This window comes from Calypte anna, chromosome 2, assembly GCF_003957555.1.
Source record: "Calypte anna isolate BGI_N300 chromosome 2, bCalAnn1_v1.p, whole genome shotgun sequence".
Taxonomy (NCBI): domain Eukaryota; kingdom Metazoa; phylum Chordata; class Aves; order Apodiformes; family Trochilidae; genus Calypte; species Calypte anna.
In genome coordinates this window covers 128,557,012-128,628,010 of record NC_044245.1, presented here as the reverse complement: position 1 = coordinate 128,628,010, position 70,999 = coordinate 128,557,012, and the positions used below count along the sequence as shown (strand labels likewise).

The 70,999-nt window shown below is 40.5% G+C and overlaps 3 protein-coding genes across 10 annotated transcripts; 2 read left to right on the top strand and 1 right to left on the bottom strand.

Annotated features, from left to right (window-relative positions):
• Positions 1 to 14,489: 14,489 nt before the first annotated feature.
• PTDSS1 (phosphatidylserine synthase 1) lies at positions 14,490 to 44,681 on the bottom strand. 4 transcript variants are annotated; one of them, XM_030444572.1, is made up of 13 exons: positions 44,364 to 44,681; positions 38,711 to 38,802; positions 37,129 to 37,173; positions 34,811 to 34,935; positions 31,643 to 31,801; positions 28,081 to 28,232; positions 26,780 to 26,921; positions 26,213 to 26,325; positions 24,561 to 24,626; positions 19,425 to 19,524; positions 18,212 to 18,280; positions 17,616 to 17,685; positions 14,490 to 16,328 (listed from the first exon to the last, which is right to left on the bottom strand). In XM_030444572.1, the coding sequence occupies exons 1-13, from the start codon at positions 44,540 to 44,542 to the stop codon at positions 16,219 to 16,221; spliced, it is 1,422 nt and encodes a 473-aa protein (XP_030300432.1). In that variant the 5' UTR covers positions 44,543 to 44,681; the 3' UTR covers positions 14,490 to 16,218. The 4 variants fall into 4 exon arrangements, with proteins under 4 accessions (XP_030300432.1, XP_030300433.1, XP_030300434.1 ...); XM_030444573.1 differs by lacking the exon at positions 24,561 to 24,626 and having other exon boundaries at positions 44,364 to 44,634; XM_030444574.1 differs by lacking the exon at positions 38,711 to 38,802 and having other exon boundaries at positions 44,364 to 44,410.
• A 1-nt stretch (position 44,682) lies between these two features.
• On the top strand, positions 44,683 to 62,443 carry MTERF3 (mitochondrial transcription termination factor 3). 5 transcript variants are annotated; one of them, XM_030444580.1, is made up of 9 exons: positions 44,795 to 44,893; positions 45,401 to 45,734; positions 47,881 to 48,033; positions 49,076 to 49,265; positions 54,025 to 54,172; positions 55,232 to 55,303; positions 58,814 to 58,975; positions 60,248 to 60,323; positions 62,426 to 62,443. In XM_030444580.1, the coding sequence occupies exons 2-8, from the start codon at positions 45,422 to 45,424 to the stop codon at positions 60,305 to 60,307; spliced, it is 1,098 nt and encodes a 365-aa protein (XP_030300440.1). In that variant the 5' UTR covers positions 44,795 to 44,893; positions 45,401 to 45,421; the 3' UTR covers positions 60,308 to 60,323; positions 62,426 to 62,443. The 5 variants fall into 5 exon arrangements, with proteins under 5 accessions (XP_030300436.1, XP_030300437.1, XP_030300440.1 ...); XM_030444576.1 differs by lacking the exons at positions 60,248 to 60,323; positions 62,426 to 62,443 and adding an exon at positions 59,743 to 60,000 and having other exon boundaries at positions 44,683 to 44,893; XM_030444577.1 differs by lacking the exons at positions 60,248 to 60,323; positions 62,426 to 62,443 and adding an exon at positions 59,743 to 60,000 and having other exon boundaries at positions 44,709 to 44,893; positions 45,398 to 45,734.
• Positions 62,444 to 63,037: 594 nt separating this feature from the next.
• LOC103536320 (cytochrome b-c1 complex subunit 7) lies at positions 63,038 to 68,365 on the top strand. The gene is made up of 4 exons (XM_030444838.1): positions 63,038 to 63,129; positions 64,340 to 64,411; positions 66,755 to 66,921; positions 68,124 to 68,365. The coding sequence occupies exons 1-4, from the start codon at positions 63,111 to 63,113 to the stop codon at positions 68,199 to 68,201; spliced, it is 336 nt and encodes a 111-aa protein (XP_030300698.1). The 5' UTR covers positions 63,038 to 63,110; the 3' UTR covers positions 68,202 to 68,365.
• Positions 68,366 to 70,999: the final 2,634 nt, after the last annotated feature.

Here is a 70,999-nt window from a genome sequence, read left to right as displayed (position 1 = left end):
AATAAAGGCTGAGATGAAATAGCCATCTGGACTACATTAGACCAAAATGTGTAATTGAAGCAAAGAGATCATACATCCTTTGATCCAGTCACGCACAGCTGAAATGAAAGTAAATGGGCAATTCCTCTTATCTAATCATTGGAGAAGAGTTTGCAGCACATATGAGTGAGAAGGACTGCTGGAGGACTGCACCTGGAGGACCTCAAGTGTGCCAGCCACAGGTGTCCTTGTGTTGGGTGCTACGTCAGGGCCAGGACTTCAGCGTAAGCCCTGGTTGGGCTTATGTTTAAACCTCTAAAACCATGTGTCCAGCCCCAGCATCTTTGCTGTTTCCATGAGATTAGCAGCAGAACCATATGGCAGGCCAGGCCTGAGCTTGACTCTTCGTGCAGTTGGAAGAGATAGGGTGGCTTCATGCCATGGTAAGAACACCCGCATGGTGAGCCAAAGTGGACAGGCACTCAGGAAAACATCAACCCCTTGTAGTCCAGTTCAGGTCTTGCAAGCAATGGCACACAGAGAGGACACCCATAGTCATCCTGCTGCACTGAAATGTCCTCTATTTGATCAAAGGTAAGGACATAAGGATGGGACTGCCAAAAAATATTAATGGGAGTAAGACCCCCATACTTCAAGAATTCTGCCTCAGTCATTGAAGCCAGGGCTGCCTTGGGGCTGGTGCTGGTCTTTGCGGTGCTCAGCCATGCTTAACACAAAGAAGAAGTTGACAGGCAGAACTGGGGTCTTCTGAATAGGGTTTGTAACCTGCTGTTGAAATCCCAGCCAGCTCCTGAATGGACTAAAACCTCATCAGAAACTGCCTTCAGCAAGCTCTCTCCTGACCACTGCCACCTCCTCATCAGGCAATACGCTGCCCATCATCACATCAAATCCTGCAGCAGGTGGCTCTACCTCCTGGCCCCTAGGTCTCTTGGTCGAAGATGTATTGTAGGTCACGTCTGCCAGCAGTCCTGGTCCTAAATAAATAGTGTTATGCTGGCAGAAATCCGGTGGGTAAACCAACATCAGAAACTTTTCCCTGACAAAGATGACTTTGCTCATGTTACTAGCCTAGAAGACCACTGAACTTTTCCAATACAGATCTAACAATATGAGGGGAGCTTTTCTGGCTGAATAAAAGTACTCCTGGAGAGGCATTCTCACATTAGACATCTCCTCCAGCTTTCCATGGGAGTCCCTCATGTCTGTGGTGCTTTTTACAATGGTGCTCAAACCCTGACATTCATCCTAAAGATGCTCTGCTGCAACAGACCCTTGAGGGCTGACTTGCCGACATCTGATACAGTGCTTATAGAACCCCTGAGGTCCCTTAATCACACCACCTCAAATAGACCACGTCAAACTAGTAGATGTGAGCCTACCAGTGTGGTGAGGTCCCCATGCTAAGGGAAAATGATATTTTGAGGCATGGGTTTGCTGCAGAATGAGAGTGAGGGGCCTTGCAGTCAGGGAATAGCATGGGACTAGGAGGCAGAGGCACCTGCCCAAGGCCCAAGCAGGAATCAGCTGCTTTGGTGACGGGCAGCATGTTGCCTGGCAAGGAGGCAGCAGCACTCAGGGAAGCAGAGCTTGCTGCAGACAGCTTCTGATGAGTTTTTTGCTCGCTCAGGAACTGGCTGGGATTTCAGCAGCTGTTTCAACCACAGCAGACCAAGCTGTCTCCCAGCAGAGCTCTGTCTGGAGTGGGGGAAAAAGAAATTTTGTTGAATCCAAGGAAATAATTTTTCTAGGTCCCGTTGTCAACTGCCAGCTTCTTGAATAACTTTTCCATTTCTCCCGGGCTTCTCGGTTCTGTGCCTGTGGCTTAGTCCTGTGTTTAACGTGATGGGGTTTGGAACAGGCAGAATGTAAAGTCAGCTCTTCTGTGCTGAGGGCAACAGGCTGGATAATAACCTCAAAACATCTCTGTGGCCAGCAGCATAATATTATCTAATAATATTTTCTTCATTATTTTTCCAGCTCACAAAGCAAGAGAAATTATTTTCAAAGGTTTACACTAGTGTGTATATACATTTACACACACACACATATATGCATTTCCTGACATTGCAACATAAAATATTCACTTGGAGAGTTTCTCCATTCTTCTCCAAGCTCAAGCAGAAATATCATAGAACAGATTGTCTGGTTGACACTATGTAGGCCATTTCATAGTTTTTACAGGATAGAGATGATAATTCCAGAAAAAGAGGGTGCCAGAACCTGTCAATTTTGGGAAAGAGTGGGAAGAATTTAAAAATGAAATTTTCAAATCCTTGAGAAATTCTTCATTGAGTGGCTTCCAGACTGAGAGAGACCCATTTCAACAAGCTCTGTCATGCAGTGGTAGGTCTGGCTGAGAAACTGATAAGATATGTCTGATATGCCTCCCTTAATGCTACCAGAAATCACACATTGCCTCCTGTGACATGCTGGTCACAATGGATGCTCTTTGGTAATCTAGGGGAGGTGAATCCTTCCTACCAGTTAGGTAGGAATGTCTGTATGCCAGGCCCTCAGATCCACAGCAAAGACAGCAACGTAGGGAGGGCAGCTGAAAAAATAAGCTACACCTTTGTATAACAGCTCCAAGGTCTGACAGCTTCCTTATTTAAATCCAATTTCCAAGCTGGAAAACAGCTTGAAGCAAGTTTTTTGCCATGGGCTTTATCCACCACTGTCCTGTCTGTCCCCTTCTGGAGGGTGACTTCCCTTTGCATTCAACAGTTTGGAATAACATGTTGGTTTGGTTTTTTTTCCATTTGCGTTTCACCTTGTTAAAGGAGCAAAACTTGCTCAAGAGTTCAGAAGAAAAGAGGATACCCCCTGTCTCGGGCACTCACTCTTTCCCACGCAGCCTGGGCACCCTCCTGCACTGTCCATCTGCAAAGCAAAATTTGACATCTCAGAGACAAACGGCAAGGGGAAAGGTTTTGCATGAGAAATGGTGGATTTTTAGGGCAAATACCATATTCATATTTGTCAGGAACAAAAAGTACAGCTTGTAGCCACGTGCAGCTGAATATAAATGAGTTTGGACAGCTGAGTTAACCTGTACCCCTGCTGGGGAGGAAAAGATTTAGTTTTAACAGGAAAGCTCCAGTTAGATTTCTTCAGCTGTAGCCCCACACAGTCCTGTACTGGCCCTGTTGGCCACACCACTGCAACTTGCCACTGGCCGCCTTGGTAATGGAGGGGTTTGTAAGGAAAACACCCCACTCCAGGACAAGCAGAAAGAAATAAAGTCGAGGACTTTTCCCACCACATTGCTCTCCAGACCTGAATTCAAGCCTGCCTGTATTTACCAACCTACCAGGAAAGCCCTCTGTACTCTTACTTCTCCAGACTTCATCGTGGTTCCATGAAATCCAAAAAAATTGTCTGAAAACCAGGTCAGAGTGACCCATTTGAAGCAGGAAGGGGTGAAGTCAGAGGGCGAGGCAGATCTTTACATTGATAAACAAACACAATTGCTACCTTTTGCCCCATTTCCGAACCAGTCTCTCAGGGTCTGCAGTTTCTCATCTGGTGATGTGGATTAAAGTTCCTGCTGCATCCCAGCTGTTCATGCAGGCATTTCTTTGGCTGCTCTGAGCTGTAGTTACCCAGCACTCACAGCCTCACTGCCCATCCCTGGACACAACTGGCACTACACATGAGGGACACAAGACCCTGTCCCTTTCCAGCAGGTTTGGAGAACAACTCCAGCCTGTACTGGGGCTGTGTGATAGGGCTTCCATTGATGATGAGATGCTGTGTCTACCAGGATGGGGAGAACCTCTCCGCCTGCAACAGCAGCTGAGTGCATTGCTTGCTGCCATCTTCTGCTCCTGGGGAAGCTGGGCTGAGCCCAAGGCCTCTCTGATGAGGTCCAGGCTCTGCAACTTCCTTCACAATTTGGCAAGGACCAGCTGGAGATATTCAGGGCACATGGTGAAAGTTGATTAGCTGATGTGGTCTTGCTGGCAGTCAAATGCAGGCTGCCAGAGGAAAGATTAGGGGATAGAAAGGAGAGGGAATGCCATCTGTCTGGGATTTGTCCTCTTCCCACCTCTGCACATTGTTGCTTGAGTTGAGTTTCAAGGCTCCACATGTGCATGTGCCTGGCCACCAGCTGAGAGCAAGAGCAGCATCTGGGACACAATGTCCCCTCTGGAGGGCCTGTGGCTGCCTCCTGTGCCCCAGCCAGCTCAGGAAGGCAGGGGATGGTCTGCAAGGAAAAGGCATTGATGTGGCTGTAGGCTGGGAGAGGTTGTTTAATCATCTCTGTTGAGCTGGTAGGTTTGATACTGCTGGAGATCCTGAGCTGTGTTATCAGCCAAGGGCCACAGGCACCAGGTGCCAGCCTTGCATTAAGCAGCTCCCTCCCTCTGAGAGATTGGGGCTTAAGAGTTGGGTACCCAGATGGTCTCCAGTATAAGGCAATGTCATCAAAACCTAGTGAATCACAGCTATAAAAGGGTAACCTGACTAACTTGGCCTTAGATTCACTTAACCGAACACCTGGAGCCATCTCTGCTAAAACTGCCCCAGCTTGGTGGCCTTATCCTGAGCAGCAGCTGCCCACATCTTGTTCCAGCTCAGTGACAGGGGGAAAGGCTGAAGCAGGCTGAAAAAATCTTCAGCTAACACTATAAATTAGCAGCTTCTCAGGATCTTCAGTCTGTCCAAAGCCACTGGAACGCCAATTGGTCACTGCAAGTTCATGCAGTTCCTGGAGGGAAGGGGGAGCCCTGGGCTCCATGGGCAGCTGGAAGGAAGGTGTTTAGTCCTTGGTCCCTAAGCAAGAGAGTAAATACAGGAAGGCAAAAGAAAAGATTTTGACAGGAAAAAAAAAAGTCAGCTTGCAGGCATGATTTTTATATTGAGATGTTCTTGTCAGGACCCATGAAACCAACACTTCGGTAAGGAAGCTGAAATCATGAAGGGCTCATTTGCTGACAGGCTCAGTCTCCTGTGGCTGTTGAACTCCAGACCTACAGGGAAGTACAATCATTTCTACTGTGCAGAAAACCCACTGGGTTTTATCATAGCTTGCCAGGGGAGTGCAGATGCCCACAGTTCCGGGGGTGTAGCTCGGATCAGTAAGCAAGACTAGAATGGTGGGGAATCTTCCCTGGGGGACCTGAAATTAAAAAAAAAACAAAACAAAAAAAAACCTTCAAAGGCAGCTTAGAAAGGGAAACAGATCCCACAAGCTGATTTCTGCAGGCACTGCTTATCACGCTGGAGGTTTCACACTTTAAAGGCTCACTTCCTCTACAGTGCTCACACAGCATCAGTATAATAGTATTTCCCCTTCATCCCCAGTGTCAGTCATTATTTTCCAGCCTCCCATATGTCTCACGCAGCTCACAAATGCTGACTCTTTGCGGGCCCTTCCGCAGCATCATCTGTTCACAAGTAACATCTGCACAATAAATAACTCCAAATCGTTGCCCAGGTTTTTTTTTCCCCAGTGCTGTCAGATTTTTTTCAAGATTTTATAAAAAAATTGATGAAAGCCAGGTGAAAGCAATGATCCTGACCCACAGACAGCAATGCCTACAGCTCATGGTGAGGGAGCTGTTACCTGCAGCCTGTGCCTGCCATTCTCTCCCCTCCCCTTCCATCTCCTCTGTCCTCTCTCTGTCTGTCCAGACACAGTTTGTCATCCTGCATCCTCTGTCTCCCAGGCAGTCACCAGGCTGGCAGAACTGGTGCATGAAACCAGACAAAAATCCTGCTCTTCAGCCCTTCACATGCATCCCAGTGCATGCACACAAACAAAATGGGACCCAACACAAATAGTAAGTGAAAGTTTGTAAATTAAGACTGCTCGTTATCTGGTGGTGCATGTAGTACCCCTGATACATTCCCTCTTTTCAAAATGTCTGGGAGTGTGGAGCTCTGTATGTCTGTAAGTCACCCTTCCATTTAAAGAAAGTAGAAACCCTACTGCTTTGCATGTTATGTGCAGAGACAGGCAGAGAAAACTGGGTTCTCTGGGGAAGAAAAACAACACAAGAAAACCCGTAACATTTGGGGTAATTTTACCCAACATATTAAGAGCTATACTTCTAACAAAAGATAAATCTCCAGCATGTGCAAATAGCATAACAAAGAAGACCTGCAATGTCCTTTATTAGCATGCAAGTTGGCCCAGTAAATAATCTTTTTTTTTTTTTTTCTGTTTTTCTGTCTTTGGTCCCTGTCTATCCAGTACATTACCTTATGCAACAATAAAATGTTTTCTAAATAAAGCTCCAAGCCCAGAGACCCCACACTTGGTAAATTACCTAAGGTAAACAAGCAGAAGCACCTAACTGCAGCTAATTATATATCTGCCAGCAGCCTAGCTTCTAAGCACCTTAAAGGTGAACATTTTAATTACTTAATGTGCTCTATTGTTCTCAAATTAGATATGGGAAAAATAACATTGATCCAATCCTTTTTTTATTTTTACACGCTGGAGCTGGAAGGCAAGTGGCTTTGTAAGGGGATTATGCATGTGTTAATCCTTCTTAGCTATGATAAAGTTCTCTGCTTCCTAGTGAGATTGTTTAACCCTCTTCTAACAGCTGCAGCCAGCTACTAGAGAAAGATGCTGTGGAAGATGAATTACAGCTTGGGAGAGTCAAGAAAAAGAATGAAAGCAAGCTTCATCTCTTATCATTTCCCATGCTGAAAATTACATCTCATACTAGCAGGAAAATAGCCTCAGTGGGTCCAGTGAAAAGGAGGTGAAAAAATGGTTCATTCAGTCATGGATGCCCTCGTTTCTTTTTTGACCCTGTATTGGGCTCAGAGTGTCAACAGCATCACAAAAGCACACTGTGCCACTGGGACAAGGAGTGACTGAAAAGAATTGTCATCCCATCAGATGGGGATTACCCATCACTGGAGTACACTATTATCTGCATTTGGAAAACTGTATCACATTGTGAGGACCAACAGGGAAAAGAGATGGATGGTCCAAATCAATGGAGCAACACAGGACAAGGGCCTGGACCCACTCCTTGTATTTAGGTGCTGCAAGAAGGCTGGTGTAGCTACTGGCAGCAGAGGCTCCTTCATAGGTCACCTGTGGCTCCAGAGGGTGATTAAACCAACCACAACCTGCCTTGCTCTTTGAAGATGCCTACTGAATGTTACTGACTGGCAAGGAAGCCTCTGGGGAACTTTGCCCTTAATTAAGGCTCTTCTGCTGATTTTCTGAAGTGGAGAAAAATCCAAGTGCTCTGTCCTGCTGCTAGAAGGGGAGAGGCTGGCCACTGCTTGAGGCAAAGTGACAGGGCTGCCAAGGGAGAGGGGTAAAAAAACAACTCTGAGCAAAGCAGCAAAGAGGCTGAACCAGCCTGTGACTAGGACACCTCTGTCATCTGCTGAAAGCTGAAACCTTGTGGGATCACATTAGATGGAAGGATAGAGATGAGCCAGGAACCCAGCTCAGAAACAAAAGCTGTATTTTGCTTCCTTTTTCCTTTCACATTAAAATGGTTGGCATCCTCCTATCAAGTTCAAAAAGTAATTGGTCCTTGATGAAAGGTTTTGACAAGTCAAGGCAGAAGAGCGTGGCTGATGGAAGCAAACACTAGGGCCTGGACAGGTTCAAGAACTATTTAAAGAACAGAAATTAAAACTTCTCAGCCTGCTACAAACTCCCTTGGGTCATCAGCTCCTTTACTCCTGCTTTAACAAAGCAGGTAAAACAGGGTGATACGAAGGAGATCAGTTCTCCCAACAATTTTAGTAAATAAAAACCCCAAACCACGAGACTCTGAAGGTCCTGGTGTTAGTGGCAGGACTGTGCCAAATCACCCACTTCTACAACTTGCAGAGTTTCTTCATGTAGGTACAAGAAGGCAATGCATGCCTGGACACACAAACTGGCAGCAAACAGGTTTCTCTGCAACAACATGGAGTTGTTCATTAGAAAAGAAGAAAACTTTTATTTTTTCAATTTATATGGTGGCCAAACTCCCACCTCATCCCAGCTCTGGCCTCTACAGGCATCAAGGTCTCCAGAGAGGTGACTGATGTTTCAGTGCTTGGCATGCCTTTATAGCAGCATATTTTGGAGTCAGCAATTGCTGGGAAATGTTATGGTTATTTGGCATGGAGTCATAGCCCAGGTTCTTCACCTAGATTTCACGGCAGTTTAAAAAGCCAGTGGTACACGAGGAGTGTGCACAGCCATCTCCATAGCCAACCTGATGAGAGCTGAATCTGAAATATTCACTGCTGAACAAGATGCAGGAAGACTGTGCTATCAGCTCATCACAGCAGCTTTTCTTGAAAAGGTCCTCTGGAAATCTGTTAGGGTCAGGTGGTCAGATGAGCAAGAAGTGAGTGACAATCATTGTGGAGGTCCAGACAAAACTGATTCTGGCCCATGAGAAATGGACACAGCTGAGAGGAGCAAACAGTCCAAAATAATCTGTCACCTCAAGGCAGAGAGTGCAACTCTGCAGAGAGAATGGAGCCAGCACCTGCATGTGTCCGAGCACGCAGCAAGGAGACCATGAGGCCTAAACATTGCTTATGATGCTACTTTAGAACAGTTCCAGCTGTTATTTTTTTCCTGTACAAGGGGGACCAGTCTTCCAAATTACTCAGATTTTCCTTTGAAATCAGTTCTGATTCAAATGCCAAGATGACAGCTCTGCTCTCTACCCTTGGCTGTTGTCCCTTCTGCAGCCCTGCTCCAACTAGGATTGCTGGACTTGGTGATCTCTGAAGAAAGCAAGACGGGCACCCTGTACCACCCCTTGCTAAGTCAAATGTGTCAGGCTAGAAGCATTATCAAGATCAGAGAACTGTCAGGTTGGTTCAGAACCATAGTGCTCCAACATGCCTTGGAGATCTGAAGATCTCCTATATTGCCCTCTGTGTGATGACCTATCTTTAGAAAACACTTGTTTTATATCAGCAGTGGAGATACTGGTCATGAAAGGTCACTGGAAAAGGTAGGCAAATTGCAGTAAGCCAGCGAAGTAAAACAAAGACCAGAATATATGAATGGAGAGGGGATGTCATCTCAGCCCCAATTCCCTCTTTGAGTAACATTTTCATGTTTAGGGATTAGGAGGTGTGGATTGCATTCTTGGGTTTACTACAAAACCCCTTTCTTAACAAGTCCCATGATAATTTTATGGCAAGGGCATGGGAACTGAAGGTCTGGAATCTTACTCTTCTCTTTGTCTTCAGCTTCCTGAGGAAATGTAGACAAGTCACTTACCCTTTGTCTCCATTTCTAATCTTTAACATAAATGTACTGGCCACCTCCGCCATCAAGTTTACAATGTCCTATGCATTGTTTCAGAGCAGTTCCTTCAGCGTGCAAGCAGCACGAGAAGAAAGCTCTACAGCATGAAAGATCATTACTGGTAATCACGTTACCATCTTGGGAGAAGCACTGGGACTCCACGAGCAGCGTGTGCTGCCGAAACCTGCAGTCAACAAATGGAACACTTCAGCCTGAGAGATATTTTGGGATATTTAGAGAACATGTCACCAGGAAATTGCAATTCAGCTCTATCTGGCTTCTCCACCCCAATCTCTGTTCTTCTATTCCAAATGCATTTTAAGTGTGGGTAAATGGAATGCGCAGATCCAGATTTGGGATCTAAATATGGCAAAGTCAGCAACTGGGTAAAAATAAGAATATTTTAAAAAGTTGTAAGCACCATTATGTATCACCTACTGCTCTTACAGCACATACATAGGGAAAAAGAACTAACTCTAAATATCTCAGCTAATTTAGTAAAAGGTCTTGGTTTTCTTCCAGATTCTTGATTTTATGAATGGAAAAATGTTTCCTTTAGTGATACTTTTTCACTGCTTTGGCTTTTTTTTCTGTCGTCAGTAATAGTTTTATGAGAGCAAGTACTGAAGTTAGGCTACAACAAAACCAATACAGGTTTCCACTGGTGATGACCTTGTACAGAACTGGATTAAAAAGGGCAAGGACACTGTCTTTCCTCCTGCAAGGAAAGAGGGCTGCAATTTCTTCTCTCAGCTAGCCACATACAAGTTAAATGATCAGGAGTGTTTTTTCCTGAGCCAAGAGGAACATCTTGGTGTTAACAGAATAGAAGTCACAGTAATTGGTACAAGTCAGGTGATTGTTGAGGTTTGTGACTAATAGGATTTTCCAAGTTAAAAAAAAAAAAAGCCCAGCGGCTCCTTTTGGAAAAACTGGAATTCTTTACAGATGGTATAAAGTTCTGCACACTTACTGAAACATACTGAACAAGCCTAAACTCTGAGGCCCATAAAGACCTGAAGCAATAATAATCCACACAGAGTGGATCCCTTTCCCAATCTGGCCGGCAGGGATGAGGGATGGGCTCCTCAGAGCACTCAGCTAAATTCACAGCTTCATTGCTACAGCCAGAACCTCAGGAGAATGGGCAGCACAGGAGCCCACAGCCAGCTCCAGCTGAGTTCTTGGGAGCAAAAACAAAAAAATCCTTTTCCAGCAGTGGTCACCCTGTCCCACCCTGATGCTCTACACAAAGGGCAGTGGGAACAGGAGGAAAGCCAGCAGAACCCTGCCCAGAGCTTCATCCCAAAGATCTTCTGGAGAGAGGGAAGGTACTAAGACAACAAATTGGTATTCTGTATGTTTGGTAAAAACCAAAATAGAACTCTTTTGCTCTTGCTCTCCAAAGACTAGTGCTATCATTTAAGATTTTAATTAAAACCCTCCTCAAAGCTACTCATTTGACCTTTTTTTTTCTTTCTTTCTTTTTTTGCTTTGGCTGTTCTGCAGCAAGTTTAACAACAGAGGCACTTTGCAGGCCTCTGTGCACGGCCCATGTAATTAAAGTCAACAGGAGTTATGAAGTCTTTAAAACTGAGCCAGGGCAGCTAAAGCCAGTAGCCCAAAATTAGAAGCAACATTTGAAAATCCAGGTCATGGTCTCTCTGTGTCTGTGTTACAGCATCACCTAGGGGCTGCCACTCAGACTAATGCTGCTTGTCCAGGAGGTTCATACAGACTTGGATGCTTTCACATCTCCTGGGCACACAGCAGTCATTGACACAGAGACTACACTTAACCAGGCCCCTAAATATTTGGATGAGAAAGTTCATGTAGTAGATATATATATATGTATATTTACACACATACAAGTACTTCATGCATTTTTAAAGCAAGAATCAACAAAATACTGCACTGGAGGACCCAACATTTGTAGAACATCCTTTGGATCACAGCCACAGGAATGCTACTGCTGTAAATTCCCCTAATCTAAAAAATATTAAATCAGCCATCCAGTTATTTCATGATTGTCTGCAAAATGAGCTCCATAAACCCATGTGTATTCTTGGTATAGTCTGGCAATTAAATTGTCACTCATTATAGGAATTCAGTGTTTACAATTTACATTCTTTCCCAGACTACTTTTTTTTTTTCCCCCTCCCAAATTGAAGTTAAAACTCACTTGGTCTTGCCATAATAAGATTTTGACTGTTCAGGGCAGCAGGACTGCTCCTTTGCAAGGCATACCTGCAGCTACTGCATTGATAGAATGAGCAGGCATACAGATAACAGATCATGCATCTTGCTGGACATAAGTTAGCAGTATGCTTGTCCTTCTGCTTTCAGGACAGTGTATGAAGAACTTCTGGCTTTCTAGCCCCACTTCCTTTGAATAACAATGTATTTCCTGCCCAGGCACCTAAAAAGCAAAGTGACTAATGCTGGGGATGTGTTTGTCCAAAAAATACTTCCAATCAATTCTGAAACTGCACCTTTAGGCAGCTACCTTAATTTTTTCAAGCAGGACCAGTCCCTACCAAGACTCCAGATCCCAAAACTATATGGTGGCAACAGGAAGAAGGCAGAGGAGATCTGGAGAGGAGTGCAGTAGAATATTGCAGGAGGCATTATTGTGCAGATGAGGCTTGAAAATCAGCTCAGAATCTCTGGTGAAACCCCAGACCCTGATTGTGAAGTCCTTAGTGCTCCAGCTTGGTCAGATGGAGAATTACCGGTGGTAAATCAGTGCCACTGGAGAGCAGCACTTAAGACCTATAGACATGTTATCAGGATGCAGTTGAATGCGAGTGCTCAGGCATGTGGAAGATGATTGTGCTCCCCCTTTTCCACAGGAGGAAAAAAAAAAAAAAAAGAGGGAGCCAAAGCAGCTGTACCTCAGGCTCACCATATAGGGGAGAACTGGTTTAGTGCTTCCAGGGTACACTTCCATGCCCCTTGACAAAAACTGAAAGAACTGCAGACATCAAAGTAGGCATGGACACCAATATGTAATAATCCAACCAGCACCATGGCAGCTTTTGGCTCGGGAGTCCAGCCTGTGCCAACTCACATTATCCCAATAGCATGCAACTTGTGCCATAGGATGTTTGATGAACTGACCACAATGTCCATTCCCTATCCCCCTGTGCAGCTTGGGAAGGGGGGAGGTGAAGAAATCAGAAGCAAAATTAAGCCTAGGACGGAGTCGGGGCAGAGGGAGGGTGTTTAGAGATTTGGTTTTATTTCTTATCCTACTCTGATTTTGATAGAAAAGAATTTTTCCCTATTGAGTCTGTTTTGTCTATGATAGTAACTGGTGAATGATCTCTCCCTGTCCTTATTTTGCAAGACAGCAGCTGGTGGGCACCTGGCAACCAGCCAGGGTCAACCCATCACACTCACCTTTCCCACACCACAGTAAAACAGATCCAAAGACAATAATTAAGACAAGACTAACCCTGTAAACTCAAGAAACTTCAAAAAGCACAGTAAAACTGTTCATATTATCATATCTGCTGCTCTGAAATAATAAATTACAGCAAAAGGTCGGTGTGCACTGTAGGCTGCTCAGGAACCACTGCATTTGTCAGCATGCAGTTAGAATAAAATGTAACAGCTTCTACAGGCACTGTCATCCTTTCACATGCCTTGCAGGTACAGACAAACACACATACCGGTGACATGGGTTGATTTACTGAATTATTGCAAAATACAATACTTTGCAACCAATACAGAGCAAGTCTATTCAAAAACTATTAAATACATGGTAATGTCAGTGTCCTCTTATGATATCAAAGTAAAAAATGTTAAAGTTTTAACAGCTGGAATATCAGATGATGATCTTCACAGAAGAGTAACAAAAGCACTGGTTGAAATCACACTCCAAATACTGATTTAGATGTGGTTGGTGTATGATCTATGCAGCAACTTTAGTACTGGAGTCCAATACTCAAGGCTAGCTATGGTTCACTGTACTCCTGCATTTTAAAACTCTCCATTACAAGACAATCCAGTACTTCAAAGTTCTTGCCACCACCACTCATTTTGCTGCCCTGAATTAGCCTCCCTTCAATGACTGACATCAATGAGGGACAGTCTCTGGAGGGCCAGTTCAGATGTTCCCATAGCAGCTGGGGAGATAAGAACATCAGAAGCAGGAGAGTAGAAATGAGAGGCAGTGACAGAACAAGCAGTTAAAAACAGGACAGTGTATCAGTGACTGTTAAAAAATACTGTTCAAGCAGCAGAATTGACACATGGATGCTTGTTGCTAAACAGCTCGGTGATTTGTCATTGTAGGTGTTGCACACACACAGAATTCAGCAATAGCACAGTAAATGATAAAATCTGGATCACTAATTTTACAGCAGTGATCAAAAGCACCTTTCCAATGCCTGACAGTGCAAAGTTCACAGCCAAAGACAACGGGGCTGAAAATACAGTTGTCAATCAGCAGAGGACTTGTGAGAACAGGTGTGAATTCCAGCCAGGACTGCTGACAGCAGATACAAAGTGCCATTTTCCAAGCAGCACTTGGATAGATTACTTGTTTCCTCTCTCTGTATCCATCCCTCTTTTAAAGTAGTAAAAAAACCCAACAAAAAACAACAACAAAAATACTCCAAAACCAAAAAAACCAAAACCAAACAAAAACCCCAACCCAAATACAAAAAATAAAGTAAAAAGACTTACTGGGAAATATTTTTAAAGGTGTTGTCAAACAACGTTTCTTCATGGCCAAGCTGTTGTAATAGCGTACAGAAGTCAGCTTCCAACAAAGTAACACTTCAGATTTGCCTTTCCAATATTTTTAGGGTGCAATTCAGCAGTGTGAGCACCAAATCTGCATTTACAAAATGTGTGCTTGTCCCCACAGGCAAGTAAATATTGTACTTCAGAATCTGCTTACACATGTAAGCTTTGTATACATAGTTGGTGTGCATACACCTTGCAAGTACAAAACAGGTTCTCACCTTTGGAAATCACAGTATTTAAATATCTAAACCACTAGACTTCCAACCTCTTGCTTTGGTATTGACTAAATAGAAAATTTACAATGTCATTCTTCAGTCTTACACTGACTGAGTTATTAACCAAGAAAATAAAAAAGAAATCTGAGTATCCAAGGAAATCTACAAATACATTCATCAATATGTAGCACATTATGAATAAGGAGACAATACAAGCAATTGCTACAGTATGAATGAAAAACAAGTAGTTGTAGGAAAGCCTGAAAGTCTTCTTAACACTTTTTTCTCATGTAACATTTAATCTTCTACTATGTTAGTTCCCAAGGTGTACACTTTATGTTTGATTGAAAAGGGGGGGGGGGGTTGGAAAATGAAAAGCCTCTGAAGAATTGAGCAGCAACACTTAAGTGCATTGAAAATATTGATAATCTGTGGCACATAGGAATGGATGGATTACATAGGAGATTTTTTTCTATTTACAGTATCACACACTTATATAAAGTCTCTGTTGCATTTTTTTAGTACTTAGTCTGTGGCAAATCACAGTAATATTCACGGAAAAAAGGAAATCACATTTTGTTATTAAGATTATGTGGCAAAAAGGGGTATTACTTATTCTTGCGTAGCCTATCTAATCCTGTGAACCCCATGAATCCAAAAATCTAATTGGCACACAAACTTTTTAATAAGTTAACATAGGAACAGGTTGCTCTTGATTGTTTACCTCTTGACCTAATCATTAAGTTCAGTGCTGGAGAATTATCTGCTTTGCAAGATGTCAGAATTGCTACATTAAACCAAACAAACACAAAACACAACCCAACACACACACCAAAAAAAAAAAAATTAAAAATCCTGTAGAAAGAGTAACTTTGCTGTTGGGTAACTGGCTGCATGATAGGCAGTATCAAAGCAGGGGGGTATATCTGAGTAATACCATTCTGTCTTTTAGACACCAAAGACTGTGACAAGCCTTCACAAATAATTATTATTATGGCAGTAATAAGCAACTCAATTTCAGCAAAAAAACTGCCTTATCACCAGGCTTAGCAGGGCAGAGCCTTCAGAGCAGTTTCTGGTATCAATATGAATACTGGGATTTCTGTTTCCAACAGAGACAGAGGCAAATTAGAGGGATGTGGGAAAGAACATTATACACAATGTGACACAGCTGAAAAAATCACATATTTGCACTTGAAGATGTAAAACACACTGTGGTAAAGAAGGAAAAGCAACTAAATGGCATGGCCCTCTTCCTTGCAACAAGTTTTCTCTAAGTATTATAAAAACTCAAAAGAAATGGAACACATAACAATCAAGCAGAAAGAAAATGCAAAACAAAATTAAAGAAATGTGTTTGAAGGTCATTTCCACATCTTTTAAAAGAAATCTGGACCCATTTCTTTGCTGGTAAAACCCTGCCACCAGGTCTGAAGGGCCTTTACATGAAAGTAAGCAAATGGATATAAGTATGGAAATTCTAAATGCTTACTACAAAAAAAATGCTTACATACAAAAGTTTAATTGTGAGACTGAGGGACAGAGTTACTTTTTGTCAAAGGATTGCATACTCTTCTTGAAAACAACAAAAATAGAGTAAAACAGAATGAAACTGATTATCCAATCAGCCAACTGATTATCAGTTTAGTAACCTTTGTGTTCAAGTCCTCAGCTAAGACATTAAAAATGCACTTGAAACATCAGAACATAAAACCAGGTGTACCTGCTATATCAAAATTATTTTTTCTTTCCAGCATATTCTCCATTAGCTTTTGGTGCCACATGCTGAAGAAACTAGATTTAAACCAGTGAATGGCAAAAGTGTCAGAAGGCAATGATTTGCAGTACATTGGCATCTCCATCTTGACGATCTTTTTCTTCTAACACCTTCTTTTTTGACCTTTAAATTTAAAATCAATCTTCCATTTGGAAATTCAGAGCCAGGTCTGATTTTCTTTGTCGTCTCTGGTTACACTGTAGGATATTGTTCAGAAACCATTCTTATTTCTTGCTGATTCCATTTGTTACTTTTGATTTGGAGTGGCGATTCCTCCTTCTGGATGAATGGCTTTCACTATTGACTGAATGTTTTGGTGGACTATTTTCAGCACCTGATGAAAAAAAAAATATATTTTTACATATGTACATATATTTGATATTGCAAGCTCTTATTTAAAAGACAGCAAGGGTTTCTAGAGCTACAATGTTTATAGTATGGATTAGTTCAAGTTAATACCAACTGGTTGATACTCGCACTCCATCTAGTGGCCTATTTTGATTAAATAAAGCAATCGTAAAACTTCTGTAAAATTCTCCCTCCTCCAAAGAAATTGGTAAGTTTGCTATAGCAGAATATAGTGGTGAAATATCCTCCAATTTTAAATGTCATCACTAATTTAACAGCCACATTTTGATTATTGGCAGGTACTACTATCAGAAATTAAGAACTATGGAGATGTGGTAACAGATCCTTATAGTAGTACATTTCTTGTCTTCAGTCTTTCATACTACAGCCCACGTTTGACTCTGAGAAAGCAAATAGTTACAATGGAAACAGAAACAAGAGTAAAAACAAGAGTAAAACACAAAAGAGGCTGAAGTTCATAATAAATATACAGAAAGACAGATTTGCTTGGCCAGATTTCACCAGCATATAAAAAAACATTTTGAGTGCAAGCACTTTTCTCAATAATATAAAAATCCACAAATTCACTAAACTGAAAATAAATTCATGTCAGCATCCATAAAAATCATGTATGAAATATAAAGAAGCTCTGTTGCAAGTGTTTTTCAAGCATATGATAAATAAGAAATATTTTTAATGATACAGGCCCCTGGAGCATTAACTCTGACAGAGGTAAACTCCCAGGTGTGAACCTCGGTATTTGTTCAATAGGCAAAATCACACTAAAGAGTTAATGGAGGAGGCAGGTACCTCAACTGACCTCTAGTGTAGGGAAAAGAAGTCACAGGAGGCAGCTGCTTTTGCTTAGGACAGAGAGAGCACAGACTACAGAGCACATTCTTGACTGTTTCTTATCAAAGCAGGAGTAAAAGCAAAATTCACATTCATATATTTCAAATTAAACATGTAATGTTCAGATGGAAAACAAGCCCACCACAGTTATGAAATGCATAATGCCCTAGAACTACAAGAATGGCCTGGAATAACAGCAGAAAAAAAAAGTTGATTCTTAAAGAAAAAAATAAACAATAAAAGCTTTCCAAGACTTAGGAGAAAGAAGGCAGAAAAATCAAACAGCCTTGCAGATGATTTATCTGTACAGCTCCTGTAGGGATGTTTCAGTAAGCCCAGCTGTCCCCAAAAAAAGTTTCCCAAGCCTCATTTCCTAGTGCTGAGCTACCACTTCAAGAACATAAGTACAAAAGTGTAATACCTCTGCTGAATTTAGAATGAAGCCAGGAGGCGTCTGGACTGTATGGGCTGTCTTCACTTTCTGATAAGGTCTGCAAAAACAAGGACACATGTCATTGGGATGCTGGTTCTTGTGATCAGCACTTCTCCGTTTTACAATTAGATTTGCAAATTTAAACTGTGGCAGAAGTCCTCATAAAACATTCAGCCAGTACTCAGAACTTCTGTTGTCTTATTAGAAGGTACAGCATAGATGATACAATAAGAACTCACTACTTGCCACATGATCTGTTGTGTAACCAAGTATTCTTAATATTCCCCTAGCATTCCACCTGTACAATGGGAACATTAGCTAACCATTCATCCCTGAACTCTTTGCTAAAATTACAGCCTCATTTTGAGTAACTAAGAGGACAGCATTCTTTAGAAACCATAGTGTAATTTGGGATCTGTCCAAGTCCTGCTGAATTCAGAGTTCTTTCTATTGACTCCAGTTAAACTCTGGACCATCCAACCCCAGCCCCCATTTATACTGGCTCTCGTAAAGAATTCTAATGTCTAGGAGATCTGCTGTTTTAATTCTGATATAAACCAAAACCAGGCTTCTCAATAAAGTACCTTTTCTCGGTGGCCGTAGTATTCTGCATACCAAACCATACCATATAAACACAGGAAAGTTGTAAAGGCCTAAACAAAGGAGGGGAAAAAAAAGAAAAAATAATCCTTAAAACTTTATCCAAATCCCTTGTGGTTGAAGGTCTCAACAGTTCCTGGATATTCCATATTCAGAGACTTTCCTGCTTTATTTCTCTCTTACCCATCAAGATAAGTAAGCCTTGTGCTTCAATTTCAAGGTATCTGTACATTCTGCCATCATGGGCTAGGTGTGGGCATGAAAATACATACACATCACCCAGATATGTGCAGGATACACTGTCTTGATTTTTGTTCTCACCCAGTGCAATCATTATACAAAGGCAGTTGGTAGGTGTTTATCAGTATATTCTCAAGAACAACCAGTCTGGGAGAAAAAGAATTTTCCTCCCTGCCCCATGTTTGATTTTGTGGTGCTCTGATCTGGGAAGCAATTTGATACTTTTCTCCCCTGAAGTCTGAAGAATAAAATCATCATGCAAAATAAGAAAATAATAAATTCTAACTCCATGTTCAAACATGTTCAAACTGTGCTCCCCACTAAAGAGGACAAGTATTTATTTGTTAGCCCATTACAGATGTTTTGTTTTTTACTCATCAATAAAAATGTGTTTGGCATTGGAGTTACAACTTTGGCAAGACAAACATCTATTTACTGTTCTTAAATGGACAATTCCCGCTGCATTTGCAGTAATCACACTGAAGTACAGAAAGCTGCAGGCTGAGTGAGAATGGTTTACTTGATGAAGCAGTGCTGCTTACGCAGTTGTAAGGCTTCAGTGTGAGACAACACAGAGTACTTATTAATACTATTTATTAGTTCCTGCTCCTTTCCAGTGGGCACTGAAGGAAGTGCCTCCAAAGTCAGCCTCAATAGAACTGACATTTTCTGTCATAAAGACAGAAAGCCCTACAACAAACAACAAGTGTTTGTTCCATTGTTAACCACTGGTAAAGTGGCTATATTTTGATGTGTGAAAAATAAAAAAGTTATTCTAGTCCTTTTAAAGTGTGTTCTAAATGATCGTGCATTTGCTTTTCCTAGGACATGCACAAAGCTCTTTACCAGCATTCCCCCACAATGATCCCCTGCTGCCAATGTTCCAGAGAGGAAGCTATTTACATGCTTTCAAGGCTTTTGTCATGCTTCATGTCTCACAAGAGAAATCTCACTTACCACACAGAGAAGCCAAAACACAACGTACAGAATTTGTGTTTTGGAAAAAAGATCTTGTCCAAACTTTATGCACACAATAGCTTCAAGGAAAGCAATAACCCTGTGGGTAAATGAAAGAGGGGAGGAAGGGGAAAAAAATTATTACAAACAGTAAGGATCTAACTTGTGAGATCATAACCCAGACCCCAGACTGTCAACTCTGAAGAAACAGTACTCTCCAGTGAGCACACACCTCCCCAACACCACCATTAACTGAAATCCTTTGGGAAATTTATTTTTCCTTCTATACTTGTCTTCAGCATAAAGAGAATCCAAAAAGTGACTGACTGGCTGTTCACAATTCTACAAGCCTCTGCTTGTTGAGGGAACAAGCAACAGTGTTGTCAATGGCAGAGAATTTATGTTTATGCCTAGCACTGTGCTTCAGCCCTCACCAGATATAAATTTATTTTCCAATACTGAACAACAAGTAGACTCCTGTTGGGTGAACTAGAACCATGCTTTGGGTATTTCTCTACTGGATGCAAATTTACTACAATTCCAAATAGGATACTTTGGTTGTTTCAGATGGATTTAATGAGAAAACTGAAAATTAAAAGCATTTCAAATGCTCTGAGAAACGATGCATTTGTTCTGGTTTATGTGTAAACTCAGTAAGTATTACAGTATCAGAGGATTTGGGAAGATACAAGAAGAAAAACTGCCATACTTAGTTTGCTAGCTGGCATTAAAAGAATTAAACAAAGTAATTCCTGATTATATCCTGATATATCAGTTACCAGATGTAAACACCTTCTCATTCTCAGAGCTATGGAGGCTTGTCTACACTTGTGGAACAAGGGGTTATAGATCCAAAACTTCCACCAACTGCCATGGAAATATATTTAGTTTGTACAGGTCTTTGACACAAAATTACATATATTTAATAAATGGAAGAGTAAAAATGTGTCTAGTGCAGCAAAGGCATAGAAAATAGACTTTTCTTGTGCTGAAGCATGTAATGAAGAAAACTATTAAATTTATAAAAGTTTAATACTTAATGTGTTCAGCAGTGACTCTGAGGTTGTATATGAGCACAGGCATGAACAATCCTCCTCAAACATGTGCAAGCACACTCAACATCAGGTCAAGTGCTCCAGACTCCCAAGCTCTACACTGCAGGACACATTTTCTACCAGAATTCTCCAGAACCGGGGAAATGCCAAAACCAGCACTACTGCTTGGCAGACAGGACCCATTCCCCTTTGTGAAAGAGGGAGGAAAAATGTGTGCATGGCTTAACAACTGGTACTGCAGAGATGGTCCTGGTGCAAATAATAAATTACAGCTTTCTCCATCCCATCTGGCATCACTTGCAGCATGATGAGTGGCCCCAAAACTTGGAATTGTGGAAGTAACACCCAGCTGACCTATACTGCAAATTAATGAGGTGCACAGTAGTAAAAAACAGAGTAGTGTTACTCTGTTGGGTCACCAGCTATTTTTCTTTCTTGGTTTTACATTATTCTTACTGATCCAGCTGTAGATTAAAAAATAGTTAAACTGAATTACAGCAGTGGGAACAGAAAGACCACCATTAGGAAACAAACATGAGGGTATGATATACTAGAAGGCATAAACAAAACAATAGGCTATTTCCAACAAGGGCTTCAAAAATTATAGAGCTGTTTGTGCTGCTTTATACGTTTTCTCCATTATTCCTGTAAGTAACAGTTGGGTTAAGCATACTGTACAACAGGACAGCTACTAAAAATTAAAGCAGTGAATCAAAACATAGAAAAATGCTAACAGTGCCAGGTGTGTCTTACTGATAGGTGATGAGAACACTAAAGACAAGAAAACTAGACACCGTTAAGTTTTTATTCAATCAAAATAATCCTGTAACATCCTAACAGATAGTCCTTTTTGAAAGGCTTCATCTTAATTAAAATTGTGCCACTTCCAGCAGACGTGTTACACTGTTCATGCCTTGTATCACTTACTGTCCTTCTGCTGTAAGCAATGTTACAGTATAAAGTCCGAGAGAACAGTTTCACAACAATGCAAGGCACTAATTATTCCTATGATTAGGCTGCTACAGAATCAATTTGTGCCTTTTGAAGTGTGTCTTGATTACCACAGATATGAATATTACATACAGATGCTTTTAATTGCTTTAGAAATTATATTCTGAGTAGTTAGATTACTGGAAGAGAGCTACTCTTGCAACAAACAGGAACTCCTAGTGTTGCTCTGGTTTTTCTAGCATGTTACAGAGGCAAGTAGGATCAAGGAGGATCCTTACTCCATGCACATTTCCCACAAGTAGATAGGACTGTAAACAAATATTCTAGGATAGTTCTTGTTATGCAATCACAAACATATTTAGACACCTATTTAGTAACATATATTACGTTAATATATGTTCAGAGAGAACACTGAACCAAGGATTACAGTTTCTGGAAGTCTTGACAATTTTTCAGATCCAGAAGGCAAACACTCAACTTCTTATTTCCTCTCAATTTGTAAAACATTATGTTCCCATTCTTTCTCTTGGAAAGAATGAACTTTTTGAAAGAAAAGTTCATCTTTCTTTCATCATAGTGCAAAACTTGAAAATTCTCCCCCCAGAATTATATAATTGTTTTAAATGTATCTTCTCTAAGACTAAAATTACCATCTATAGTTGAGAAAAATTCCTTTTTCATATAAAAATTTTAATTCCTAAGTCATTTAAATATGTGGTTCAGTAACAAATCTGCATTCAAATGCATATCTCCAAAATATGAATAAAGTTGACCTGTAACTACTAAGATGCTTATGCACAAACACAGCAAGGTTATTTTCTAACCTCTGTGATTCTAGTTATAAATTAAGCAGTCATAGTGAATTTGTCATTGGTTAGTTAAATTCAATACAGATTGCTGCACCATGGTAATTTAAAAAAAATCCCAGGCCTTTTTAAGAAGCTCATATGTTGCAGACTCTTTAGGAATTTTAACACATGTTTTATGGAGAGGGATCCTCCCTAAGTAAGAACCAGAACAGAGTGAGTACTTTTTAAATGTCCATTGGATGTTATTGTCATGAGTTGAAGACAGTAATAGAGCCATCCAGGAAGGTGGGAAATCCATTCAAAGAAGTGAATACTTAAGTCCAGCCAAACCCACAGAGACATGAATCATGTTCTCCAGGGTACATTTAAAACAAGAGTAGAAATCTCTTCAGTTACATTGCAGCACATTCTGTTCTCATCTCAATTAAATGTTGAGAAAGGGGGCTGCATTACAGTGATCTAGTGCAGCTGGAAACATGCCTTCCAGTCCAGAGCTGTTCCTAAAACTCTAAAATCCTGAGTCTAACAATAAAGATGAGATAAAGCTGCAAGAGCACTGTCTAATTTACATCTGAGTCTTTTATGGCTCATTGAAATGCTATTCCAATTTAAAATAGTAATAATTTCTTATATTAAACACAAAAATGCTTCAGTGAGTTCTGGAAACGAGACACTAATCTTGGCAAGGAGAATGAAATGGCTGTTTTAATTTAAAACTGGTGCCATCAGAAACTAGAATAGTTTCTCAAAATATGTATTTCATTTTTTTTCTTTAAGATGCGATTTAGGATCTTTTATGTTTTCCCATTTATAAGCTTCCAAATCAAAAATCAAAGGGGACGCTACTATGCTGTTTATTTACAAGTGTTCTGGTTTTGACCAGGACAGAATTAATTTTCTGTCTTCTAATTTTACTTTCAGTTAAGCCTCTTCTAAGTAGCTGCACTTGCTGAAATTAACAGCAAGTTTCTCAGTCAGTGCCTGCTTCTAGGACTGACAATGCTCAATGTTTATAATTACAGCTAGAGACTGGTATGCAGGACACTTCTCAGTTCTTAGGAACATCTTGTGCTCTGTAAAGAGAAAGGGAGTGAAGAGGTCACACCTGCAGCCCTCCTTTAAAAGAGAGAAGTGGACAAGATGGGTGACCAAGATTGACCAAATGGGGTATTCCATCCCATACACATCATATTCAATATATATTTGAGGGATCATGAGGGCCAAGCCCCTTCCTCTTTACCCTTCACCCTTCCCTTTGGCCCTTCTTTGCCTATCCCTGTTTGCTTCAGCATCCTGGGAGGATTCCATCCATTCATCTGCCTGTGATCTCCATCCCTACCAGCCTGAGTCTGTGTGCTCCTGCCTCCAGCTCCTCACTGCTGCTGACTCCAGGAGTCCAGCCTGGACCTTCCAAGGCTGCCCTGCCCTGCAGCCTGGGTGGTGATGTGAGCATTACACTGTGGGAAAGGGGGAGGGAATGTGGTATCATTTTGTGGCATATTTGTGTATATTTAATAATTCTTCCTCTTTATCATTACTGTTTCACTAAAGCTGTGTAGTTTAATTTCCAACCCATAACTCTCTCTCCCTTATTCTCTCTTCTTCCTTTATCAGGGAGAGGATGGGGATTAATAGAGAGCATCACTCATTCAGTTAATTGCTGGCCCAGTGTTAAACCATAACAAGAAGCTTTTACAAAGCTACAACAGAATGTGGTTTAGGTTTACAGAAGAGTACATTTCAGTCAAGCCACCCGGAAGCTCTCACCAAAAGCAATGCAAACTCTTCATTTAAAGGTCTCCCCCAGGAGATATGTTGAAAGAAACTGTACCCAAAGTAACCCTTGTTCACAGTGTTACTCTTTTCCCTCCTCCAGAATAACACAGAAATAGCTGATAACCATGGTTTGTTTCGCTGCCTTCTGATTTTGCTAAAAGCAGCAATGCCCACCTTGACGGCCACAGTATTTTCTCCAATGCCAGGCAAGCACGAGAGGTAAAAACCTCTCATCTCCTTCTCATCTGACTGAGAATATGGGCAGCAATGCCAATGCTACTTTGAAGGACTCTAGTTTTATCCAGCAGTTTCTTGTTCTTCCATCTGTTCTTCTCCTTACTCATTCTATCACTTCCCATGCCCCACCCAAAAATCCAGATTTTTCTTTTTCTCTGAACTTGCAATAAAAGGGAAATCTTTCCATATTGTTCTTTATACTAAAACCAACACAAGACAACAACTGGCTTCCTGCTAAGCCTGTTTCTCTGCTGAACACATACTTAACACTTGTCCAAGTGCTTCAAGCATGCAGCAAGAACACTTACCCAAAAACCCAGCACTGAGTTCCCACCCTCTTGCACTGCGTATCTGTGAGGTAAGCGTAGTATTGCCTGAGAAGGGAAAGAAGAGAATTCTTCAGTGAAGCTGAAAGTCTCCAGAGTATTTACATTAAGAATACAAGTTTATGTTACAAATGTATCTACGTTGAAAATGAAGTGCTGGTGGTTAAAATCACATGCAATCACGCTGGATGTCTACCAGATGGCTTAGACTCTAATAGGACAGATTATCACATCGACTGGATAACTTGAAACAACACAGAAAACACTCCTGAGAGCAAGGACAGGGAAAGTACCCAACCTAGTAGGCCAACAAAGCTACATATTTGTCTCTTGCATCTGCATTGAATCTCCAAGACTTTTAGACAAAGTGCAACAGCTTTGAAATAATTAGAGAATCCTCCAGTTTTTCCACAGTTTATCTATCTTTAATTTATTAACAACTGCATTTTCTTGAGAACTGTAGGTCTGAATTATGAGAGAAACTGAATATGGCTGTTCTGTATTCCAGATGAGCACTCTTACTACTGACATGCTCTCCAAAAGAACAGAGTAGAATTTCTATCTATTTTGATAACAGCCTGGAGACCATTCTGCTCTGTTCTTTATGCTTCTAAATGTTAAGAATTTAGAGAGAGGAATTCCAAAGATGTGGGACCAAAGTTCTTTTTCTTCATCTCCAACATCCACCGAGAGATGGGAAGCCAAGAGTTACTACTTTAGCAACACCAGGACTATTTAAGAATAGACTGCTACAGGCTGGCATGTGCCACAAAAGGGCTTAAAAGCTCACCTACATAGGAACTCATAGGATGATTAAGGTAATTTAGTTAACATGAAATCAGTACACCTAACTTGAGACAAACAGCTGCACTTTAGGCTGCCATTTAACTGTTCAAGGTAATGTCACTTTACTCATGAGTGGGAAATTCCCTGCCTCTAACTGTAGAACTGCATGCATTCTGTCTACCTTCAGCTATGTCACAGGAAAAAAAAGACCCACAACTAAGGGGACTCTGCTAAGGGGACTCAGAGCATACTCTGCTATGAAAGCCCAACCTCCTCTACCCTCACTCAAAACTATAAAACATTTCTATCCTTTTCTTCATGAAGGAAAGAAACAAAGTGAAATACTGGGTGTCCCTAAAAGCAGGTTAATGTTTCGACACAACTGTGTATATACTGTTGTGTTACTCAGAGTAACCTAATGCTCTTTTTTCTTGTAACACACTAATATTTCATGTAGACTAACAGAATAAAAAGTTCTGTTAGAAAACTCAACAGCTCTGTTTTTCCTCATCTACACTTTTGTGAGCATCTGATTCATCAACTTGGATATTTTTGCAGTCCTCGAGGATAATATATGCAGCTAACTCACAACACAGGCAGATGCCATTCAAGCAATAGATGGAACAGACTGGTTCTGCATCCCTATGGAAACACAGATGTTTATGTACATTTTATCTTATTAGTTTACTTGGCAGAAAATACACTTTACTGAAAAGTGATGATTGTTTTGCTTTTTGTGGCAGCAATAGCATAAATTTATTGAAATGCACTGCATTTACTCACAAACCATATGCATTTCTTGGATGCTCAAAGTCAAGCTACTTAAAACAACACAGCAACAGAGTTACCTCACGGTGGGTGCTGTAATGATTCCTATGAAGAGAATTCTTCCCCAGCTTAAAGGATGGCTTGCTTGGAACACAAAGATGTGCTTTAAAAAGAATGTGTTCAGCTCAGTCAGCTTAAAAAATTAAGAAGAAAAAAAAAAGTTAGTTAATAGCATTCAACTTACAAAGCTCTTAATGAGTTACTACCAAAAATGTACAAAGATTAATATGGGATACTAAAACAAAGAAGGAAAACTATTTATGCTCTACTATAGCCCTGCTGGCTAGATCGAGGATTTAAATAATCCCACTCTCAGACAAATAGCCCTATGAAAATATTTGCTCTTTCCAGAAGCCATTAAGGGACAAGAATTCATGCTGTAGAGGTCTTTTAATAAAGCTCATAGTCTCAATCAGTTATGAATGACTGAGGCAAATTTGGTAGAGGACTAGAAAAGATCGTATTAAAAAACTACAAAATTATCAAACATTTCTAGTTCTCCTTTTAAAAACTAAATTAGGCAAATTAAAACAGCCAATAGTAACCAATCTGATGGCAGCTTTGATTTCACAGAATTTATTTCTTACCTGCCAAATGATCATGAAAAGATAGATTCCAGCCACTCTTTGAAAGGAAGACTTGGGGTCAAACCAGCGGACGTAGGTCCAGCTGGCTGGGGTGAACTGTAACACAGCTCTTTTGATTTTCCCTGTGGTTGTATGAATGTCCCTAGAAAAAGAGAATGCTGGAGTAAATGCAAGGAATAAGCAAGGGAAAAAACCAAACAAAAAAAGCAGTAGCCAGTAGCAGTTATTGAGGTATAAGTACAATCACATTTGTTTAGTGCTGGACACTAAAGATCTTGACACACACAACTTTGTACCAGGCAAGGGTGAATAAGAAATGTAATTTATTAAGCATTCCTGTCAGGGTGCATTCTGCTATGAAAGCCCAACCTCCTCTACCCTCACTCAAAACTACAAAACATTTCTATCATTTTCTTCATGAAGGAAAGAAACAAAGACTCCAATTCTGCAAAGGCTAAACAGTTCTCAGAACAACTGACAAATCTGCAAGTAAGAAAAGAAAGCAGCACAGAAGTTCATGTAAGGTATAAAAACTGAAAGTTAAGATTTGAGCTCCTTTTCTGTCTCTCAATGCAATTTGGCAATTCATTGCACTTGATCCTTTTTCTTCATTACCACTGGTGATGTGCAGATGACCATGCTTGCCACCCATTGGAGGGAACAAGGCCAAAGAAGGGCAAAATACTCTGAGAGAAACTGTACCTGGACAACTAAGAACTGACACTAGGCCAAAAGCTGTTGCCCTTTTACATGACTAATGCTAATTTATTTTGTAATTACTCTGTTCATTGTAGAGGGTCAGCAACGGGGTAAGATGATTCACAGTACAGGTAAAGTCAGCCTGATTCCTCCTCTGCAATTACAATCAGTGCTGACACTTTCACACTAATGCTTCATCAGGCTGAGCCCAAAGCTAGTTTAAAAACATTTTATAACAAGAAAGTAATTACAATTTGTATTGTTCACTGTCTTTTTCAAAGCTTAAATTGTATAAAATCAATTGAAAGTACAAACAAGTTTTACTACTTTTTCATTTGGCATCAATATTCATAACTTTGATTGCAAAGGAAAATTATATATAAATATCATCATATTTACAAATAAATGCTGTGCAGTACCATTACTACAAGATGCACTTTCTACATTTAAAATAAACTTACAATGTTATTAGCACATGAGGATTATATGCTATTTCTATACCACATTTGTTTTATATATGTGGAGAAGAAGATCTGCTTCCCAAAGGAATTGATTTAGTATTATAAGATCAAACATAATGTTTATGAAGCTTTTAGACCTACTTGAAGCTTGCCCAGTGATAGGTCCTCATCTCCAAGAAGCGACAAACTACCATGCCCAACCAGATGCCACCCCCATTACAAAGCAGGATGTCCAAAATTACTTGATCCCACCAGCATTCAGCAAAATTAGGCAGAAGGTGCATGAAGAAGAGCTACAGAATACAGCAAAAAGATTCTGGGTGAGGAACAGCACAAAATTCACACATATTTACTTTTTCAGTACACATTTAAAAATCAGCTTTTCAGTACATGTCATACTTCTATGGCATGAGCCACAATCACTGAAATTTGATGAGCATCCTTCCACTAACTTCAGAAGGCCTTGGACAGGACATCAAAGTTTCCTTCTCACCATTCTCTGCTGGGGCTATGCTGTATATAAGGATGTCATTGAGCTCATGGCCTCTGGATGCTGATACACAAAATATTTATACAAATGCAGAAAACAAGCAAAACTACTACCTTTCGTGGATGAAAGGTGTTTTGTGCTTTTAAAAAAAATTGAAGAGAATGCTAGTTTTGAAATATAACAGGCGTTAAATCCTGAGGCCCAACATGCTTTAGTACTGACAGTTGTTACAAATGCATCGAATTCTACAGACTGCATCTTCTTGCTGATTTAGAAAACATACTACTTAATACCATTTAGCAAAAATAAAACTCTTATATTTAAGCTTTTTACAGTCACTACATTTCTTAAAAATAGTAAAAGTTAAATCAATGCTTCACATAATACAAATACAGCCAGAAAGGCCCAAGAAGTTAATACGATATTGCACTCTTCTTTCCTATTTGCTCTCTGATAAGTGAGAACAATGAAGGTACCTTTATTGTAAAGATACTGGAAAACAGGCCAGAAGCAAACCAGTATCTGACTGAAAAGCTACTGTCATCTGGATATATCAAAATATATTCATTTCCCTAGAGATTTCCTCTGGAAAGTGTACAAATCTGTTATCTCTGAGGCAATCTGTTCCTTTCTAAATCCTCGACTTAACTGAAGATCACTGTGAGGCATTAGTAAGGCAATTAAATGTATTTACAGATACTTTTGGCAAGTTTACACTTTTGACAGTGACATCAAAATATAGACACAATTTACTGAGAGCCAGAAATTGATTCAGCACCTCTCGTTCTCCTTTAATAGAAAATTAATGAATTCTCTATTCCACAGGAAAAATCATAGCAGCCAAAAAAAAAGACTGAAAATGTCAGCTTTAAACTAGTAAGACACCCGTGTGCTAAGTGCTAGCTTTGTAATACTCAAGGAGATCCATAACAAAATACATAGCAACCAAAATAAGGTTATTTCCTCCACAAAACCAGTACAATTTTTGTCAGTTAACATATATACATACTGTGTCTGTGGAAGTTCATTGGTATGGTTTGAGATAAAGTCTCTTTTGTTAATAAATGCATAAATAAAATATTGAAAAAATCTGATGTGGGAAAAGCTGCTAGAAGAATGCTTTCTGTACACAGCAAGAATGAATACTGGTCCATTCATAATAAATTAGAGTAACTGGCATGGGCAATGACAGTTCTTTTGAAAACTCTTGTAAAAATGCATCAAAGCAACTTGGTTTTCTATGACAAGTCTCCCGGAATTTCAATTTGTGGAAAAGAAAACCTGAATTTCTCTTCATGACCCAAACTATCAAGTATTGCTCAGTATCCTGATACAGTTTATGTTTCACATTTTAAATTAATTTAACCTGAAAGTGCACGAGGCTATGCATCACAATCTGCAATAATGCAGCCCAAGCCACCAAGTTACTGATTGTAAGGCAGCAAAAGCCAGAGCACAGGGGTCAGGCAGACTACCTCTAAGGTGGCAGCTGTTTCATCACAAGAGGCCAAGGTCTGCCTGCATCCCAATCTTAATCCAACAGTATGGAGCATCAGCCAGGTGTCCCATTTCAGAACAGGGAATCAGCTGAAATCCATTAATGCTAACAGGAGATGCACCCTACCTAACTGCCCTGATCACTTCTGAAGGTTTTTAATGATAGCCCTGAATTAACTAATTCATTTAAAACCCATTTGAGTGGTGATTACCTCTCTATATTTTGAACTCTACCCAACACATTGTCTGTTCCAATAATATGCCTTTAAACAGCAGGGAATACTAAACACCCCATGGGGTGTCAAATTGAAGATGATGGTTGAGCAATGATCAACTGAATGATAACAGCTAGCAAAGTTGGATTTCTTTTGTGGATGGGCACTTGTGAAATCCCAATCTTAGGCAGTTTCAAAATAGCTTTGAAAACAGCATATCCCTCAGTGCCACAGAAAATGAAAATGTGTTTTGAAAAAGAACCCATGGCACCAGCATTTTCAAACCAAGAAGTTTAATTTTAAACAACTACATCTTTATCTATAATTCTGAATTGAATACCTCATCAGATGAGCCAAGCATTCTCAAGACAGCAAGCTCAAAAGAAAACTATGATTTTAAAGACTAAATTCAGGTGTTTACATCTACACTTAGTACTTTAAGTGTGACAGGATATTAGACTATGCCATCCCAAAAGCTGACAAAAATTGTTTTTTTCTTTCTTCACTCTGAATTTTCCAGTCAAAAAATATAGTGAAATTAAATTCTCTTTTACAGAAATGCATACTCGGATTTTAGGGACATGTATTCTACTAATCAAGCTGTAGTTTACATGCAAATGAAAATGTTTAGAGTAGCAATTAACCAGCCTGAATTCTTAAAACAGATTTAACAATAAGAACTAGCAGTCTAAGCAACAGTCGAATGACTCAATCAACTTAAATATCTGCATTTTTTTGGCCAAAATGGGATTTGAAAGTGCCAACAGTGAAATTACTTAAGTGCTTGGGAGAACTGTGGTAAAGCTGGATTACAAAAATAAGTCAATGGTTCTCCAAACCATAGAGCTGCAGACTACACTGCACGTGAACTAGCTTAGGTCCAGGTCTAGTAAAAACCACATTTTTACGTCAGTGACAATGTGAAGTATGCTTGTGATTTAACTTAAGTGGCTGTGCACTCAGGCCTCTCAGAAGACAGAGAGAAACATCACACTTCCAAACAGAAAACATCACACTGGATGTTCCATATAGATTTCTCCTCATGGGTCCCCACATCTTACTTGCAGATATCCTTCTACATCCTTTCACAGTACAGTATGCATGACTACACCCAGTGTGCAATATTGCTGCATTTGGGGTAAGGGAATCAGGACAGCAGATCACAGATACTAGAAAATGAAAAGGGAGAAATGCTCTGAATCTGGTAATATTAGTCAACATCTGAAGCAGCATTGAGTGCTGACTTCCAAAACAGCAGGAAAACAAAGCATGGATGGCACTGGCAGGCAGGCCTGGACTTAACTAGCCAGGCAGTCACTAAACCACAGCTTACTTTTGTTCATTAATGCAATTACACCACTTGCTCAGCATCTGGTTTAGATGGCTTAAAATGTAAATCTCCACTGAGAAGCAGTGAGTCAGCCTTCTAGTAGCATTCACACTTTACACAGCATCACTTAAGTCTCACACTGGTTTATCATAAGATAAATGGGTGGCCTACCTCAGTGAGCTCCCAGGTGATGCTGATAGTCCAGCACAGGCCGTAGCTGCGGATCAGCAAAGCCTTCATAGCCCAGCCCCAGAAATGCCCAAAAGCAAATATATCAAAGTGGCTGAGGATTCTCTCCCACGTGATAACATGGCAGTTCACAGCATATTCCTATTAATGAAAACAACCAAACACACAAAAAAACAAAACAAAAAACCTCAATGAATATGCCACTTCAAAAACACTAGAATGAAGAAACTTCTATTTAGTACAACAAATCTGAAATAATAAGGATATTAAAATATGCATTATTCCACTTTCTTGATCTTCTAAACTCTTCATGAAAGCTTTCAGTTGTAAGAGTTAGTGTTATCACAATGCAGCTCCAGTTTAAAAGGAGATAGAATAGACTTTGGTGCCTGAGGGAACATGTATTCCGTGTATGACAGAGGAACAGCAGGAGAAGTAAAATCAATAGAATAAAACCCAGTAAACAATACATCAGAAAATAGTTATTTGATTTTAACATCTTGATTTGAAGTAACTACCATTCCCCATTTTGGGGCTGTCTTTTGCTCAGGTGTGGCACATTAGTGGCTAATCCTCATTAGTTTGTGATGTTACATTACTCATCTCAATGTTCATTTGAGTATCTTTCGTGTCTTATTTTCTCATGAAAGCTATTTCCCAGAATTTCCTATTGAGAAAATTCAGTCACAGGGCTGAATTAAGAAAAAAAAATTAAAATCATAGGGAACTTGCAACTGTTCCATCACAAATTAATAGTAGATTCCTTAAGAATATTCATTAATATTCTGGTTATCAGCAACAAAACAAATGTGTTCCCTCATCATGTTGTACTAGAAATGCTAGAAATCACCGCTCAACTAAAAGGAATCTGTATGCAATTAGGAGGCTGCATCTCTGAGGTTCTCTTATCTATTCCTAACTAGAAACACACATAAAGGTAATCGCTGTCTAAGCCTCCTAATATACACATTGCCATCTACAGGTGACAACAGAGAATTGCTTAGATGATGAGTTAAGAATTCTCTTTCAGACAAGAACTATTGCTAATCCTGCACAAACGAACAACCACCAAGCTGAAAAAGGGATGACAGAGAAAGATTCAAATTCTGGCCTCCATAAAGAGAAGAATGCACAGTTTCATGCAAACACTTGTATCAAGAGGTTGCTAAGTCCCACTACGAAGCTCTAAGTAACCTTTATTGCTGGTGCTCCCTGAAGTGAAAGGATGGTATTGCTTCTCACACATGACAGTGCTGGTCACCCAGAGAAAGGAGCACCACCAGTTCTATAGATGACAATGCTGCTGTTTCAGTACATGGACCCAAATTGCTCTGAATCTGACTCGTTCGCCAGAATGAGAAGCACTGAATGCAGGCTCTTGGTTACAACGTGGTATCTGAAATTCTGTGAACACTGTGAGGTTACTCCAAAAGTAAGCTTTTTTACAGGGCTCTTGCTTTTTGGCTTCTATTTGTGCTGGGGCTTTTTTAACACCTCTCAATTTTATAGCTGCAACTCCACAGGTCATACAGTATCTTCTATACTCAAGCACCTTTGCTGGCCAAGTGCAAGAGACAAAGCTGCAGCTGTCATTTTAGCTGCACTTCAAAACTTTACTCCAACTTTAAGTGACAGTATCAGGATTTCAGGTTTGCTAAATAGTACAGAGCAAGCTTCTGCAGATTGCTACAGACAGGGAATCTGCTTTACTGTGGTTCTCTGTGAGTAGTAACACAAGTCCTCTCCTGACTTCAATCTATTTATTTCTAACTTAAATGACAGCAGAAACAGGTGAATCTGTCTTACTGACAGATGCCTTGTCTCAGCTTCCTTTAGTTGCTCAGCAACATCACAAACCTCCAAGCTCATGCTTCATTTAGCAGTGTGTCCTCCCACCACCCCAACAGCAGACTGCTCAGCCTCACCACCATCATAGGTCTCCTACAGAGCAGAAAGTCACAGACCTACTCTTGATGTCGGAGCTGCACAACACGTAGTGTCCATCAGCTGGGTTGTAACATCTGAAGCATCCAGTTTTCCAGGTAAGAAGCCTGTGTGCAGCACTCACTATCAATCAACTAATATAAGATTACTGTAAAGATTTCCATTCCTTCTTCGGTGCTACAGGGCAGGAGTTTGCAGCTGCTGCTGATTAGGTGCTGTGCAATAGTTTGCATATGTAGTGAACAGCTATTGGCCAAAGACAATTGGTGTTAATTTCTTGGTCTTGAGGCATGATTTAGGTAACAGCACCTACTGAATAACAGGTGACCATGGTGAGCTAACGTGCAAACCCAAGGGCAAGGAAGCACACTGGTTGGGTGCTGGGTAGTAGTTTGATGCAACAGTGAAGAGAGCAAGATTGACAGCTCTTGTTCTCCGTGCAGTAACCCTCTTTTTCTTGGTGCTCAAGTGATCACACCCTCTCCTGCCTGACTTCCAAACTACCTCACAGACTTTTTCCAGGCCTCCTTTTACTACCTCAGTTCCCTACGATAGTGTCCAGACCTGAAAGGGAATGTTCTCTGAACTGAAAACACATTGCAAGCTGCTCACCAGGCAGAAACAGCAGCATGGCTTTCCATGCCAGACCATGGCCTACGGAAGTAATTCTCCAGTGGTAACATCACCAGTGCTTAGTTGGGTGACCCAAAGGCACCAGAGTCCTGCAGTTGCTGTACTTGAATTTCAACATACTCAGTAGTACGCCAGTCCAGCACTAAGCTCACAGCACTAAGGCAACAAAGTTCTTTGAGTGCAGCATTGTGGCATCAAAAAAAGCAAGCAGGGAGACACACACCATACAGACCTCTCTCAGATACTACCTTGTTATGTCTGTTTGTAGTATCCAGGCTCCTTTCTATTAGGAACTATCTTTATATATTTAAAGGAATTCAAAGCAACCTCAATGCAAACATATTTCACAATCCTGACTGCATTCTCATCAGAACATCTTCATTAGAAAAAAAATACAGAGAAGATCATTTTTCACATCAATTGATCTTGATGTAAAAACCTAGTGGTTGACTCTGTCATGTATAGGCACAAACTTGCATCCTCATTCCAGTAAATCCAGATTTATCCCTTCCCACTCATGCAAAACAAGCTTAAAGTAGCCAAAACATCCAGTAAAGTGCCACGAATACATACCATGATATCTGCTTCCCTTGTGGCATATCGAAGGTTTGGATCCAGCCAGTACATCACTGCTTTTACCTGCTCAAAGTTAAGGAAGAGCACGAACACCAGGAACAGAAAATAGAGCACACTGAGACCTGCAAAAAGACTCAGCTTTAAAATGGTGTTCACCCACAAAACTCCTAAGGACACAGAGTCCAAAAAGCTGCTTAAGATGTTGCTCTATACATGCCCAGTTTGCACGAATGAGTTTTCTACATGTAGTGGCTACATGCAAAAAAGCTTAAGAGACACAAGTCAGATGGCAACCTCTGCACACCCAGCCCTCCTATCACCTCCTGTCTCAAGTGGCAGACTATGGGCTTGACTGAATGAACCCAATCAAAACAAAATCTGTCTAATCAGTTTAGACACAAGCAGTACAAGCTCATGACCAGGAAGTTCTTCAGTAAGAGATTGAGTAAGAGATACATCAGGATCCCAGGACTGGATTAGCTCTGCCCCCTTGCTGTGAGTATTCTTGGTCTCATTAATGGAGGTCCCTAAACCTATTTGCAGACTTCAACACAATGACCAATGTAATAATCCCACCTGGCATTTCTGAGATATGCTAGCAATATGGAGTAGCTATAAATATAAACTAATGCATGCTTGAGTTACTTTTGTGGGAGGGAATATTTGCTGTTTGAAGCTTTTAAAGCTAAAGATGATTATGATTTGTTTTCACACCATTACAAACCATGAGACCCTACTGCATTTGGAACCACTCCCTCTCTCCTCCCAATATCTGAATAGTTTTTTTTTTTAATTAGAACTTATAAGAATTTAAGAGCCCTAGGTGTAGATGAGTGGGTAGATTAAGCTGCTACTGGGAGCATATCTACTTAATTCACAAGTTCACAGATATCTAAGCTCACATTTGGAAGCAGCATATGAATACTAACACCATTTCTATAGTCTAGCACTCAAACTTACTTGTGTCCTGCAGCAATGTCACGGAAGGCAGAAAGATTAATGGGAATAAACTTAGTATCTATCATCCAAAATATACTATAGCAATTCTAAAAAGATATTTTTAACTATAAACAGATCCCCAGTCTGTGCTAGAGAGCAATTCCCATTCAAGTACACACATATAGAGTGGGAAGTATATATACTGTCCTCTGCCATACATCCTAAAAACACATCAGGTAAACAGATGCCAAACTACAAGCACAGCCTGCAGGCAAGGGTGCACCCTGAAATGTTGAGGACACCACTCCTGCTTTTCATCTACTGTAAGACCCCAAGCACGGCTAAATAAGCACCAGAAATATGGAAAAAATGTTGCTGTTGATTCTACATGCTGTCTTTTCCCTAAAGTGCAAGAGCTCGAGCTCTGACAGTACAGACACCAAGAATGGCCTTTCAATTTACATTTACTGAAACCTGAAATGAGAAGTTAGATGTGTGTTTCCTAAACTTCATGAGGAGACAGATTCTTTAGCAAGTACTATCTGATTAGCAGTATCCTCTCAATGTCAATAGATGAGTAATCAGCTACTTTGGGAAGCTACTTATTTTTAGCTATGTAAGGCAGTGGGAAGGAGAAACATGAAAAGAAACAGATCAGCTTTTAAATCAGATGTGCTTAATTCTTTGCAAATGTGCTTAAAGTCCAGGATATGCTCTGTGAACCCTGAACTATTTCAAAATAAAATTCCCTCAGTATTTCAAAATAAAACTAAAATAAAAATGAAAATTAAAACATTAAAAAGTAATTTAAAAATTAATAAAAATTAAAATAAAATGAATGCTACTAATATTTGTAGGTATTTTTTTAATTGTAAGTAAAGAATATGAATATATATGTGTTAAGAATATTAGAAAGTGTACATTAAGCTATGCAAAAATTAATAAGCTTATAAAATGATAGCATATCGCCAATAATGAAAAGAAACACCCTACTAAACTAGGTTTAGTTAGGAGCTAACAGACTATATGCAGCAGCTATAAAAAAATAACCTTTTTGGGGTGGTGAAAAATTGCAGTAGGAAGGTGTGGCAGGAGGAGATTCAAAATCACAAGCACAAACACAAAACAGGATTTTCAGAGTATCAGAATGAATGATTTGATGATTTAATTTACACTGTCTTGACCCAGAGTAACTACAATAACATTCCCAAACATAATTAAGAACAGATTGCAAGCAACTGCTCAGAACTGAGAGGGAAGTGATATTCACAAAAGTCAATTATGCACAATTATGCTTCATGACAGCTCCACTCATATGAAAGTTAAAACAGCCAGTCCTGCAGAAGCACTGAAAAAAAGTCAGAAACACAACTTACCAAATACCATTCTCCATATTGCAGGGTGGGGACGTGTAAAAGGTCCTGTGGACAGTAAACAAAAAGCCTATTAGAAAACACACCAGTAAGAACCACAATTTTTTTTTCATTGTGTTTCATATGAGAATTCAGCATGAGCACCCATCACTTCTCCATCAAACTATGCAATATATCTGAATGCTGGAGTTCTGTGCTAAAACAAAAAAAAATGGTTACAGCATATTTCAGAGAGGAAAAGGAGTCAAGCAATTAGAAGGGAGTATACAAAATTTTCAATTATTTTTATGTAGTTTTTTCCACAAAAGTAGTGTGCTGTTAGCTCAGAAGACACCAGATGTCATGTGTCACCTGAGGATCTCTTGAACTGGTTTCCAGACCACAGCTGACACCTGACTTGCTCCCAGTGAAGTAATCAAATAAAAATTTCTGTGTTAGCAAAGAAACGTGGTGCTTAAGCTTTGGATGACAATACAGTGTTAGGAAACAGACCTCATAAAAGCCTTCAAAGTATCATTTATCTGAAAAGTAGTAAGATACCTATGCTCTTTAGCAGTGTCAATAATATTTACTTTAGATCTAGTTATTGAACTGGCATTAGATTAAAAATCTCTCAATGTGAGAAGCAGGAAAGTCAAGCCTACCAACAGTAGAAAATCTCTAAACAGGAACCACACATTTAGATAGCAAGAAGCAGATGACCAAATATTCTCAGCACACACTGTGGACTGCTTTTTAGCACCATATTCATAAAGCTCACTTTTCTCTGTCACTCAGTTTTTCAGGGAGTGCTTTGTGAAAAACATGAATTAATGATTTTTAAAATATGAGAAAAATACATCCCAACTCTGAACTACAAAGCTGCACTGAGCACAACTATTTTTTCCTGAACACTGATAATCCTGAAACAGTTCAGACTTGACCCAAGAATTATGTTCATGCTGACAGCAATAACTAGAAATGAAAAATAAATATTTTTTTTAAAAAGCCCTCAAAGCTAAGAGCAAACAAGATGACAGCATTTCCTCCACAGAATTAAGCAGTAAAAACAAGGGTTTTTCTTTTTTTTGCACTTTCTGCTCCTCACACAGTTACCAAAACTTTTGTACAACTCAAATTTCTATTGAGCAACTGTGATCTGACACTGTAACATGTGGCCATTTCTACCACTACCTTCTTAACACCCATTTATGTAAGGTGTTACACTTCCAAGAATTTATAGAACAGCTCTTCTGTTGAAACACACAGAGGCAGATTCCTTTTAAACATTATTTAAGGATCTGGCAGCATCATTACTTAGCAATCTGAGCTGCAGCTATGCACCTGCAAGTAAAGACACCCATTTTGAAAACCTGACTTCATTTTAAATACAGACAAGCTATAAATAACTTGTACTTTACTCTTATCTCTGCTCAGTATGACTGCAACCCATTTTTTCATCATTCCTTAACATGAAAGAACTCAAAAGAAGAAAGAAAAGCAAATATATTATAAGTAGTACTTAAATAAAAATAAATATAGTAGTAATAAAGAGACATTCACATGTTGTGAAAAGTGAAGGACAAACAGTATGAACCTTACTCACCATTAGGAAAAGCTAGAACACTGATGATTAAAAAGAAGAAAATCACAGAGAGGATACCCCTCCAAATATTATCCTCTGGGACAGAATCATCCCTGAAGAGACAGAAAACATCAAAGTGTTAAAGTGCATTATAGGGATGAAACTGAAAGGGTCTGAAGATATCACATTATTTAAAGACTACACAGAAAGAGGTATAAGAAATAAACATGGTGGTTATCTAACAAGTCAAGATAGTAACTCTGCTAAATGACTTCCACTCTGCACCTCTGTGTACCAAGGAAGTTGTGGCTGCCCCTTCCCTGGAAGTGTTCAAGACCAGGTTGGATTGGGCCTTGAGCAACCTGGTCTGGTGGGAGGTGTCCCTCCAACCCAAACCATTCTCTGATTATATATAATTAATACATGTAACCCATAAGCATTGTTGGAAGTCAATGCAGAAGCAATGACTGAATTTACTATATGGTGAAAAAAATCTTCCTGCTTTAACATTCACAGAAACATCATTAAAAATACTTTTCACACCAGAGACCGAGACCAAAAACTCTGCAATCCTGGATGCAATTCCTTGGTTTCCCTCTGCTGTTTTGGTGACACTTGCAATCATCTTACCTACCCTGTTCTGCTCCCAATGCCAAATGCTCATGGTGAGAGCAGAGAGGGGGGAAATAACTACAATCAGCCTTTGGAAATAGTCATCACACAGCTCAGAACCCATGTATAACAGACACTACAAAACTTTAAAGTTCCAGGGAAAAACACCTGCTTGCTTATAGACCTATTAAGCTAAAGTTCTGAATAAAATGCCATGTATTATTTGTGCTACTGACACGTTATGGGCAGAGGATACAATTCTTTAATTGGACTGAACTCTTATCAGGCAGGTGGAATACAGTATAAACCCAAAAAAAGCCCACCCAAGTCTTCTAACCAGCTGTCATCTTCTAAGATACTTCAGTAATTCAAATAGAAACAAATTTCAGACTATCATAATATGCACACCTAATATTTTATAAGGTATGACCCACTACAACTCAAATTTAAGTTTCACTATCTGGGTAATTTAATGTACTTAGGATCAGTTTATCTTTTAAAATTTCTTTCTTTATTCTCAACCCATGATAACAGGAAAACAGCACATGTTAGAGGGGTAAAGCTCTTCCTTGCAGAGCATCTCTCACATTGCTGGATTGTTCAGTAAAGAATCTGTGACAGCATAAAATGTTCCTTGCATTAGTTATTGGCCAGTTATTTAATATTCTCACTTAGCCAAATTATTTGTTTCACTCAAAATTGAATCTTAACAGCTCCATGGCAGACTTTCATCCCTGTGAGGCATTTAAGCACCATGTCAGTTTAACTGTATGGCAGGAAGAAGTACATTAAACATGAACAGTTTCTCTGCAGGCCTCAGGGAATCCCCAGGGCATTTTTCTTTTTTTACCAGATCAGTTCACATTTATCATTTCCCAGCATCCATGCTGCAATGGCTGACACCTTCACCAGCTATGAACCCCAAGTTCCAGATCTTAACTTTGGCTCACTTGGCAACATCAAGAGCCTCATGCCATCCAGTGCATTTCCCAGACAGAGTTTCAGGCTCCGATGGCTCAGACAGCAAAGCCATATTCTTATTTTAACATATGTGAATAATACACAGGCACTATCTGACAGGGGTAGAAGAAAGTGGAGAAATTTTTTTTTTTCCCCCCAAGACAAGTGTCACATCACTGTACAAATCAGCACAGCCAAGAAGGAAGTGAAAGACCCTGTGATCACAACACTTAACTGTCACACCAGCTGGGCTGGAGGGTCCTCACCCCTGTGTATCAGGATTTTTAGTACTACTCAGGTTCATGAAAGCTGTGCTAGTCATACTGGCACCACTTAAAGATGTCATATGTGGTGTTAAATTGCATTTTACTCCAAATGAGTGGTAGAGGAATTTCATTTTGGTTGCGGATACCTTTCAAAAGGCATAGACATCCCATCTTCTTGCCAGAAGCAGGTAAAAACAGGTGGGACAAGGGACTCACTATTGTGCACCAGCTGGGGTAAGAATTATAGTGTTTGCCTAGAAGAACTATTCTGGGGAATGTTAAAAAGCAGGGAAGCAAAATAACTGCTGGAGGAAAGACACAATCACAAGAAACTGCAATCAGGAAAATGTGATAAACCATCTCCCCACTTAGCCTGAGGAACTTTGATGCTGACTTTGAAATACAAGCATTCATGCAGCAAAAACAGGACTTCTAATGTGGGAAGACTTGAAAATTCTCTCAATTTAAATCTACTTTACAAGCAACATTTTTCAATTCTGTGCCTTTCTGGAGAACAAATAATAATAATAATTAAAAAAAAGAACATAACAACTGCATTACCTTTTTCTCTCTCCTGCTCTTTTTCAGAGCACTGTACTACACCAGCATGCTAAAAAATGTAGACTAGTAAGTTATTACATTATGAATTAAAAAAAAAAAAAGTAGAACACTCAACTGAGGAAAAAATAGCTAGGACATTATAATTAGAATGTATTTAGGAAAAAAAAAATCTTCCATAAACTCTCCAAATTTAAATTCACAATAATCCAGTTTCATCTACTCCATTAATTAAGATATGTGAAAGACAACAGCCCTACATCCTCGCAGCTCTTACTCCTGCTTTCATAAACCCCTGCAACTTCGCACCAGAAGCTACCAGCCCATCACCTTTCTCAGTCCTGTTGTTGTACCCCTGAAAATACTCCCTCCAGCACCACCCACCCTCCTGCTTGTTGCCTATGGGCTCACAGATAACTGCATCCCTCTCTCCAGGGAGGAAGAGCACCGGGAAAGGGAGAGCCTCTCCACATCTCTGCTCCAGGGTTTAGCCTGCAAGCAGAAGAGTCTGTGCCTGGCTCTTCAGCAGGAAATAAACAAGGCAGCTGAAGCCATTGTCAGAAGCACTAGAAGGGTGTATTTAAAAACAGAATACCTTCTACTCCCCACTTTAACAAGTTAAACAAACATTTCTTTTTCTTGATTATTAGTATTATTACTACCTGAAGAATACTACTATATGAAGTCAAAGCCTCAATTTTACCTGTCAGGCAGGTAAAGGAAGGACCCAAGGAAGACCCCATGTTAAGGCTTGGTACATCCCAGGGAAAAGTATTTTCTAGGTTCATCTGAACACCCACATATTTCTGATATAAAACAATTATAGAAGAGACAAGAAAGACATTGAGGAAAGCAGAATTTCCTCTGCCTATGCTAAAGTTCCTGAAAAAAAAATTTTTTTGCTTAACAACATAAGTATGTATGTATCTTAGAAAAAACCCTGCTTAATAAATTGCCCAGAATAGCTACAGAACAATTGACAGCACAAGGAAAACAGAGAATCACTTGTCACATCCTACTGGGAAGTTTACAGCACCTTGTGCCCAGAAGGTGGAAACAGAAGCAGTCAGTGCAATAAGCTGATAGGAATAGACCAGACCTGGGAGAACATACTATAAGCATGTGGGGAAACATTTCCTCTCCATTTCCAGCTTCTCAAAGAGTACATATGGTTTGGGTAGTGGCCCAAATAAGGTCAAAGTGTAGAGAAACAAGATAAACCAGGTGCCTCGAGTTACCAAAGAGTGGGTGTGAGTCCACCTGTGCCCAGTTAGGGCAGGCCCCCTATTACCAGGGGGCCAATAAAGGTGGGACACACACCCAGAGAGGAAGCTCAGCTCACTCTGGTGTGAGGCATAGAGAGGCCAGCAGCTCGTTGAGCCTCTGGAGCAAGAAAGGCTCTTCCCGCTACACTTCTACCCTGGTCGCGCTGTGTGGTGGCTGGAGTCCTGGAAGAGACCAGCAGCTCGTCGAGCTTCAGGAGCAAGAATGGCTCCTCCTACTACACCAAAGAGACAGCATGCTGGTATCACCCATGAGATTTAGGAAACTCATGTGGTAACTGGAAATAGCAGAAGGGGAGGAAGAGAGGAATTAAAGAAAAAAAAAATAAAATTACAAGATGCTTCCCCAACTTGAGCTGAGAAAACTAAAAGAGAAGTCAATGGCATTTAAACACAGGAAGTGACACAGAGCAGAGACAGACGGGGGGGAAGAAAATTAAACTGAAGAAGTCAGAATTAGAAAGGGAGCAAGAGAAATGGAAAGAAAATATAGCAATCCTTCTGGAAAATGTAAACAGTCCAGAAGTAAAGCAACAATCTTCGGGCCTAGAAGATACCAGTCCTGAAACTGCTGCTTGGCTCATCCTCTGCTTGAATTAACAGCTAAATTTCCTTCCCACAGGTAAGACATCAATTCCATTAATTCTTCAGAACAAGGTATGGAAGAGAATACCTTAATAATTTACAAGTTTGACCCAAGTTATTCCTATAGTGAGAAAAGTGACTGGGTGGGGAGAAAGGACAAAAGGAGCACTTGGAGCCAAGGCATCCAGCTAAACAAATCACAGAAACATAATTCTGATTTTAAAAGTTAAGAAAGGATCCTTGAGACATTCTGCCTCAGCTTAGATTTGTTACCTAAGTAGAACAAGGGATGTGTTCACCAAAAACATCTTCCTTGGGGCCATACACAAGTCGAAACAAGAAAAGGCACACCTCAGACCATTTGCAGCTACACTATTTAAAGTTCCTTGATGCTCCTTTCTCAGCTCAACACAGACTTGACCATTATTTTCATAGGTGAATAAAAACTATACATTAAAGGATCATACACTGAATTGTACATCAGACTTAAAATAATAATGATGTTTCATCAACCTGAGATGAAACTGAGGAGATGAAGCAGAGTTTCATCAACCAGGCTACTGAAAACGGTGAGTTGGGTACCTACAATGCCACAAAACGCAACATATACCTCAGTCAAAAACCCCCAGGAATGACTGTTTGCCCAGAGATTGTATGATTCAGCCTAAAAGAGGATTACATTATCACCTTTACAGCCCCATTCAGTAGGAGATAATAAAAAGTATGCACAAACTGGAAAAATATTGCAAGATGCTCTTTAGGCTGTATCCTTTGTTTATGAATACAGTTCCTGAGAACAACTGTATCAATTGTTTTATTCCCATGAATGACTGGAGGAGTGAAGTTCACTGAGCTCTCTCTGTGGTGGGGAAAGGAGGTGGCTAAGCCTCCCAATACCGGGGCCTATGCCAAGGTGTGACAAGTGCTGTATGAAAATGATGACACAGAACAGTCGCTCCCCTCCACTGAACGCTTGGTAAATTATCTACTTGAGCGATGCCATTGCTGGGCTTCTTGATAGTCCAATAAAAGCCATTTTTGGCAACTGAATGAGACTAACACAGAGCAACAAAATGATCAACAAGTTCCAAGGAGACAGAGCAGCAGAAAATATCCTCGGCCGGAGAAGAGGGCCTCCCCTGCCCGCAGGCGATGCAAGCCCCCCGCCCGCACAGCACACAGCGAGTCCCTGCCCGATACCCACCCTGCTGTTAACCTGACCTCAGCAGGAGACACCGCCCTCCGGAGAGGCGCTGCCCCTTCTCTCCGCCGGGCGACCGGCTCTGGCCCCCTCCCCATCCCCCGCCCCGGGAACCCCCTGGCACCGGAGCCGGGTCCGCGCAACCGCGGCACTGCCGGCATCTAGAGGTGGGGCGGGAGATCCCCGCGGCTGCACCGGGGACCGCGCACCTGGTGAAGGCGAAGGCCATGAGGCTGAGGATGGTGAAGCTGAGGAGGGTGATGGTGTGCGGGCGGTAGAAGAACTCCAGCGTGATGTCCTCCACCTGCTGCTCGTTGATCATGCGGAAGTGCAGGCGGTAGTTCACATCGTCCTTGCTCAGGGTCCGGCTCCCCACGCACGACGCCATCTCGCCCCTTTCCCCTCGCCTTAGCGCAGCTCTGGTTCTCCCGGGCCAGCGCGGCCCTAAGCGGCCCGAACCGCCCCGACCGCCCGCGCCGCCTCCCGGTGAGGGGAGCAGCGCCGCGCCCGCCGCGTCGAGGGGCGGAGCTCCCCTCGCGCCCACGCGCTGAGGGAGGAAGGAACGGAGCCGGGCGTGAGGGGGGGTCGGGGGTGAGAGGCGGAGCCGCCCCCTTCCCGCCCGCGTTGGGGAGGCCCCTCCTGACCGGCCCTCCCCCCTGCTCCCGAATGGCCCCGCCCGAGTTGGGCCGGGGGGCGCGCACGTGGACTGGGTCCTGCGCGGGAGCGGCGCGAGGGGCAGGTGAGGCGCCGGCGGGGCCCTGGGGCCGGGGGTGCGGGGCTGGCGGCAGCGCTCGACTCCCCCTCTCGGCCTCCCCGTCCCACTCCCCCCCGAGGTTGGGATCGCTGCGTACGGAGCGTCCCGCCCTCAGGCCCCGCGCTGGACGCGGAGGCTGCCGGATTGAGGCGGCCTACGAGGGGCGGCCCGGCTACCCGTCTTCCCTCCGCCCTATGGCAGGGTGGGAGGGGACGGCTCCGCGCCGGGGCTTCTGACCCGTGAGGAGGGGTTAGGTCCCTGGCGGGCTTCACCTCCGCTCCCCTGGAGCGGGAGTTGTACCGTGGCCTGAAGAGCCGTCTCCTCTCCTCATTTACCCCTTCTCCTTTCGTCAGGCATTTAAAGCAGAGTCTTTATGCTTTGTAGCGAGTAATTTCTGCTTTAGTGCTCAGGGCACGAACGCTCACACTCCCAGCCCTGCGGACGGGGCGAAGCAGCGCCTGTGTTGCTCCCCATCCCTTTTTCTCTCAGCAGGATGCTGTCCTGAGCTGGAAGATGGCTTTGTGGGCCCGGCAGGTCTCCCGCTGGTGCCGCCTGCTGCCAGCGGCCCATGCTGCGGGATTTGTCGGGAGGCCGTGGGCCCGCAGCAGCACCGCACAGGCCCGGCCTGGGTTTGCCCCTCTGGCTCTGCTGCCCTCTAGTTACGAAGTTTTTCCGTGGAGATTGCAGACATGCAGACATGTATCTGTAGGAAGCTGTTCTTCATCCGACTGTGCCAAGGATGACAGTAAATTGCCTTCACCTGTGAAACAGGAACAAGCAAAACCAGAAACATTACCTGATCTGAATGCCAAAGTACTGTATGAAGGTAAGAGGCCTTAGGGATACCATTTCTTTCAAATCTCCGAATCACACGTTCAGTATTGCCCTTTTTCGGCCTTCTTATCTAAAATACTCGTCTTAAGTTCCTGACTTTCACTCGTTTTTATCCACATGGCTAACTCAGAATTACTGTGGTCACTCTAGCACATAAAGAATACCTTTTAAGCCAAGAACAAAGATTGGATGTTTTGTGTAGAAATGTCAGTCTGGAGCTGCCGTTTGAAGGGCTTTTCTTTTTATAACTGTACCTGCAGCAGATGAGCATTCTCCTCTCCCACACAGTTGTGCTGGTACCAAGTAAAGCGGTTGGTTTAGTGGGTTTTGGTGTTTGTTGTTGGGGTTTTTTTTTAAGCAGGGGGTGGGGGAGGCCACCCCTGAAGCATCTCGAGCAACCCAATCGCTTGAATGATCGGGATGAACAACAGGAGGCAGCAGAGTGTGAAGTCTGCTTAAGCACTATCCTGAGAAATGCTCCTCCAGCTGTCTCCTGAGGAAGGGAGATGGATTCAAGGTTGCCTTGGCGTTGTTACCCTGAGGAAAATTGCCTCACTTTTCTCTACTTTTATATCTAAGTGAGGATAAAATCACCACCACCCTCTGAAAATAATTCTAATATGCTGAGGAAACTTGCTCTGGATTACGAAGTTGTCTTGTATGTTCAGATTCAGCTTTCAGCCCAGCCAACTTGGATCTTACAGAGCTTATTTTTGGGGTGGCTCAGAGCTGCAACTGAGATTTGTGTGTTTGTGCAGCTGGTTCTGGAAACAGTGCTGCACCAGAACTGACAGGTCAGCCAGCTCGTATGTGTCTGCACCTGCAGTGCAGTTTATCTACATGCCAGATTTTTATTTGCCAGCAGACTTAGTGTTCTGTATGTGTGTGGAGCATTTTGCCTAGTTGGCAGTGTATGTAAGGGAATAAACATAATTGCTAACTTTTGTGTGTGTGTAACTTGAGGTGTCTTATATCGACCTGGTTTAAAAATTTAAGAGTGGCATAAAAAAGGGCATCTCTGCTTCCAGAGCAAACCTTGGTGTATATTGATTTGGTCCTTAACAAGTTGAAAGGAAGTAATTAATATCTGTACAGATTCCTGGAGAGTTCTTATTATTGCTTAAGATGTAAGTGTTGCTAAAAACGCTTTACTATGCTTTTATTTCTGAGGCATTGGGAAAAAGAAGTGATGAGACCTTCCAACAGCTGTTGAGCTAGTCTATGCAAGTCTTCCTGGAACATTAGGATCATCCTACTTATTTTGGAACTTATCTTGGTAGTTCTGGTGTGGTTTTGTTTTCTTGGCATGGAAGAATGTTACTCTAGTCTCTAGGAAGTCATTGTGCAAAGGTACAGACGCCCTGAAGAATTTATAATTAGGGCTCTTGTAGTAAGTTTCATAATTGAGGTGGACGCAGTCTGAAAAACAGTAATCTTGGTCTAGCTGCTGTGAGGGTCTTTTGGTGGAAAACCAGATCAGTTCAGAGAAATTTATTTTTTAAAAGACACTGAGCTCTGTTACCTGGAACGCGTAAGGGAAATAAGCGTAACGGTGTTCATTTGGAAACTGTGATATGTAAGAAATGGAGCTCGATTTCTTTTGGTGTTAGAGGTGGTAGCAGTCAGCAGCCATTCTGTGTTGGTTAATACATGATATTTTGGTTGGAGTTGGCTGTGAAATATCACAAAAGTTAAAACAACTGCAGTTCAGGCATCAGATTTAGAAGAGGCACAAAGCAGTGGGCTTCTCAGGCTGTGAAAGGTAATCTTTGCAGTGACCTTTGATCTGGATATGATCAGGCAAGAATGTATTTGTGAAAACATGAAAGAAGATTCTTTTTCAAGTTATGATCTGTTGTCTGCATTGATCAAGGCAGCAGACTGAAAGCAGGTTTGCTGGATCCTGTGCTCAGATTGGACCACATGAGCAAGAGTTGATGGGCACTGACAGGATGGAACAGAGACAAAAACTGGGAGTCTGTACTTTCACATGTTTTCAAATAATAATAGATTGGCTGTTCATCTCATGCACAGTATTCTTGCATTTTGAAATTAATTTTGAGAGATTGTATAGCATTTGGTGTCTGCAGCTTGGTCTTTCACTAACTGCATTTGGGTCTTCTATGTTTGTTTCTTAGACTGGGATGACATCCCACCTTCATCTGCTTTAGCACAGATTTCTGAGGAAGAAGCAGTGCAGATCATAGCAGAACCACTTCTTCCTCTTCAGTCTTCAACACTCAGAGATTACGTTGATCACTCGGAAACCCTGGCAAAACTTGTCCACCTAGGTTTGTATGATTTTGTTCATGAGGTCTGCTTGTATCTGTAGCTCTGGACATTCAGTAATTCCTGGTTTAATTTTACCCATTGCATTGTAAACTTGAAAATAGGAACAGTAGCTTAGGACAGCAGAATGTTATCCAGGGAAAATGAAAAAAGAAGACTGACTGCATGACTCACTAGCACTGCCATGTTAGTTGAAGATAAGGCTGGCTAGCTTAAGTCCCTTAGTGCTAGAGATTCTATGAGGAGGCATCTCCTACAGCTTCTGGAGGTGGGGGGAATACTTTGTCTAACTTGATTGGTGTCCCTCCTTTGGGGTTTTAATTTGCTGCAAAAGAAATTGCAGCTCTCCATCCTTGGAAGTAAGGAGACCAGTTGCTGTGCAGAATTTTCAAAGTGGGGCATGGTAGAGAGGCAGTGAGGAAGGGATTGGAGAGAACATTAGTTCTCATCAAAAAGGCTGTGCAAAGACAGATGAATTAAAGGTTACTGGCTGCTTCCTTGTTTCCCAAAAGTGCAAGGAACACTAGCAGGTTAGAGAAATAAATATTTGAGAAGGGGAGATCTGGTTCTGTATGGTAGAGAGTTACTATGTGTGAGCCATTGACCAAAAACACTTCACTGCAGAATTGTCCCCTTCCTTTGAATACCAAATTAGGAATTCCATGCACACGTATTTCAGTGCAACAAGAGTAGGTCTCTACATGTGGCACATGCTAATGTGCTTGATCCCTCACCTGCAGGGGTCACTGCAAATATGTCTTCCTTCAAAAAACAAAACTTAGCAAAAGTATCTAAAATGACTGCTTCTTTTACCTGGGTTCTTTACACAATATACAAGGTATTGTGAGTTTGCTGCATTGAGCAATTGAAGCATGCTAAATCAGTGCAAAAAAAGCAGTCCTATTAAAAAATACTAAAAAATTGTAAATATAAAAATATAAAATACAAAAAAATATTAAAAAAGCAGTCCTAAATGGCTTGAAACATTTATGAGCAGTGAGGTCTGTGTTTAATTAGAACAATACCTAATATTGTTTGTTGTAGGAGTTGACTTATCCCAAGTGGAGAGACGGCCGAAGGCAGGCCAACTCTTACTGACCTTGGACTTTGAAAAAGATATAAAAAAAATACTTCTGTTCCTTAAGGATGTGGGTTTAGAAGACAATCAGCTGGGACCATTCCTGACCAAAAATCCATACATCCTTGCTGAAGATCTGGAAGCTTTAGAAACCAGGTAAGCCTTTCAAATAGCAGCAGGGTGTTAAGCCCCTTGTCTTGAAGATGTGGTTTGCCACTTGGCTTAACCTTGTCTCAACCTGTATGACTGCTGCTTCTTTATCACTGAGTCCCTGGCCGTGTGTTCCTGTGCCTTCCTGTCAGTCAGCATTAACATATGGTGGTATCAGAAGCTGAGTCAAGGCCCAGCTCCACATGGAAACTGTCCATTAACAAATTTTACTGCTCATCCCTGTCTCTGTTGGCAGAGGAAGCAGCTTGCCATCCTGGGCCATTAGCTTTATCTGTGTCAGCTTAGATTCCAAAATGTTGGTCCTTGAGGCTTTACCTGTATTTGTAGAATCACATGGTAGAATTTGTAGAATCATATGTAGAATTTGTTAATCACATGGTCATGCTCTGAAACTGCTCTTCTAGAGGAGGTGTCTACCTAGACCTTGTGAATTCTACTGTAAAAGCAGACTGCTGTAAAATTCTTCTGCGTTTACATCTAATAGCAGCAGTGGGTTTGGGTGACATGTTTTCTTGATGTTTAGCTTAAAGTGGGCACAGGACTACAATAAACTAATTTCTGTGTGTGTTCACACTTCTGTGGCCCTAGACTGTTCCTCACTGTGACCCATCTTGTCTCTGCATATAGGTAAATACCAAACTTTTAAGATTTGAAGATCTTGTATCTTAGACCAAAGCTTCTTTAGTTATCTGCCCTATGGAGTCTGGGTTTTGTTGGAGCTTTCTGAAGCTTATTACTGTGTGTACCACTGTTGTGGGAGTGTTTTAGATTTTTTTAAAAAAACTTTTTGTGTTTATGGGTCTTTCATCTGAGACTGTAGGGGAAACAAGCTGTTTTCTCTGTTTACTCTCAAACTTGTGTTGTCTGTATCACACCTTTTTTAATGTCCTAAATCTAGATTCTGTGTACTGCAGACAGTGCATTTTGCCATCCAGCTTATTAGAGAACACTAACACCAGGAAGTGCTGTGTTCTGAATATAAGGGCTACTTAAGTAAAAGTAAACACTGTAGAAATAAGATAACTACATACACACACTCCTTTTTCTCCAGCACCATGACTTGGAGAGCAATGGGACTTGAGACAGAAGTTGACTGAAGTTTGGTAGTTTCAGTAATTTGAGTGTTTTCTGAATTAAACTGCAATTACATCTTTTGTTTTCTGCCACCAGTGGGACTTCCTCTTTAATGGCAGTTGTTATTTATTTCATTAACAGTTCTGTCTTTTGTCAGCTTTAGCAATGTAATGGGATAATACTGGTATTTAAGGTAGCTTTAAAAACCTGTAGTTGAGGTAAAGGGATAAAGGTGGTCAAAACAAGAATATTTATGAGCTGTGGCAGACCTACTCAGCATGGTCTAAAACAATGGTAACAGCTGTCCACTCTCCTTGTGTTGGAAATCAATCATCATTGTACTGTTTTGTGATGTGTTTGCACCTTGGCTGCATGGGTGCAGAATTTGACTGTTCCTACAATCAGCGAGGGTGCTAGACTTCATCCTGCAGCAACTGAGATATGTCTGCTGATGCTGGTCAGTTCAGGGTCTTATGTTTGTGACTTTTAATGTCTATTTCCAGAAGCCTGTCCTTAGTGTTTTTGTATTAACTTTGGAGGTCTGGTTCTAGCTTTAAAGATGAGGTTTGTATTTGTGGTAGAAAGTCTTTCACTTATAAAGAAAACCCTTCCTGAAGTCAAATAACTGGAATTAAAATATTCAAGATCTTTGAAATAATGTACTGTAATAATAATATATTTTTTAAAGTTATTCTTAATTCTTCTTTTGTCTGTAATAACTGAATATAGGTTTTGAGCCCGTATTTTCATGAATCCACAGTCACTTTTTCAAAGGTGCTTTGCCCCAGGAATGATGTGGTGGCTTGTAACTGCATTCCATACTTCCTCATTGTTGGTTTATGAGTACAAACAGCTTCTCTGTATTCCTTTGCTTTAGTACTTCATTGTAGGTTTTTACAGGTGGGATCCCATTAAGACTTGAGACACTTAAGGTGCTGGCACCAGGCTATGAGTTGTACTTTTTTCTTTGTTGTTTTTCTTTGGTTGGTTAGTTGGGTTTTTTCCACTGATCTGTGCCTTGCAGTCTGAGATCCTAGCTTTCTTAGCTGTATCTGTTTGGTGTTTCTGTGAGAATTTATATTCTGAAATGGAATTACTTCATTCTTCTGATTCATACTCCCATTAGGTGTTTTGAGTATAGAAAAAAAATGTGGGAAAATGGACTTCTATTCTTAAAATTACTCCAGACAGGCATGCAGTCATTTAACAGGGCTTTTACAGGACAATTTGTGTGTGCATGCACTTGGTAATGAACTCAAAACATTTTGGTCTTCAAAAAATCAAGAAAATAAAGTCTTTCTACTTGGCTCTTGAATGTGGTAGCTGTCCAAGACAGATATTTGAAAATACAGCTTTTTGGAAATACACATTAGTAGACTCATGTGTAATATAGACCTGACTTTTCCTCATTCTCTTCAATTCTTCCATCCTCCTTTTAAGTAATTGGCCTTTTCGAGAAAATGTCCAAAAAGAACCTGTGTGGTTTTTCAGCAGTAGTTTTGCATCTAGATGTCAGAGTATTCTTCTGCAGAGAGTATTTTTTTGCTCTGTTAAACATTCTGACTCTCATGAAGTCAGATTTGCTTTTCAGTAAATCCTCATTTCAGGCACTGCCTGGTTAGTGAAGTCTAAACAAAGAAATCCAATTTCTTCTTCATGTTGTGCATATTGATTTTTCAGTAAGTTTATCTCTGTTTGGCATTGGTGAATGCTTTCCTGCAAGCACTTTAAAGTAAGTGTGCTGTGGAGGGTGTATGGCAGGCTGTGATGTGAATGTGCCTGATAGCTGTCTTTTGGAAGCTGAATATCACCTTTGCATAAACACTTCTGTGCAGATGGACATGGTATTGGTTACATCACTCTGGAATGTTTTACTGCTATGGATTCCAGGTTGCCAGGAAACAAAACACAAATTTCAGTAGATTTGGCATTTGACTTCAGATAAACACTGTAAAAGTCAAAACATTCCATAATTCATAACAATTCTGACAGTTGCAAACCAGTGTCTGTACTGCAGCTGTACCAGATGCTTTGTTTTATGGTATTGTTAATTATGACTTAAAACTGTTAATATGCTACATAGAACTGCTGACCCCTGTAGCAGAACAAGGACAACCTTGGTTCCAACACTCACAAAGTTATCTCAGACCTTGCTCTGGTTTGATGATTGTGCTTCATTAATATGTGAGCTTCTAGAATCAGGTTATTACAATCCTGCCATCCCTCTTTTAACCTTTTTGCATTTCCAGGGTTCAAAGATGTGCTGCCAACGTGAACCTTAGTGATCTGTTAACAGAAAACAAGTGGACAGGGGTCAGGCCAATGGAAGGGTTTTCTTTTCAATCCATTCATTTAGTTATGTTTCTAGGATGCTTGGTGGTTATGCCTTTGAAAAACTGAATGGCAGCAGTGTAGTGTAGGCAAGCTGCAGCATTCAAAACATAAGGGGATAACTTTTGAAGGGTCAATTGTGTATTGTTATGTTCTGCATTTTTCACTCTCCAAACCAGTTCTTATCTCTGAGGCTCCTGCATCCAGTTCCATCAGTGCTGCACAGAGCTTAGGTTACTACGTGTGCTGTGTTGGGGTGCCTCTTCTGTTGGGAATTAGTCCTCTAGAACATGTTCTTAGATCTTCTGCCTAAAGGATTTTAGCTTGTGATTACCTCACTTTTGAGGGTTTGTGGAAAGAGGTTGTAGTGACTTGCAGGTATTTTTAATCTCTACAGACATGATTTAACACCATGCATCTTTTGATGAATATCTGCTTCTGCCAGATAAATTCAGGTCGTGTATGCTCCGAGTTCCTCTGACAGATTAACTTACCTGTGCTTATCTATGACCAGAGTGAACCTCTTCAAATTGTACTCTTTTGTAAACAGTGGCATGTAGGTTAATCATGCCTTTAGCATTTTTGTGGGATCTATGGTAATAATCTACTGCAAGTAGTATGTAAAATAGGATTTCACTTTCACTGAATCCAAGAAATTCTGGAAAAATTCTGATTTGGAAATTAAAAAAAAAAAAAAAAAAAAGCTGTGTTACACATAAACTACATTTGGTTCCTTGTCCTTGACAACCAGGTGTTTTATAACTAAATCCTTGGATTATTGGCTGAGAATAGGGACCTGTTGTAACAAGAGTAACTTCATCTGATTTAGAAGTATCTTTGGACAAAGTCTTTACAGATAGCATTGTTGTAGGGTATTTCTACTCTATTGGCAAAACAGGGATGTACGAGGCATAGTACTCTGTTCTTTCAGCAGCAGAAATGGAATTCATTAAAATAGCAAAAGGCTGTATATATATCTTCTTGTCCATACCCTATGATGATCTATTAATGTGTTTGCAATCTAGGAGACAGGCTGGTAGTTAAATGTAGATTAACATAGTTATCTCATTAAGTACAGCTGGAAGGAATTAAAATCTGTCTTCAGTATTGACATTCTGCTCTGAGGTTTATTTTACTTCTAATTAATTGGAAGGGATGGTATTTTGCTTTTATGATAACTTCAGATTTCCCCCTAATTATTTTTGGCAGGCTTGCATGTTAATGCTAGAACATCTGTCCGTTTATAAGATATCACTGAGGAATTTAAGTGAGTACTGAATAAATGGAGGCAATAAAATTTTCATCACTGGGTTTTATTTTGTTTTTGTTCTCTTTCTAGAGTGGCTTACCTAAAATCAAAAAAATTTGGTGAGGCAGAAATCGCTCAGATGGTCTCAAGAGCTCCATATTTGCTGTTGTTTTCAGTTGAAAGACTGGATAACAGACTGGGTTTCTTCAAAAATGAACTTGGCTTCAGTGTAAAAAAGGTAAAGACTATACACTGAAGTCTTTCTAACAACTGTGAGCCTTGGAACATGAATACTTAAAGTGTTTGGAGGTTATCCACAAACATCAGTGACATTACTGCTGGTTAACACACGGAGTTACAGGAGGATAACGTGATTTTAACCGTCTTTAGAAGTAATACAGACATGTAAGATTCAGAGGTCTTGAAGTAAAGCTGAAGATGATCTGCTGCAGGTTATTGTCAAAAAAAGCATGTGTGTGTCCAGTTTTATCATCTGAGGTAGGTCAGAGGACTGAAGCTGTAGCTGAAACAGCAAGCAGCCTTTTTAACTTCTAGAAGAATAATTGGCTCTCCTCATCTCTTCAAGATACTGTAACACACTTAAATCATCAGTGAAAACTAATCTAATCTGTGAATATCATACCAAACAAAATGCCAAATCATGTGCTCAGCTCACCAAGGCTAACCCCTGGGTTCTTACTACATGCTTTACATGCATTACTACATCTTCAGAGTAGGCGGTAGCTGGAGTTTCCCGGAATAAGTGGGCAGTGTTGTTTCCTGCAGTAGCTGGGGATTGCAATAAATGTCAAGTCTCAAGTGGAAATCAGTGTTGTTCTGCTGGCTTCTGTTTGCTGAGCAGTTAGGCATTCACAGTGCCTGTTCATGACCTTTCCATGCTTTAGGTAAGTGTTCTCTGTGGAGGAGGCTTTAGTCACTGCCTGTACTCAGAACTTTTTTTTTAAAGGCAGGAAGAAACAACTTGAGCCCTGAGAAAGATTGGGCACTTGAGCACACTTTCTGCTGTTTCTACTTTTTACTCCCTCTTGCTGTTTGTTTTACAACAGCTATGTTGTTTTCCAAACAAACATAGCTGAGTAACTTTTTGCATCTTAATATATTGTTGCTTCATGTGGCCTCATCTTTGGGACAGAGATAAAATTAAATACAAGTGAAAGTGCATCCCTCTTCTAACTAGAAAAAAGTTTAAATTATATCATTATCATTCTTTTGCAGATGGATTCACAAAGAAGCTTTCAGTAATAATCTTTCCTTTGTGTGTTTCCCCTAATTGTAGACAAAGGATCTGGTGATTCGTCTTCCAAGGCTACTTACTGGCAAATTAGAGCCTGTAAAAGAAAATCTGCAGGTGAGCTTACTAGTAGATATTAAAAGTATTTTGTGTATCCACTGTCACAGTTTAAAGCTGGGCCAGCAATTAAATGAATGAGAGATGCTCTTTATTAATCCCTCTCCCTGATAAAGAAAGGAGAGAGAATAAGGGAGAGAGACTTATGGGTTGGAAACAACTACACAGCTTTAATGAAACAGTAATGATAAAAAGGAATAACTATAAAATATGTACAAATATACAGGAAAATTATGCCATGTTCCTCCTCCCTTTCACCCAATAATGCTCATGTCAGCACCAAGGCTGCAGGGCAGCCCTGGGAAAGTCCAGGCTGGAGTCCTGGGGTCAGCAGCAATCAGGAGCTGGAGGCAGGAACACACAGATTCAGGCTGGCATGGATCAGGACCACAGGCAGATGAATGGATGGAATCTTCCCAGGCTGCTGAAGTAAAACAGGGACAGAGTAAGGCAAAAAGGCCGAAGGAAGGGGAAGAAGAAGGGGTTTGACCCTTGTGATCCTTCAGATTTGTACTGAGTATGACACATATGGGATGGAATACTCCATTTGGTCAATTTTGGTCACCTGTCTTGTCTGTTCCTCCCTAAATGAGGGTTGCAGGTGTGACCTCTTTACTCCATTTCTCTTTCTGGAGCACAAGATGTTCCTCAGAACAGAGCAGTGGCCTTGATTCTGCACACCAGTCTCTAGCAGAAACTATGAACACTGAGTGTTTTCAGTTCTAGAAGCAGACACTGACTGAGAAACTAGCTGTCAATTTCAGCAAGTACAGCTACTTAAAAAAGACTTGGCTGAAAGTAAAATTACAAGACAGAAAATTAGCTCTATCCTGGCCCAAACCAGGACATCTACATAGGTTAAAACTTGACAGAAGACAAAATTCCTGGAAGACTTTTATGAAATCATTTTAGGGAAGATATAAAATAACTGATTATTTTCTTTAAACATTTTCTTTTCCCCTATAGCTTGCAAGCTTATGGCATATGTGGATCAGTATCTTATTCTGTCTTCTACTCTGATGTAGGTTAGAAATTTCATCTGAGTCCCTTGCTGCCAAAAGCTGCTGACGACAAAAATTGTTACCCATTTCTTTACAAGTGAAAAATAGACCATGCTTGCTCCTTTTTTTATTTTAATTATTATGGTTTTTTGCTAACTTGGATTGCTCATGAGGAGTTAGGAGCAAGAAATGTGCAGTTGATTATTTTCCCCTTGGCAGGTAGCTAGTGTGCCAAAATGTGCATTTGACACCTATTGTCTGATAGCAGATGGTCGTTATTAACAACTGTTGGGTAAATAACTTCAGACCCATGGGGACTCCTTTCCCCTTTGAAAATTTAACTATGTATTGGTTTAATTACTGTGCTGTAAAGCCATCTAGGCCAAAGAGCATGATGTAGTGTAACAATCTGAGAAACCCCATTATCTTATAACACATAACTATGATTAAAACTTACAATTTTCAGACAGGCTCACTGCTCTGAAACTATTAAACACTGGGAATCTTCCAATCTGAAATGTGTGTGTGGTAAGGGAGGAGACTGGAAAGTAACAGATTGTTCCAATTAATAGTGCTTTCTTTTTAATGAATATTGTTTCCAGTCTGAGGAATCAGTATATTATAACAAATGTGTTTTAAGATCTTAAATTCTATGCAACTATTTTGTCTATCTCCCAAAAACTGTATTGTGTAGCATCCCTATTTTTAACATGTTCTAGAGAGAAGGAGAAGAAGGTCCTTGTTTTTAGAATCTATGGATACTTAGAAGCTACAGTGTTCCAGGAGTTTGGATGTCTCAGATTCAGCATCATGGTTCTGACCTCTGTCTTAAGGTGGTGGAGGGCAGGCAGTACTCAGAAAGTACTCAGAAAGAAACCATGTACCAGCAGTTCAGAAGTGATCTGGTGGTATCCCTCACTATGATCAGCTTCAGCTGATGTTACCAAAAGATAGCAATTGTAGACTCAATGCGCTGAAGTATGGACTCAATGAGCTGAAGGTTTCACAATTAAGAGATTCACTAATAGGGTAAAAGTTTGTATTAACACTGCTTGTTTCAAGAATCACAGTGCTTTGAGTAATGCTGGGGTTACACAGTAAGGGATATTAGCATATGTGGTCTAGACAGTTACAGAATATTAAATATGTTTGATGTTAAGACAACTTACTCTGGAACTCACTGTTTAAGTCAAGAGAAAGCTATTTAATTTCACAGAGCAGAAAATAAAAGCTCAAGATTCTTGCTCCATTAACCTTAACAGTAGTGCAACCTACATACATTTCCACTGGTTAACATCAGGTCTTACTCTTGGTTGTGTATCTTAATGTAGTTACCCCTGGCAACTCAGATACATGGAAGACACCACTAAAATACAAACAGAACTCTTCAGACTTGAATGCTGTCTTAGCTGATTAGTATTTTGTGTGATGTGTAAATATTTATAAAGTAGATAAGGAAGAACCAGGAGCTGAGAGGTGTGTTTAGTTGCCTATATGAACAATTCCCTGTAATGATCTAAAAGTCCTAAAGTAGGATCTGAGTTTTGCAGCTAAGTCCTTCCCTTTTTTATGTGTCAGCCAGTTCTTGAAAGGAGCTGCAGCCTTGGCAAATCAAACTGGAAAAACAAAAAGCACCACCTTTTTGCCAAGTGAAGTACCTGAGTTGGATTTGAAAGTCTGGTTATGTCGACTGGCAAGCACACCCACTTCAATACTGAAAACAAGCTGCTTCTAAATGTCACTGGAGGATAGAAGAAATGGCTGAGTTACCAGACACTCTTGTATGCTGAATTCCTTTCTCAACAACTCAATGAACTGCTTGCCATTCGCACTTTGGGAGGAGTGCTCATGATTTTATTGAAAAAATCTGTTCCGTTTTCCTTTTGGGAAAGCATAATTGAACTCAGGGCAGTCTCTGAAAAAGAAATCTTACTTTAGACATTAACCAACTGTAAAATAAATTGAATACAGTACATGTTCTACACATCTCTTTCAAGTTGAACAGACTTCATTTGAAGACTAAAGGTCTGAAATTATCCTCCTTCGTAGAGAAATACAACTTCAAAACATTAGCAAAAGAAATAGCACATTAACAGAAGTAGTCACTAGATATCTGAGTGCTGTATTTTCCAGAGCACAGCATCTCCACAACAAGAAAGTCATTATTTTGACATCCTGGTATTGATATTGAAAAACAAGATTCACAGAGGAGAATTTTTATGCTTACAACTGCCATGGATACTGAGACACAGCTTTTTTTGTTAGTATCTCAGGCAAACTGAAAAATGCATAGCATTTGCAGAAGTCATCTTTACTTCAGGGATACTCTATAAACAAATTACACTTCAGAAAGAGAAATAATTTGTTCTGACTTGAGAAGAACTGGAGCAGCAGATATTATTGTGGCTTGCATTGTTGTCTTTGTGACAGGGTAGAAGAATTCTGCATTCATATTAAAATAAGCCTTTAACTGTAGCTGACTTTTGAAGATAAAACTGTTATTTTTCAGGTTTGTCAGATTGAACTTGGTTTTCAACGTAATGAAATTCGAGAGATTGTGTTTAAAACCCCCAAGATCTTAACTGCAAGTAAAAAGAGACTCAGACAGACATTTGACTACTTACACAACATAATGGGCATTCCCCACCACATGCTTACTCGCTTTCCTCAGGTGAGCTGTTAATCTGAAGTAAATTGTACTTGCTCTTTGCACAGCTGTTTCACTGGTTCCATGCTGAAGGTGTATGCAGAACAGATGTAAATTCTTCAGCTTGTCTGTGGCTTTTACTCTAACTGGAATAACGTTTATTAGCAATTCAGCAACCATTGGTGATTCCATTGTGGAAGTGCTGCCCTTCTGCCCCTGGCACAAGTGACACCTCTACCTCCAATAAATTTTTAAGGTTTCAACGGGAGGGAAAAATTTTGTATCTTCTGGAATCAGCCTTCTTAGGGATTCTTTGTCCTGAAACCTCAGCTAGCTAAGAGACACAAGGAAAACAGATCATGCAGAAGATCTGTTCACCAGATAACATATATATATATATATATATAAATTTATTTCAGATTTGTCTATCTAAAAAATTTTATAGATTCTAGAATCTGAAAATACAGCTTAAGGTTCTGATCATTAGGCAGATTCTCATAAAACTTCCTATTGTGCAGCAATGGCCAAAAAATCACAGGGGTGAAAATAGATCAGTTTATTGATGACTGTTTTGTTTTGTTCTCTCTCCTCATTACTGTTCTTTCCTCACAAATTAAAAGCTGAAAGCATTAGTCACTTCATCCAATACTGACATGCAATCATAGTAGCTTCATACTACAAGTAGCTTCTTTCTTCTTAGATTTTCGGTTTCTGTAAAAAATACTCTTATTTTAGATTCATCAGAGTCTGAAATTTAGACAGTCTAAAAGAATCTTCTCTTTCTTTCTTAGGTTTTCAACTCAAAGCTATTACGAATCAAAGAGAGACATATGTTTCTTACATTCTTGGGAAGAGCCCAGTATGATCCAGCACAACCCAGCTACATCTCTCTGGACCAGCTAGTGTCCTTGCCCGATGAGGTGTTTTGTACACAGATTGCCAAAACTTCTATACAGGACTTCGAAAAGTTCTTAAAAACACTTTAATGAGTAACACATGTAAAAAGGAATAGAATGAAGTCAAGAAATAAACATATTTTATAAAACTACTGTCCTTCATGGTCTCCTCTTAACTACTGGTTTAAAAGCTGTTGCTTATGAAACACTTGTAGGGTGTAATGGTTCACAGTGCTATTCCACTGTGGTGACTTAAAAATATATTTCAGAAGGATTAAGGGAATATATGTTACTGATACAATACTTGAAAATGATTGCTAATTTAATTGAGAGGGCAGCACACTAACATAAAAGGAAATTAAAGTTGATTCTTTTTTTCTTCTTCTTTTAATGATTTCAGAATTTGAAGAGATGGAAAAACTGTCTAGTGGCTTGTTCCCTGACTAACCCTCCCTCCTAAATATTAGAAAACCAAGGTAGTACAGTAGTGATTAAGTTGCATGATTATCTGCTTTTATTGTAACAGCTAATAATGGTATTCTTTTCCTTGTATGGTAGAAAAAAGTTCACTGTTACATATACAAAGCCTTCATACAAACAGGCATTTTTCGATGTGTTTCTTTGTGAACCTGTCTGATAAAGTTAAACTCCTAAAAGCCGTGCAGTGAAACATGGTTTGATACAATCTTCAAGCTTGGCAAATAGGCAAATTACAAAAAGAAAATAAACTCCTCTTAGATTTCAAAGACAAGTATATTTTTAAGTTGCTTTATCTTCCCCTTGTAGAGGAGGGGAAGCAGTTTTTCCCCACCCCAGTGAGATTTGGGTGGCTCTGGTATAGAAGTAACCATATGAAAAGAGGCTGTAGGACAGAGTTTATGATAGAGTTGTCTTGCTCAGTTATAACAACTGAAGTGAATGCTAATATTAGGATTTATATGATTATTAAAAATACTTAATCTATCAATAAACAAATGGCATTAATATGGAATTATCAAATGCTTCACAGTGTATTTAGTCAATCCGACTAAAGCCAAACTATCTGATGGTTTATTGTTCAGAAGCTTCCATTCTGTTGAAATAGTTCAGGAAAGTGAAATCCAGATATTTTCATTTGGATTTATGATTATTTAATGAAAAACTCTCAGTGTTTGAAAAGCTTAATAATAGAGTTTAAAATACCAATTTAGGTCACAGTAGTGTAAGAGCCTGAAGAAGATATATGCAAGCAGGAGAACAAATTTCAAAAGATTAAATTTCCTTAGGGGGGAAATACGGTAAGGTGAAAGAGATGTTTAGACAATACTACTCATTTCTGTATCACAACTCGAGTCTTTTATCCAAAATAAAAATTTCTGATTTGAATTACAATGCCCAATAAAAGGCATATTTTCAGAACAAGCCGGATCAAAATTATTTACTTGGGCTTAAAACAAAGTAAAAAGCCAAGCCACAGTAATTGTCTTCAGTATATATCAGAAATGCTCTCTGTTGTTCTCACATTTCATACTGTTGGCCTAGGAAGATGACTTTAAATCTTGTTCTTGGTTGAGCTGAAGAATGTTTCACCTGAAGTTGTGGCTGAAATGTGGTGGCTAAACACTTTCGCCATTCCTTCCTTTCAAATAAAAATAATTAAGTCTAATTCAGTATGCTTACTTAGACTTTGCTGATGAAAATGCAAATTGTTAATTAGCTTATTAAATGCTAATAAACTGATCTTCAATCTAGTAAAAATTATTTCTAGTAAAAACTTGCATTACTAGAAAGTATGCAGGTTTCTAATGCCAAGGAGACTTTATATTTGCAGATTTGCTCTGCTATCCTTATCATGATCTCTATTACCATGTGACAAGTTATTATAATACAAATTATATTGTAAAATACATATATTTGGACTGTCTTAAAGTTTGAGCTTTTAATTCCTTTGGTATTTTTAATGTAAAAATGACTGCTGCCAAAGCTAAACGAGTTTCTTTGAAATGTTGAATGTGTGAGCCATTGCCAAAACAGCTTCCCAGAAATACTGTGAAGGAAGCAAAAGGTTTTATGGGAGTGCTAAAACGGGAGAGAGGATACAAGAACTTTTTGAGAATCAAGCCAAATAATTGTTGGCTTTAAGATGAAAAAAAATCATTAGAAGCAATTTTTGGCCTATAATTACCAAACTTAATGTAGTCAATTGCTCTTTCTAAGGGCTATCAGCCTTTGATTTAGCATGTTAACTGAGGCTTGTTGGGTACAATATGACAAAAATACCTTGTGCTCTGCTGACATGCACTCTGAGCTGTGCCTCTTACCTGCCCACCACATTCAGCCAGGTGCTTTTCTCACTGAAATTGCCTACCGTACCAATACTTCTAGAATTATTCTATGTACTTGTTTTAAAAAACACAGTGGTTGATGTTCGAAGAAATTGCTGGAGAGAGGCAGTGAACTGTGCCTCAGAAAGCAGAGCCATTCGCTTGGCACCTGTGATAACTGAGCAGAGACAAGTTTCTGATTTTTCCTGTGACTGGCCTGGTGCTTTGTTTACTGAACTTTACAAAGTGATATTTTAGCAAATATTCACCTTTAGTCCTCAGTTTGCCATTACCGGTGTGAAGAGGCTTCACAGCACCCAGTAACACCAGCTTCATCTGCCTGGGCTACCTTCCCCGAGACCAGTGGCTGTTCAGATGCACCCTGGAGGCTCCCAGTTACCGCCACCGCCGCCGCTGTTTTGCGAGAACCGCGGGGAGCGCCGGGGCAGGCACGGCGGGGACTGAGGTGGCAAAATCTTGGGAATTTTGAGCACCGCAGCGCACACACACCGGGGAGGAGACCGGGTTATGTCGTTCTGAACACGCATCAACAAATCGTGGCTTAAGCACGGATTTTTCAACACCCTAAGCACGAGTTAAAACCATCGTAAGGGTCACGTATGGCTCAACCGTGCCGCCTTCGCCTCTCCTCGCTCTTTCTGCCCGCGGGCGCTGCTCCGGAGCAGCCCGGCGCCCCGCGGCGGTTACGGGGAAAGGTCTGGCGCCAGGAGACCGGCGGGGCACTCCCCACCACCCTTGGGGACCTTCGCTACCTGCTTGCTTGACTGAGAGCCACACCTTTCCCGCCCCGTTCCTCACTGCCGCTGCCGCCGCCACCGCCACCGCCCCCCGAGCGGGCGCATGCGCTGGGGCTGAGGCGGCATTGGCGGGCCCGAGCCTGGGCTCGCTACCCGGGGGCTGTGGGTTGCCCAGAAGGCAGCGCGGCGCGCCGAGGTCAAGATGGCGGCGAGGGCGTCCGGTGAGGCGGCTGTGGGCGGCTGGGGGTGGTCGCGCAGGGACAGCTCAGGCGGGGACAGCCCAGCCCATCCTGACCCGTTCGTGGCGCTAAGGCAGAGGCGCGTGGGGGGGCGGTGAGGGGGAGGTGAGGAGCCGGGGAAGGGTGTGCGCACTGTGTGTGCCCTTGGCGGGGGCAGCGCCCGCAGCCAATGCAGCGCTGGCGCAGCCCTTGCGGGCCGCTCTCCTCTCCTTCCCCCGCTCTGGGTCTCAGCAGGGGGAGGCTGGTTCCGATACCGAGGTGCTGCAGGAGCAGTGGAGACATTCGCCTGCTCCGGAGGGGCCTCACTGTCCCTACCCGGGAACTGACTTCGAGTCTGTTTGGTCTGACGTTTGCCCTAAATAGGAAGGCATAAGGCCTGATGAAGTAGTGTGCTGATGGCATATTGGTACCACGCGTTTTGTGCGGTGACTAAAGATAGCATACCCTGCCTGCATTGCGCATATACGGCAATATATAGTGTACTACAGTGTATAGTATACTGCATATACTGTTTCTAGACCCCTGGAGTTACTTTAATGGGAATTGGTACTGTGTTATGCTTGATTACATATACATTACATTTTTTGTTAGCCAAAATCACAGCTAAGGAAAGATGAACATCCTTTATGTAGTTTTATTTTTTTCAACTAGTAGATTTTTTTGATATTTCAGAGTTGACTTTCCACTTGACTTTGGCAGCTCTTTGAAAAAGGAGGCTCTGGAATAGTATTTAAATACCTGGAGAGGAGAGTAGAAGGTTAGCAGCATAATAATATGCCAGCACTGAAATCGAATTAACCATAAAGAGAGATGTGAAACAAATTATTTTAAAAGTGTGACTGTTTTGCAGTATGTAGAACAATATGTTTTTTAGCTCAGGTAAGAGCTACAGAGCCTAAAGCCATTGGTGCTGGATGTGACAGTGAGCTGTTAGCATTCTTCCAAGTTTTAAAACAGGCTAATACTGAATTTTACTGAAACAGAGGTCAAGTTATTGCATGTAACAAAACATTCATCCTGCCTGTTCACTGTCATTTAAGGGATACTGGGAAGCAAGGAGGGCAAGTCATATGTTTTCAAGTTCAAACTCGATGTGGTGTGGCATTACTGCATGTGAAGGAGCCCAGCTAATGTTTGCAGTGTGTGAATGTTGAGCTTACCTTGCTCTGCACCTGATGGTGGTCACGTTCAGTTGCAGGAGGTGGTCGCCTGATAGACAAGATTCGCAAGTGGTATTACAATGCAGCTGGGTTCAACAAACTCGGTGAGTGTTTCATTGAGCTTTAAAAACTGCAAATGTTATCAGTCTTCAGACAAGTTGTGGTTCCTAACTGGTATATGTACGCCCGGTTTGGTGTAAGACTCTTGGTCAAAATTAGACACTATCTTTGTGGGGGAAAAAGTAATATCTTCAGTCATCACGATGCTAGCTAGTAATGAATCAGTGACTTTTCTGGTATTTCTGTCTGTTCTTTCAGTGAAATAACGTAACAGCTAAGACTAAGCTGGAGCAGTTAAAACAAACTTCTACAAAGCAGTCCAGAAAGCTTGATGATTTTTTTCCCCACCAAGTCACTTTCACCAGCCAGTATCTTCTAACCCCGAGGCTGCCCTTGTGCTGGAGAGGTTCTCAGAGGTAGCATTGCTTCTGTCTGCAATACTTAAGCAAAGTATCCAAAGTGCAAAACAGGATTTAGTTAGTGTTGCCCTTTTGATCACCATGGTTTCACTTGAGGTTTCTCTGGCCTGCACAGTGTCAAAGTAGATTTAGTGTTTCCTTAAGGATAGGAAGTTGCCTTTATAGTATTGTCTTAAGTTTGTTTACAGTTGTTACCAAGTTTTTTTTCAGCTATTTAGATGGCAGAGCCATTCTTCAGTGACAAGAGAATCTGAATATTCAGAGGCTGTAATAGCTGACTACAATGTGAGCAAATAATAAGGAAATTATTATAAAGGATAATAAAAGAAATAAAGGAAGTTAATATACTGTCCTGGAGAAGTTAGAAAAAAAATTGTAAGACATCTGTAGGGGAATAAGCTCTATGTCTTTTGTCCATGGATGCAGTGCTTAGTCTGTCTTTTTATATCTGCTGAAATTATTTAGGCATTAATAATATTTGCTGCTTTTCTGGGGGTGCATTTTAAAACTGAGAAGAAACACTGAATTTAATCTAGTTACTGAACTAGCAGTCACGCTTTCTGTGCCTTTGAAATAAATTACAAAATGGAGTTAGAGATTATGTGGAAGAAATTCTGAGTCACATGAGATCAGAACCTTTAACCATAAATTATAAGGTGTCCACTTGTAATCTCCACCAATCTTGGAATGTTACAATCCTAACAAAAGATAAGATTGATACTTGCAGCAGCATTGGTTGCATTTCAGGAATCCTTTGTTACACAAAAGGTGCAGGCATGTTCTTGATTTTGGGAAGATTAGGTACTTCTGCCTCTTTTAGCATCTACTTTGTGGTGGTGTGGGAACCAGCCTGTGTACAAGCATGCAGCTTCAGGTTTCCATATCTTAGTACAGTCAACAGAGATCTAGTAATAAAATGCTTCCAGGTAGGGGGCATCCACAGCTTCCCTGGGCAGCCTGTTACAGTGTCTCACCACCCTCACAAGTCATTATGCATAGAGGAGTTTACAGAATAATTCTGTAACTGAGGTAGTTACATCTGTGATTGACTAATGAATTAAGAACTCAGAAACCCTTTACCTGGAAAGTAATCTTAAATATAGATAGAAAACTGTATGAGCTTAAGTCCACCCCTCAGATGCAGGATAGAATCATAGAATCATAGAACTGGCTGGGTTGGAAGGGACCTCAGAGATCATTAAGTCCAACCCTTCAACCACCGTTGCGGTTGCTAGACCATGGCACTGAGTGCCACATCCAGTCTCTTTTTAAATATCTCCAGGGACGGAGAATCCACTACTTCCCTGGGCAGCCCATTCCAATGCTTGATCACCCTCTCCGTAAAGAAATTCTTTCTAATATCTAACCTAAACTTCCCCTGGCACAACTTAAGACCATGCCCTCTTGTCTTGTTGAAAGTTGTCTGGCAAAAGAGACCAAACCCACCTGGCTACACCCTCCTTTCAGGGAGTTGTAGAGAGTGATGAGGTCTCCCCTGAGCCGCCTCTTCTTTAGGCTGAACAGCCCCAGCTCCCTCAGCCTCTCCTCATAGGGTCTGTGCTCGAGTCCCTTCACCAGCCTGGTTGCCCTCCTTTGGACGTGCTCCAGGACCTCAATATCCTTCTTAAACTGAAGGGCCCAGAACTGGACACAGTACTCGAGGTGTGGCCTCACCAGCGCTGAGTACAGGGGCAATATATAGTTATATACATACACATACACACACATATATATACAAACTGCTATGAAACACATTGAATTAAATACCCATTTTCCCAGTCTGTGAAAGGCAGTATCTAGAATTTATTCTGTGTGAGAAATCAGTGGTTCTCTTCTCCTGTGCTGGGTTGTTTCTTCATAATTTTGCATTGCAATGGTTCTGACCATGTAATGTAAGAACACCTGTGTCAGTCCTAAAACTTACTTAAGTACCTTTATTAGTGATACTGTAAAACCTTCTTGGTACAGGATTAATGCGAGATGATACTTTGTATGAAGATGAAGATGTAAAAGAAGCACTGAAGAGACTTCCAGAACATCTTTACAATGAAAGAATTTTTCGCATAAAGCGAGCACTTGACTTAAGCCTGAAACATCGGATCCTTCCAAAAGAGGAGTGGGTGAAATATGAAGAGGTATGTGTACAGTGTGCCCAAAGTGGAATTCTTAAATGGCACTTCTGTCTTTAGTGTTTGGAATTTTCAGTCTGTGAAGACATACATGCATACATGTCTTCTTTAAATTAATAAATGAGTGTGTATCTCATAGGATACTTCTGGAAAAAACAGCTTTTGATGATTCTTTAAAATAAAATCTCTGTTTTTCAGTGGAACTTAGTAACTTTTAATCAAGATAGCAAAAGATTAAACTATAGCTTGGAGACATTGCTTGTATTCAGAAAAAGTATTTCTTTATCTGTCAGATTAAAAAATACACAGGAATTGGGTTGGAAAATCTTTTAAAAAGTCTCTTGCTTTTCTATTTAATTTCTTAATTTTGTGGAAAATCTGAAGGCAAAGTTTTTATTCATGAATATACCGAGGAAGAATAATTTAAACTGAAATCTTGCATTAGAATAAGCATTGTTTTGTAATTTGAAAAACAAACAGCCCCTTCCATTTCAGATATAACTAAAAAAATTCTTGTTGTAGTGGATTTATTCACATCCCTTGCATTATTGTCCATCTTGGTTTTCTCCAGATTATCAGGCAGAGAGGAATCCTACCACTAAACTTCTGACTGTAGGATAGTGTAAGGATATTATGCTTCTCTTTGTAAGCAGAGGGTGTTGGTCGTGGTGCTTATTGGTCATATTTAGCTAAGTGCTACATTGAATAACTAGTTGTGTGATTCCTTAAGCAGCAGTCTGTAAAAGTCAGGGTCTTCCATTGAATCCAATTTTACTGTGCTGTTTAGAAGGTAAGTTTAAAATTGGTTCCTACACAGTGTTATTGTTGGACTTCAAAGTAATTAAAGTGGATCTTGTACATTAAGGTATCTGCCAAAAGAACATTATTTCTAAAGGTATAGCTGGAAGCATCACTTCACTTGTTAATGTTGGCAAGGCATTAGGAATTAGTGGCTGCTGCATACTGCAGTAAAGAACTTGTCATTGCAAACTTGGCAGATACAAAGTTTACCTTCTTGGAGTAAGTAATCGTTGATTTTTTTATTTTTAATTTGGGGTTTTTTGTTGTTCTTGTCTTGGTTTGGTTTGGTTTTTTATGTTAGGTTGGGTTTTAGTTTCTCATTCCTCAGAATTGACAAGTAACCAGTAGAAACAACTTGATGTTTCTGTACCACCCTAAGTGTTTAAATATATTCTCTTCTTTTTCAGGATAAACCTTATCTTGAACCATACCTAAAAGAAGTAATCCGTGAAAGACTTGAAAGAGAAGAGTGGAACAAGAAATAACTATTGAGCTACTTCTTGCAAATATGCACATATTTCTGATATTTTTAAACATTTGGTTGTAGAAGTCTACTGAGAGGTAAATGTGAGGCTGAGGAATACTGTTTCAGCTTGTTCATTGAATCTGTTCATCCAACTAAAATAAACATGTCAAACTATAAAATCTACTTGGAAGAGTTCTTTGTAAATGTTAACAAGCTAATGTTCAGATCTTTCCTATGAGCATATACATTACATATGAGCTTAGTGGTATGCAGTCTTCATTCCAGCTTTTTGATTCTTTCTCTTGTCACAGTACAGCTGTTTTCTGCAGTTGTAGGGTTAGGTAAGAAACATGCAAGGCTGTTGGTGCTAGTTGCTCTGTTAAAGTAAAAAGGGAGTACTTACTTCCTTCATCACTGCTCCCTGAAGACAACAATGCTGGACTGGTCCTGGATGTTACAATGGCATCATGAGACAGCATCTAAGCACATAGATATTACAATAATGGAAAATACAGATTATTCCTTAATCACAGAATCAGGACATGTTTCACTAGCTTTTTGTATCATACACATTGTTAATCCTTAAAGGACTATTTTCATATAACCCATAATTACTGTCTCTCTTCAGCTTCCTGAGACTTCCTGTGCTTTTAGGTACAAGTGCCATGATGATGCACTTTCAATAGTGTAATTCCCTGTTTTTCTTATGGCCTAGAGCATGTTGTTTGCAGTAATTGCTATCAAACATTTTAAGCTATCTGGCCTAATGACAGTAGAGATAGATGCACGTGGAATTCAGGCTCTGGTTAAAAACAAGGAATTCAGGTGTATCTGGAAAATACCAGCCACCTCTGGCTGAAGACCTTGAGTTTAGTCTTCCATATCTTAATGGTATTATTAATTCAAGGCAAATTATGGTATTAACCATGAAATTCAAAGCTTCCCAAATAGCCTTCGAAAGTACACAAATGTGTGTGACAGTCCCAGGGTCTGGCTTTTTTCTTACCATAGATCCTTGTCGACAAAATGTAAGAATCCATAGACAAAAAGCTAGAGTAGTTTAGAATTTAAAAAAAAATTACAGAAATATTGAGCAAAGGATGTCTATAATTTTTGAGTTATGACCAGCTTAAATACATTACTGGTTTAAAAATTAGAATGGAAACAGTCTTTTGGCTTGCTCATTGCTCTGTTACCAACCTTCACCTGCTTGCTTATATTTATTTCAAAGCTTCACAACCTGAAAAACAATCTGTAAAACACAGTGCTGCAAAAATACCTGCATCACCAATATACCTTAAAAGTCTGATGGGAGGTTACATTAAAAATGCGAGGTTTCTTTCACCTCCAATAGTAAAATATTATGTTTGAAGCATAAGTAATTTGATACATTTTTGAGAACTTTCAAATGTTCTTCCAAGAGACAAAGAGATCTGGAAGCTGCAGGCATCTACTTGTGGAATTACTAGAATACTTAATTTTTGTGATGGAATTAGAACTATTTCATTATCTCTAAGAATAATATTAGAAGACAATTATCTAATGGCAGTAGCATTTCAAAGGTATATCTGGTCACTACTTCTACAAAAGCTAGGATTCTGTAGAAAGACAGTGTCTGTTTACCTAGACCATAGGTTTGGATTAAGTTTAATGTGGTTCAAAAGCCTCTCAAATATTACTTGATTTAGAGAAAAGGATTTTGTTGGCATCAGAAACTCAAAAATAAGCTGACCTTTGAGCAGAGTGCAAAGCAGCCAGGCTCTAATTGGTCTAACACACCTGAAAACACTGACCTCTTTACACTGAGGATTTTAAGAACCAGGGGAAGCAGAGAGGAAGGATGTAAGAGGGGAATATCTGTTGCCTGGGAATCAGAAGCTGTAGCAGCTTTGTGTTACAGACTCTAAATTCTTACCTAGAAAGTGATGTGAGATTTGGGTGCTTATGTGACCAACGGATAGATCAGCAACTTAGAAAGCATTTCATGTTTCACCCTGTGGTGACAGTCTCTTCACTCTCAGCTGTTACCATTTATCTGTGGCCAGAGGAAACACAAGTGTTATTGTATGAAAGATCTGAATCCTGATGGTGACAAGCTGGAGTTTTGCTGCGTTTCCTATTTTTTTATCCTTACTTTTATCTTTAAAAATATCTTGGATGTGAAGGAATGGACTTCCAAAAACAGGATTTTCAGATCTGTAATTTCCTCACAATGCTTCCATCCTGCCTGTGGAACTCTCTGTGGGATCCTGCTGTATTTCTTGTGCAGCCTGTGAATGATCCAGGACTGTTCAGCCAGGAGCTTCTTACCTGCAGAACTGCCTCATTTTAAGGAAAAGTTTGGTAAGAGTAAAGGGAGGTCAACTTGCCAGAGATTAAAAGATAGTCTAATGATGAGGGAAAGAGCATTTTGTTTTAGAGAAATGGATTTTCTTTCTGCTGCTTGTCATGAGGTTATTCTGTAAAACCAAGCAAGACACTTGGTTCACAGAATCTCACCACGTATTTTGCTAATGCTTAATACCTGTTGCTGGGGGCTACACACCTATCTGTGAGTTCTGTGATCTGTTCTGAAAACGAGGTAAAAGTGGCCATATTCATCCAATGGATCCTACAGGTAGTGGTACCAGGAGCATATCTCACAGGGGTTCTCATAATCTTTTTCCTCTGATAGAAAGTGTAGAAATACTTCTGAAGAAGCTGATAGCTTTATGGCTTGTACAGAGTGCAGAAAGCAAGGTTGAACTGGGCACTGAAGGGAATTGAAAAGAAATTTCTGAATGAGATTGTTCCTACCTAATGGGAAAATTGCAAACA

What these genes read in the sequence shown, in the direction of transcription:
- PTDSS1 (XM_030444572.1), bottom strand. Translation starts at nt 44,542, where the DNA reads ATGGCGTCGTGCGTGGGGAGCCGGACCCTGAGCAAGGACGATGTGAAC. An exon ending in TGTTCTAGCTTTTCCTAATG is followed by an intron (nt 37,174 to 38,710) that starts GTGAGTAAGGTT and finishes TACTGTCCACAG; the next exon opens with GACCTTTTACACGTCCCCAC. An exon ending in TTTTCATGATCATTTGGCAG is followed by an intron (nt 26,326 to 26,779) that starts GTAAGAAATAAA and finishes TAATTTTTTAAG; the next exon opens with CTGACTGAGCTGAACACATT.
- LOC103536320 (XM_030444838.1), top strand. An exon ending in AGCTGGGTTCAACAAACTCG is followed by an intron (nt 64,412 to 66,754) that starts GTGAGTGTTTCA and finishes TTCTTGGTACAG; the next exon opens with GATTAATGCGAGATGATACT. An exon ending in AGTGGGTGAAATATGAAGAG is followed by an intron (nt 66,922 to 68,123) that starts GTATGTGTACAG and finishes CTTCTTTTTCAG; the next exon opens with GATAAACCTTATCTTGAACC.
- MTERF3 (XM_030444576.1), top strand. Translation starts at nt 45,422, where the DNA reads ATGGCTTTGTGGGCCCGGCAGGTCTCCCGCTGGTGCCGCCTGCTGCCA. An exon ending in GGCAAAACTTGTCCACCTAG is followed by an intron (nt 48,034 to 49,075) that starts GTTTGTATGATT and finishes TGTTTGTTGTAG; the next exon opens with GAGTTGACTTATCCCAAGTG. An exon ending in TTGGCTTCAGTGTAAAAAAG is followed by an intron (nt 54,173 to 55,231) that starts GTAAAGACTATA and finishes CCCTAATTGTAG; the next exon opens with ACAAAGGATCTGGTGATTCG.